This window comes from Oncorhynchus tshawytscha, linkage group LG04 (assembly GCF_018296145.1).
Source record: "Oncorhynchus tshawytscha isolate Ot180627B linkage group LG04, Otsh_v2.0, whole genome shotgun sequence".
Lineage (NCBI taxonomy): Eukaryota > Metazoa > Chordata > Actinopteri > Salmoniformes > Salmonidae > Oncorhynchus > Oncorhynchus tshawytscha.
This window is the reverse complement of record NC_056432.1, coordinates 30,098,998-30,170,447: the sequence shown is the minus strand read 5'-3', so window position 1 is coordinate 30,170,447 and position 71,450 is coordinate 30,098,998. Positions and strand designations below refer to the sequence as shown.

The following is a 71,450-nucleotide window of genomic DNA, read 5'->3' as shown; positions in this document are numbered from 1 at the left end:
ACAATGTGGAAAAAGTCCAGGGGTCTGAATACTTTCCGAATGCACTGTACATAGGGCTAATTTTTTGTATTACTTGTGAGGCACAGCTGAGTGAGCTTAATATTATTTTAAAAATGTACCTGACTGAAGGCCTGCATCTGTTCAGACTGAGGGGAGTGAGGGAGCAGCGTTGCGGCTGCATCTCATCCGACTCACCGCCCCTCCGCTCTCCCTCCCTCCACTGAGAAAAGGGGACACAGACTTCCAGCTGATGGTGCAACCTAAGAGTCACTACATTATTTCTGCCTTGTGCTGCAATTCATGTCACTCCTATGACCAGAGAAAGTGAAATATTCCTTCAAATGGAAAAAAAACACAACCCGCTAATAATAACAGCGCAAACTTAGCAGAACATTTTGCTATACTCGTCCACTGCTGCTGCAGTGCTGGTTGTAGCTTGACTAGAATTAAGGTAGGTGCACATTTTTATGGCTTATGAAAGTGTGTATAATGCTGAATAACAACTTTGCTCATTGCTCTATTCGTTGAGTCTCGTAGTCATCTCACAGTATTAACTTTGGTGTGCGTTCGAGTCTTCTTTTTACAGTCTATGGCCAGCTGTAGGCCTATAGGTGCATTTTAATTAAAAAATAAAGACCTCGAGGCTTTATCGTTGGGTTTTCTACAGAAATGTTTGATCGACCAGTCGATTGCGATCGACCGGTTGGTGACCACTGGTCTAGGATGATGGAGTTGTGTGCATAACCAGCCTCAAAGCCCTTCATGATTACAGATGTGAGTGCTACAGGGTGGTGGTAGTCATTGTGGCATGAAGCCTTAGTTCTTGGGAACAAACATTATGGTAGTGGGATTTCAGACAGGGGACAAGGAGAGGTTGAAAATTGAACATGAATATGCCTGCCAGCTGATCTGCACATGCTCCGAGAACGCGCCTTGGAATGCCTTCCAGCCCTGCGGCCTTGAGTGTTGACCTGATTGACCTTACGCATGTCGGCCTCAGAGCGAGCACTCCCAGTCCTCTGGGTCGGTGAGGGTGCTTACGCATGGTATGGTGTTATTGTCTACGCATCCATAAAATGCATTGAGTTCATCTGGAAGAGAGGCATCATTGGGCAGATCACAGTTGGGTCTTCCCCTGCCTCATGCATTGGAACCTTTGTAGTATGATTCCGCCTAATTCCTATATTGCTGCTTGGAGGTCATATCGGGACTTCTTGTACTTAAAGTAGCAGACAATCTGCTCCTAAAGCCTGGCTGACATTTGAACACTCTTTACTTGCCTTTATCTCCAGGTTGGAAAGGGCAAAGAAACTGCAAGAGCAGAAAGAAAAGGAGATGTTGGAGAAACAGCAGCATCAGGAGGTACCTGCAGGTGAGACGCTCTCCTCGGCCATCAATTACACCTACAAAAAATGTAATCAGTGAATAAAACCATAGAAACGGGTCACTAACATAGACCCACTTTGTTTTTTGCATTTCTAGTTCCAGCTCCCCTGCTGTCTGACACGGTAGTAGTTGCTGCTGCAGTTGCTACCAACCCTGTCCTCAATGTGGCAGCTCTCCTGGCCTCAGGGACCCAGGTCACGCCCCAGATCGCCATGGCAGCGCAGATGGCAGCCCTACAAGCCAAAACCTTAGCAGAGACTGGCATTGCTGTGCCCAGTTATTACAATCCCTCTGCTGTCAACCCCATGAAGTTTGCAGAGCAGGAGAAGAAAAGGAAGAAGCTCTGGCAGGGAAAGAAGGAAGGGGTAAGATTTTATGCTATGTAGTGCAATACGTAGAGCACTGGTTATTTGATGGAGCAGATTCTTTACTTTGTAACATCCGGAATGTAGAACTAGTGACTTAATGAAAATAAATATTGAGGAAAAACATGCAACTTCGCTTATGGTGGCATGATTGTTGCAAGTTACTAATACATGCAAATTGTTTGTTTTGAAGGACAAGTCACAGACAGCTGAGTTGTGGGAGAAGCTGAACTTCGGAAATAAGGACCAAAATGTTAAATTTCGTAAACTGATGGGCATCAAAGTATGTTTAACGGAGTCCTTTTATTTTCTCATTTGAGTGTGTACCATGCTGCAGAGCCTTGCATTTCTAACACTGTGGTTTCTGTCCTGTCAGGGGGAAGAGGAAGGTGAGACCTCAAAGCCACTCAATGACGAAGGCCTGAAGACCCTGCAGCAGCAGGAGGAGATGTTCCATAACCTGGACGTTCAGTATGAGATGGCCAGGTCCCAGACCCACACTCAAAGAGGCATGGGACTAGGCTTCGGCACTTCATTCTCACGGGGCATGGATACCATCTAATGCCAAACCATGCACTGGCTTGCCCTTGCTTTCTTTCTCATTGGTCTCTCCACTCACAGCTAGCACTCAAGCTTGCATGGATGTTGTTGCATTGGATCTGTAATTTTATTTAGAAACAATCTCACGTCTTTTAAACATTCTCATGTAAATAGATGCTGAGTTTTCCTCAGTGTACATCTTTTCTGAATTATGCAATAGTTTAATGACAGTCATGCTGGCTGGATTTAGATTTGTTTGAGAAATGTGATTGCATATCTGTTTTTTACAAAAAATGTGTATATTTTGGATTGTTTGAAATGGAACATTATGTAGATCAAGTAAAATTATTCTGTTTCCGTTCATTTACCAAGTTTCTTTACAAATTGATCTGAATCCTAATCTCAATATGTAGTGTCATCTTTGTTTCCTTTCTACTGAATGGGAATGTAAAACAGTGGATCATATGACTAAGATGTCTACTAGGCATCTGATGGTTTCATGGAAAGAATTAACAATAAACTTACATATGTTCTTGAAATAAAAGTCCATTTGTGTTGAAGTGGTCCCAGGTGTTTGTTTTGGCCATAAATGCTTTTTACAAAGCAACAAAAATGATGTTGTTGACTCTATTTCCAAGGGTCTTTGATGAGAAAGGATGCAAACAGCATTGATTCATTAACACTGGAACATGAATGGTAAAATGCACACTTAGGCTTAATTGGGAAATTGAAGTCCATTAACAACAAATTACATGACTGCTCTTGAGGACATGGATCAGGCTCAATTATTGCCAAATAATTTAATAAAATGCCCCTTCACAATAGCCTGATGGAATATCGATTGTAAATTACAATTTGTGATCTCAAACCCAGTGGTAAAATTCTTCAAGCAGTCCCAAATGTTCTATAATGTAATTTCTGGTGCAGGTAGGCTTCATGTCTCTGGAGCCCACTTTTTGTACCAGGCTAAATTCTACTTGCATATTAGTAAAATGTCATTAAGGTAACAATATTTCTACTTGAGTAGGATATTTCAGTGATCTTTCCACCCCTGCATGACTCCAACTGCCTGTCTTTACTGTATAAAAAGACCACTTGTGACATCCAGTGAAATCACCCTTTTGGTTCCTGTGAGGGGGTCTAGTCAAATCAGCTTTAGTGATTCAGAAACAACAGGGAACACTACAAGAGTACACTACAGACTATTGAGATGGAATTGGAACAGATAAAATATGAACTGGTCTTTTCATAACCTACATGATCTGTGTATACTGAGGTTAATGTGGAATTATTGGATATGGAATGACTTAGAACTGTCAGACCCGACTCAGCTTTCATTGTTAAATGTATGTCACCATGTACAGTTATGCATGGTTTTGAAAAATTGCCACGGCTGGTGAATTTAAATGTAGTTCATTGTATTGTACTGTTGTATATAACTATATAGTTTGAGATTAGAGGAGGCAGTCTGCTCAAGATAGATTGTCATTATGGACCATGTCAAATGTAGCCTGAAATTCAGTCTGTCTGTGCTAACATTACACTCCTTGCTAGTCCTGTTTGGCATGACAAGAACTGGCAAGGGGTGGAATGTTAGCACAAACAGACTGGATTTCAGCCTAAACAGAATGGATTTCAAGCTATGTCAAATTGTCCTTGGGTTTCAACTGTACTGTGGCTACATGACAATCCTGCTACTGTCAACCCATGAAGTTTGAAGAGCAGGAGAAGAAAGGGAAGAAGCTCTGGCAGGGAAACAAGGAAGGGGTAAGATTTTATGCTATACAGAGAATGTAGAGCACTGGTTATATGTAGAGCACTGGTTATTTGATGGAGCAGATTATCTTTACTTTGAAATTGTCCAGTGTCAACTAAAAAAATTATGTTTTATAGCACCAATATGCAAAACAAATCTAAATGTTTAATGTTAGCAGGGTAATTATTAAATGAGATGCCATCAGCCAAAACTTCCAGGGGTGATACGGGGCACTTGTTGGTTGTTTGGAATGAAACAGTCTTCTGTAGGTACATAGTTACAATATGGTGACAATGTAATAACATCAAATAAAAAATATCAGCTTGGTAATGTTTCTGTATTGGTGTATGGGACACTTGAAGAAGTGTGTTATGCTTGTATGTTACAACAAAAAAGACATCTGTACACAATGTATTTGTAATTTTTATTTAAAAAAAATACATATGCAGTGCAATTGTCAGTTATCACGGGTTAACGCTGAAGTGATGGAATCTAGGCCCGTGTAACATAGACCAGCAGAGGCTCATTTCGATCATTGGATCCTGTGTTTAAAGTTGTCCAGTTTGGATTTGGTATGAAAAGTCTGATGGTATTTCAATCCTTTGTCCTCTCACTGTGTACCGAAACATGCTGTCAACACCAGCCACGCATGTTGACTTTGTCCATCCACACCAGATACGATCATCACCCGCAGCTTAAAATAGCAAAACCAACTGTGAACCAACTATATTAAAGTTGCACTATGCAGAAATCACTCTGCCATTTCCTGTTTTCTAAAATTTGAATAGTTCTCGAAACGCTTCAAGAGCAAAAAACAAACAAGCAATATATAGTATCATGACAGGTCTACCAATAAGAGGCCAAGCCTTTGAATGCTAATTCCTCTGAAGATTGAGAGGGTCTGTTCATGGCTTGAGCAGAGGGGGCTGGTCAGAGGATGGTAGATGATAGTGATGGAGCCTGCAGATGAGCAGAGGGCAAGTCTGGGGACCAGACTGAGTCTTATAGACACTGGACTTGTCCTCTTCCACTCTGTAGCACCCACTTGGGTGATGCCCCAGCAGCTCGAGTGCCAGAAAACTCACCACACAGTTCAGAATAGTGGCTAGTTGTCCTCATTACGAGCCCTCTGCCCTAGCACTGCTATATTCCTCAATCTCCCATTCCCCCCATGCTTCAAGCCACTCCTGAAATTATGTTATCAAAAGATTAGGAACTGGCAGCCAGGTGAAACAAAAAACTGTCCAGATGCATTTTTCAAACAAAAACATTAGTCAGCTAGCCAAAACAAAAACGATTTATCCTGTCAGTCAATCTGCAAATCCGTGGCTCAAAAACACTAGATACAGTTCCTTCAGAAAGTATTCAGACCCTTGACTTTTTCCACATTTTGTTACGTTACAGCCTTATTCTAAAATTGATTAAATAAATACAAATCCTCAGCATTCTACACACAGTACCCCATAATTACAAAGGAAAAACAGGTTTTTAGAAATTTTAGCAAATGTATAAACCTTGAACAATTTTACAGACCCTTCGCTATGAGACTTGAAATTGAGCTCAAGTGCATCTTGTCTCCATTGATCATCCTTGAGATGTTTCTACAACTGGATTGGAGTCCACCTGTAGTAGATTCAATTAATTGGACATGATTTAGAAAGGCACACACCTGTCTATATAAGATCCCACAGTTGACAGTGCATGTCAGAGCAAAAACCAAGCCATGAGGTCGAAAGAATTGTCCTTAGAGCTCCGAGACAGGATTGTGTCAAGGCACAGATCAAGGGAAGGGTATCAAAAAATGTCTGCAGCATTGAAGGTCCCCAAGAACACAGTGACCTCCATCATTCTTAAATGGCAGAAGTTTGGAACCACCAAGACTCTTCCTAAAGCAGGCTGCCCTGCACTGACAGTGCTCTAGAGTTCCTCTGTGGAGATGGGAGAACCTTCCAGAAGGACAACCAACTCTGTAGCATTCCACCAATCAGACCTTTATGGTAAAGTGGCCAGACGGAAGCCACTCCTCAGTGAAAGGCTCATGACAGCCCGCTTGGAGTTTGCCAAAAGGCACCTAAAGACTATCAGACAATAAGAAACAAGATTCTCTGGTCTGATGAAACCAAGATTGAACTATTTGGCCTAAATGCCAAACAGCACGTCTGGAGGAAACCATCCTTACAGTGAAGCATGGTGGTGGCAGAATCATGCTGTGAGGATGTTTTCAGTGGCAGGGACTGGAAGACTAGTCAGGATCGAGGGAAAGATGAACGGAGCAAAGTTCAGAGAGACCCTTGATGAAAACCTGCTCCAGAGCTCTCAGGATCTCAAATTGGGACTAAGGTTCACTTTCCAACAGGACAAGACACCGCAGGAGTCTCTGAATGTCCTTGAGTGGCCCAGCCAGATCCCGGACTTGAACCCGATCGAACATCTCTGGAGAGACCTGAAATAGCTGTGCAGCAACACTTAATACATTTGCAAAAAATAAAAAATGTACTGTTTTTTCTTTGGTACTATGGGTTATTGTGTCTAGATTGATGAGCGAAAAAAAACTATTTAATCAATTTTAGAATAAGGCTGTAACGTAACACAATCTGAAAAAAGTAAAGGCGTCTGAATACTCTCTGAATGAGCTGTGTCTATACACAAAGATTTTAAAAACAGACCGAGATTGCGCAATAAAGTCGGGGTTTATTTCCATTGTGGTCCCAATTCATAAATATGTACAATTACATAGATACAGACAAATTACAGAGATACAGAAAAATACTCTACCTCCAGATGAGTATGAGGGGGAGTTTAAGTACAATTCTTGCAAGCTTGTTTAGCTGATCTGTAGTTTTAGACTATTCTTTAGATGCTTGGGGCTGCTGGTTAACAATGATGTGCAGGCATAATCAAAGTGCCACTGTACTAGTGCACTTGTCATGTCTTTAGAGTGTCTATAGCTAGGTTTCCATCCAATTGGAGACATATTTTCATGCAAATATATTTTAATCTGCATAAAAACAATATGTGTATTTCAGAGTTTCCTTTAGGAAAATTTGGCACATGATGGTGAAGATTGAAATTTACCGGACATTTGAGAAATTTACCAGACATCCATATGCATTCAGATGCTCCATCAATAGACTTGGGATTTTGGCCAAAGGAGCCACATTTATGTGTCCTTATAATCAACCTATAACAAATTATAAAAACACTATTCCTTGGGTTTAGACGTGTAGCATATGGAAAACTATATAGCTATATATATATATTTAATTGTCGGATATTTGATCACTAAATGCATCAGGGCATTGTGTCCACTGTATGATATTAAAATAACAAAATATATGGCCTACTGTATATAAAGGAATATAAGCTTAGGCCAAGCCCCAGAGAGATAAAGAAATGCATGTCGGTGTCGTAGTATACCACCAGGATATCGCTATCTCTCTCTCTATGTGAGATGGCTAGTGTGTCTGCTATACAGATATAGACTTACAGAAGGTGATTGTTTAATCAGAATATTTTGTATAAAGATAAGTTCAGCTGTCGGAGTCAGTTGGAGCGCCAGTGTGAACTGCCTTCATGTCATAGGCCTGCGGTAGCTAAAGCTTAATAATAGCCACACCATACCAAACCTTAACAAATGTTTTTAAACTTGATTAGGGTAATATCAAAAGTAAGTCAAGCCATTGTTTTTATGGGGCTCCCGAGTGGTTCAGTGGTCTAAGGCACTGCATCTCAGTGCTAGAGGTGTCACTACAGACCCTGGTTCAATTCCAGGCTGTAATACAACTGGCCATGATTGGGAGTTCCATAGGGTGGCGCACAATTAGCCCAGCACCGTCCGGGTTAGGGTTTGGCCGGGCTAGGCTGTCATTGTAAATAAGAATTTGTTCTTAACTGACTTAACTAGTTAAATGAAAGGTGGAAAATATGAGCAGGCTATTATATTGTGGCAAACACAGCATTGGATCTACAGTTGGAACTTAATTTGGCCAAAGAGAGCACACAATTAAAAGGACAGATCAAATGTAATTTAGCCAATGAAAATGTCTCAACAGAATGAAATAAAACAAGTTTGCATAGGCCTATTTATAGAACTGGTTTTGATTAATAAATAGGCTGACAATGCTATACAATAATGATAAAAACATATAAATAAATGTATGTTTAAAAATGACATCCTATCTGAATAGGAAGTGGCACAGTATCCTACATGTGGCGGCATCAAAGCCAATCATGGACAATATGGCCAGCTACAATTTTAACAGCTGGCTATTAGCTGGCAATTAGACCTACTGGCTAAAGGGAACCCTGGTGCATCAGAATTGCGTTTCCATCAAATTGACTTGATGTCATTATTATTTTTTATCCGACGTGTAGGCTACTTTACTCTCATAAAAAGGTTGGATGGAAACCTGGTTAATGCCAAGTAATTTTGAGAATGGTGAAATTTATATTTTGGATGAACGTGTTCAGGCCTACAGGAGACTTTTTAAGTACCCTAATCAGATGAAAATATGGTGGTTGGATGTGTTTATGACACATATAAAAGGTAACACATTTTAAAAGTTAAATGATAAATATTTAGCCTATATTGAAGTGTTGGGTTCCAAATGCGCAAAGAATAGCTGCTCAGATTGAAAAGGAGGCAGAGTGTGTGTTAAGAATTCCCTTATAACTGGGCCTGCTTTCCTGAATAACTGGGTCTGCTGGGAGCATATGTGGCCACATTTTTGTCTTATTCAAATGACATATTCAATGTAGCCTAGAGTAGAATTTTGTACTCGCTTGAAAACAATAAAATGCAATTATTCATTGCATTGTGGTGTTCTATGTTAGTCTAGCTAGGATAATTGTATTGTCCCTAACAACATCAATAGGGGAGCTTTTTGAGGTGTGTGTCACATGCCTTCAATATTCTTTCATGGGCAATGATGCACCTGTCCTCTCCGCTGCCTATTTGTTCTTGTGGATTCATATTACAATTGATGCAGCTTTAAATGCTTTTAAATGTGGCACGATTGCTAGTTAGCCGATTGCAGATCTGGACAAACAATCCACCTACCACAATTGTCACTATGAATGGTGGATGGAGTGCCGGATAGACTGTTAAACTGGTAAACTATAGTGATAAAAGTTAGCACATGGAAAAGCGTAGTGCATAAGGGAAGTACCAAAACACCTTGATATAAGGGAACCACATGCAAGTAGATGAGGAAATGTGTCTAGGAAGGAAGAAATTATATAGTAAAACCTGCAAATTGTGAATGTAAACCAGTAGAAAAACAACATGCTACCCTCCCCTGTGCCCAATAAAAAAACACCCATCCCCCCAGTAAATTGCGATCTGTCCCTTATCATTTCCAACATTTGGTAGGCCATATTATAGTTTCTGACATTTGGTAGGCCATTTGTTTGTCAACTATAGTTAGATACATGCAGCTTATCTTCTGTCATAACTTGTTGCCCCAGAAGACTATAAAGTAGTGCTCACCAGAATAATGTTTTACATGATAGAATGAATGCATTAGTAATCTACACTGAACAAAAATATAAATGCAAAATGCAACAATGTCAAAGATTTTTCAATTGAAATAAATTCAGTAGGCCCTAATCTATGGATTTCACATGACTGGGAATACAGATAGGCATCTATTGTCACAGATACCTACAAAAAAGGTAGGGGCGCAAATAAGAAAAGCAGTCAGTATCTGGTGTGACCACCATTTGCCACATGCAGCGCGACACATCTCCTTCGCATAGAGTTCATCAGACTGTTGATTCTGGCCTGTGGAATGTTGTCCCACTCCTCTTCAATGGCTGTGTGAAGTTGCTGGATATTGGCGGGAACTGGAACACGCTGTCTTATACGTCCATCCAAAGCATCCCAAACATGCGCAAGGGGTGACATATCTGGTGAGTATGCAGGCCATGGAAGAACTGGGACATTTTCAGCTTCCATTAATTGTGTAAAGATTCTTGCGACATGGGGCCATGCTTTATCATGCTGAAACATGAGGTGATGGCGGCGGATGAAGGACACGACAATGGATCTCGTCACGGTACTTCTGTGCATTCAAATTGCCATCGATACAATGGAATTGTGTTCGCTGTCCGTAGCTTATGATTGCCCATGACATCTGCCTGGAACAGTTGAACTTGGATTCATCTGTGAAGAGCACACTCTTCTCCAGCGTGCCAGTGGCCATTGAAGGTGAGCACCTGCCCAATGAAGTCGGTTATGACGCCGAACTGCAGTCAGGTCAAGACCCTGGTGAGGACGACTAGCACGCAGATAAGCTTCCCTGAGACGGTTTCTGACAGTTTGTTTATAAGTTCTTCAGTTGTGCAAACCCACAGTTTCATCAACTCTCAGCGTGGCTGGTCTCACATTATCCCACAGGCGAAGAAGCCTAATGTGGAGGTCCTGGGCTGCCGTGGTTACACGTGGTCTGCGGTTGTGTGGCCTGTTGGATTTACTCCCAGATTCTCTAAACAACTTTGGAGGTGGCTAATCGTAGAGAAATGAACATTCAATTGTCTGGCAACAGCTCTGGTGGACATTCCTGCAGTCAGCATGTCAATTGCACACTCCCTCAAAACTTGAGACATCTGTGGCATTGTGTTGTGTGACAAAACTGCACATTTTAGAGTGGCCTTTTATTGTCCTCAGGTGCACCTTCGTAATGATCATGCTGTTTAATCAGCTTCTGGATATGCTACACCTTTCAGGTGGAAGGATTATCTTGGCAAAGGAGAAATGCTCACTAACAGGGATGTGAACAAATTTGTGCACAATTTGAAAACAAAAATAAGAATTTTGTGCATATGGAAAAGGTCTGGGATCTTTTATTTCAGCTGATGAAACATGGGACCAACACTTTACATTTCTTTATATTTTAGTTCAGTTCAGTTAACACCTGTAAAGTTGTCTGTTTCCTTTAGGGATGGGGGAGAAAACCCCAAAACACTGGAAATATTGGTATTGTGCAAAATGTCATCAGTTTGACCAGTTTTAAGGAAATGAAAAGCTGAGAAAACAATGAAACACGTTTCTGATGACTTCAGTTGGTCTTGGGTGCATATTGTATGTGGTTTAAATACTGTCTGCTTGCATAACAAGTGTCAACGATATGACAGACACGCATTCACATTTTCTCAAGAGATACTGAAAGAAAGATATCATATTTCTCCACTTATGTTCCCGAGACAAAATTAACATTTGTTGTATCATTTTACTGCAGTTAATATTATATTACGCTACATGTGAAAATGTATAGGCCTACAGTCAGTGCCCATATTTCAGTTATTTTTCCATTTAACCCATATGAATTTAAATGAGGAATATTCTGTTTATTCATGGGTACAGGGATACTTGTAAGTAGGATAACACAGGTGCATGTAAACAGTTTATCCTGAATACGACCTTAAGCGGGATATGAGCTACTATCCCTAAAACTGTGAGCATGTAAACGTGGTCACTATATCCAAATATCTGTTTTTATGGTGGCCCTTGAACATGTGGCATAAAACAACCAATCAACGCTCTTGCGTGATTAAGTGTTGACCTCTGAACTCTGGCCAGCAACAACAGAGTGAAGATGGCGGAGTTTGATTTTGGTGACTGTGAGCTCTTTGAACAATTGGAAGAGAGTATGCCTGTTGCTACTCACATTCGGTTCACTGAGGAGGGTGGAGAGGAAGGCTCTGAGCTCAGTGAAAGATTGGAGGAGTGTGAGGAGACAATCCGGAGTCTAATAGAAGAGAATATCCTTGTGTGAGAAGCTAGCGGGTGCTAGCTAGCCACCATGTCTGTGGCCTAACTTTAGCTAGCCAACGAGACATCTTTATTTCACCGCTCAACCAGTCACTGGTTGGACGTGCCTCTTGACAGCATTTCATCTCACTAGCTTGCAAACTATTTTGTCATTGCAGCTAAAAAACATACTAGCTAGAACACATGCAAAAACGTTTTACTACGACTTGCCAAATAGCTAGACAGAAGACTAGTACGCTAACTCCCTAGCCGAATAAACTCAACGATTTACGATGGATTTGAGCGGCAATTAGTGTGGGTGGACTGGAGCTCCGACATCACATAACTTAATTTTATCAAAAACTACAGATTTCAGGACCGAAAGAATAATCTGCAATTACACATAACAAAACCTTAATTTTATGTGACATCTAACACATCGTTAATCGTGGAGTTGAGTTTAATCGGCGAGTAACTCCCAAGTCTGATGGGGGGAATGATAACGTCAGCCTAAAACTGTTAAATTTAGTCACTCTCTTGAATTAACACTGCATAGTTTATGTACAATGCTAGAAGTATTCACTTTCCATTCATCCAATTATAAATAGTTTGTGGTTAAAACTGAATAATCTTTTCCAAACAAACTAGTAGATTGGTTGAACGTGCTTGATGTCTATGTTGTTTTGATCAAAAATGCCTCGGTATTATTTTTCTTTAACCTATTGTCCACATCAAGAGTTGAAGAGAAAATTGAAAGTTTTGACAAGGCCAAGGTAAGTTATTGATGCGCTACTCACTACAGGCATAACCTGTGTGTAATGACCTCATTCAAATATTTTTCTTCCAGTGGCATTAATGTTGAAAACATCAAGATTGATGGGCCTCTTCTACAGATCCTTTTCGCAAATAATAGCATCTCAAAGTAGGATTTCTTTTTTGGTTTCTTAGTCAATTTCTCCAATGATTTTGTAACTTTATTTCTATGTCTATGGGCGTTAACATGTGAACGGTTAATCTTCTTTTCCCAGGCAATGCCGTCAAGAAATTGAAGACTCCATCTGTAGTATTGTTCAGAAACATCAGCTGCATGGAGAAGTTGAAAAAGGAAATCCCTCCAGCAATGTCAACCCTCAGGTACATTTTTGGATTTGGAGATGGTCTTGTTCAAGTTTCAAAGAAGAAAATATGTTTTACATGGAAAATATTTCACATCTGTTTTCTTCCACATGCAGTCTTCAAGTTTCATTATGGAAGAAGATCAGAAGACCAAGACCTGTGGCATCAAAAAGATTAAGGAGGCCTTCAGTGTGCGTGTTCTTTATTTTATTTATGACAATCTAGGTGTCTGTCCCCTGCATGTCTTGTGAAATGTACCATTTGCATTTGTTTGTCTGGATATATTTGTGTGTCTCTTTTTCACAGATGGTGGGAAGTGTCCTGTATTTCACCAGTTTCTGCGTGGACAAACTTGGGCAGCCCCTGCTTAATGATAACCCCCAGCAGACGGAAGGATGGGAGGTTCCAAAGTATCCTCAACACTGCTTGCTCTGCTCTCTGTGGACAGCCCTGTGTCCTTCAGTCACTTCTTTTTTCTAAAAAAACACATTTCAGTGTAGAATCCAGCTTTCATTGTTGGATAACATCAACTGAAAAGAAATCTCACTTTTTGAACCATTATCTTTTCTATCTTTCATTGTGTGTATTAATGCACGTGGTAGTCGGTATATGAGTAGAAAAGTGTGCTGTGTTTTGTTACGCACGTTGAAACTACAGTTGCATCATTTAATTGAGTTCCTTAATTGTTGCGAAGATATCAGCAGGTCTTCAGCCAGGTCATCGCCTTAGATGGACAGGAAGTACAGATGAAAGAGAAAAGGTATAGCAGAGATTTTGTTTTTTATGCAGGAAATATCTGTACATTTTATTGTTGTTTTTGTGCCTATACTACAGACCTAAGCCTTGTTGTTTCAACTGTGGGTTGGATGGTCATCAACTGCGAGACTGTCCTCAGGTAAGTCTTGAATATCATTTGACTTTAATATGCATCTTATAACATGAAAGTTGTTTACTTACCATGGGCAGACAGAAGAACTTAAAACCAGGTTTGACACGTGATCAACAGCTTTGTTCATTTCCTCTTAGCCAAAGGACATGGCCAGAATCAATGAGAAGCGGAAGGAGTTTTCTCAGGGTAACCAGGGCAACCTGAGCAATCAGCGTTACCATGCTGAGGAACTGGAGGAGCGATTTGCCAGATACAAACCTGGAATCATGAGGCAAGGCACATTTGAAATGTCTGAAGGCACTGACACAAGAAGAAACTAATTTGTTTTCAGTTATTGCAAGGTCTAAGTGAAGTTGTAGAACTAGGGTTTTTGGTATCACAAATCTGTTACCCTTTGCTTGTGTTTCTGGCATTGATCAGTGAGGAGCTGATGTCTGCACTGGGAGTTGAAATGAACACTCTACCCCCTCACATCTACCGCATGAGGCGGTTAGGCTACCCACCTGGCTGGCTTAAGGAGGCAGAGATGGAGAACTCAGGTCTCACGCTATATGATGGGAAGGGTAAGATTTCACCCAGAGAGACCACAACCACTTTACTAAACACTTGCCTTGCAGTTTTTGTTGTATCACTGATCTTTCCTGATTCTTAATTAATATTGGGCTGCTATGTATTTAAACTGTGTTCACCCTTTATAGTGTCAAAAGATGGAGAACTAACAGAGGTCGACCATGGACAAAGTATTTCCTATGATGTTTCCAAGCTAGTAGATTTCCCAGGCTTCAATATATCTGCACCACCTAGTGTGAAGGATGTAAGTCTTCTTGAAATCAGTTTGCTGGCCATCATTAGGGTACAAGCATACCGATCTTTGCCACCACTTGTAGACCTTTACAACCAACATTTTCCCCCTGACTTTTAGGACTACAGGCTATATGGCTCTATTCCAATACAGCATAACCATATGAAGCAGAATTTTGCTGATTATCTGTCCAACAATTTTCCAATGGTAACTACAATTCTCCTATTCCACATTTTAATAAATTGTTTGTCCACTGTAGGTGTGCACACTATAAATTAATATATTTTGCCAATAGCCTGGTGCCAACTGCAATAAGAGGCTGCATGAATCTGAATCAACTCCCCAGCAGACGAAGAAAAGGAGATCTGATGCCAGGAGTTCAGATATGGATGTTGATTCAGGTAGAGGTGTTATTATTCCAGGTGTCTGAATACAATGTATAACCAATTACTCTATTGCAACCAGCAGATAATTCTGCTTTTCACTGTCATGACTGGGTGGTCGGTCTGTCTGTTTGCAGAAAACAAAAGCCACTTATGTTGTATGTGTGCAATGGCCTCCCTGCTCTAGCAGTGCGTAACGCTTGTCAGTGTCTGTTTCCAGACCAGGATACTACACCCCGCCGCCACCGGAGCTCAGACAGCTTCCAGTTCCAGCCCCCGCTGCCCCCTGACTCGCCATCCTTTGGTTCACCACCTCCCTTACCTCATGGTACACCACCAGCCACTCCCACTCCACCCCCTCTTCCTAAGGGAACACCTCCCCCCACACCCACTAATGGTTCACCGGCTCTACGGGGACGCAGTGTGGGAGTGGGTGAGGAGTCTGTAGGTGGGGAGGAGGAAGAGCTGACACTGGAGGAGCTGGAGGAGCAGCAGAGGCTGATCTGGGCTGCATTGGAAAATGCTGATACCACCACCAACAGTGACTCTGAGACACCAGCTGTTGGAACACCCCTCCCCAGCTCGCCCAGCATCTCCACACCTGCCCAAGTCGACACTGAAACTGAAATGGAGGAAGGTGAGGCTGAAGATGAAGAAAAGGAGGGATCTGTGGAGGTTTCCAGCCACAACAGTTATGAGCAGATCAGTGTTGATCCATCTTCTAGCAAATTTCAGGATGATGTTGAAGATAAAGGCAAGGTGGTTGAAGATGAGAGCAGCTTGTTGAAAACACCAGTCCAAGAGGAGAGCCCTATGAGTCCTGAAGCTGCTGCAGATAGAGGCAATGTGCTTGCACAGAGGCCCAGCTTGCTGCAAACACCAGTCCAACAAGAGGGCCGTCAGCCAGACCCCTCAGATCAGGATGCTGTCGAGGGAGATCTGTCTGACTCTGTGGGGAAGGTAACAGCCGTGCCTCACCGGAGTAGGTTCGCACATGGCATTATTCCCTTTGAGGACACGCCAGAATTTACAGAGGTTGCTGAGGCCACCGGGACATACCTTCGAATCCGAGACTTGCTGAAAGGTTCCCCTCGAAATATGGCGAAAAAAAAGTGAAAAGACTGGCTTGAATTAAAATCCAGGGATTCTTTTGCATAAACACTTATTTTTTAACAAATCTGTGGTTTTCATACACTTTTCTTTAAGTGTGCCACAAAAATTGGAGCTGAACAGTTTGGTGACCTTTCATTCAAACTTATTTTTAATGGTTTCTTTTTTTTGTACCAAAATGAATGTATTTTATGCGTATGAGTTAGCTGTGGTCTATGAAGACGCAAGGTTTTCATAGAATAGTTTTTCTTTAAGGAAACCTCATAAGCCAGTTTTGGCGTGTCTTTTTTGCCATTCACATAAAATCATTTTTGTAGCAATGACAACATCCATATTGCTCTTTTAGGTGTAAAGATAAGATTTTATAAAATGTTTTTTCCTCTTCTGTTTTTACCATCGATTGATCATTTTTCTATGACTCTTTGCAGTCTAGGCGCCTCTCCTCTTCTCATGGTTAAAGTAGCCTCCCATTGGCTACTCCTATCAAATAAGGACATATTCATCTCGATTTTTAAGTTAATTTGAAACTTGATTGGATTGTTGAGGTGATTTTTAACTGGATTATTTTAGTTTTATTTTGACACAGGAAGTCGGTGTCTTAATTCAGAATATCACTACCACAATATGGCTCTGCTTAATATCGCACGTTTATTTAAAAAAGTAACAACCATTGTACGTCTTTTCATCAGCGTCATAGACTTGGTTCAGCATCTGGTTATTGCTACTACATAATGGCACTAGAGAGCGGCAAAACCTAATTTGACATTTTCAGGTAACCATATTAAATTTGACTAAGAGCAACTTGTCTAGAGGAGAAGAGTGTCAAAGGAGATCGGCCTACTTTTTACTTAGGGGTCAATGGTTTGTTTTTGTTATTCGAAATTGGACTGTCATTGTAGTTTTGCCATTGAACGTCTGAATTAAACGTACACAGTATGTGGGAAGGCTGCTTGCAGTATGAATTTCTCATGTTTCTGTTTTTAAATCGTGTTCAAGATTATAAACCATTTGGAGGGCTGGTTTTTAAGGGTCGTGCCCTGATGGTGCTTGGTGGAGAATGGCCAAAATTAGATCTGGTAATGTACTGGTATAAAGCGTTGTCACATTTCTTGACTGCCAGCCCTGCTCTAATATAGCCTTTATATAAGCAATTACTGGTCTGTACCGTATCTGTTTGGATGGTGAAATTGTTCAACTGTTCTCTCCAGTCAAACCATGTGATAAGTACGTTATTAGAAAAGGACCCAACTCTTACCAGAATTTGAACGGTAAAAGGAAGCAAGTTCCACACAGGGTTTCAAAATCAGTACAGGGAAACGAGCAACTGTATTTGGGTGATAACCGTTTGCCTATATGGATTAAAAAAAATTTTTTTTTGACAAATGGCAGGCTCAAAAAATGTTAATCCGAGCAAATGGTCCTAATTAAAGTGTAGAAATGATTTTTCGTTTTGACAGACGAGCAATAATAATGCAAGTTTAGTAGCTTGTTTTAAAATAATATATATATATATATATATAGCAAATGGATCTTATAACCTATTGCGTGTTCGGATAACAATTCTGGTAATTTATTGTTCAATTTGTGGTCCAGTATTAGATACTTAGTTTTTTTTACTGTCTAAAGGGGCGAGACCATTTTACGTCATTGCATCACTCAATCAGCACCTCGGTCGGACTCAAAACAGACGGCTTCGGTTGGGGAGACAACTCAGCAGTGTCTGTGGGATTGTTTATATCTAGCTTTTCGTCAAAGAAACGGTTCATACGAGAGTGCCACAGGTAAGGATTGGTGAAGAGACTTGCATCCGCTATCTCACGTTAGCGGTATGGTTAACCGGGCGGGCCCTCAGCCAGGTCAATGAGCCCACAACAACCCACGGAGGAAAAGGGAGTTGCTAAGCCCCATCTTAGCTCACGGCTACATCGTTTAGCCTACTGGAGGTAGAAGAAACCAAGCCAGCCACTACTACCTGGGCCTTCAAGGTTAGCTAGCTAACAACCGGTAACTAACCACATTTTCAGCATGTTTTGATTTGGAGATTATATGTTGACAGAAGACGTGATTTTTAGGTTTTTTTTTTACCGGAGATCATAATCGCTAGTTCAATCCCGGTTGTCCGTCAACGGTGACATTGCAGTACGATTCGGCTTTCGGACCTGTGATTCCGTCTAACAGTAGAACTAGCTAACGTTAACGTTAGTTTCCTTAGTAACGTTAATGGCAACCCATTGTCAGTGTGCTATGTTTGCGTGGCTTAGGAAAGCTACCCAGTTGCTACGTTAACTTTTTATTTTTTTTCGGAACGCCGTGTATTTGTCAATTTTCTTCTCTAAACTTCACGATATACTTGCTGCGAGCAGAGACTGGAAAATGTGTCATTAGTTTAATCACTTTTCTCAAGTGGAATGATAACTTAGTATCGTATCTAGCAAGCTGAGTTGGCAGGCACAGGCCTGGCAGAGTATAGCTACTAATGTTAGCTAACTCGCTTGTGTAGTTTTTTTGCGAGACGATCTACTAGCAAGTGTTTAAATACATTTAGATTGTTAGCCCAATCGAGTTTTCTTGAAGTTCGCATCATAGCACTTTTCGAAGGTACTGTCAAACGATGTCCAGATGTGCCACCTCATCGACCACACGGAAAACAATACACTGGAATGGCAATGCGTCAGTGGGACTATGACACGTGGGAAATCTCCCAGTGAACCTTTCGAATTGACGATCACGGAGAACAACTCAAACTCAACGAACCATTTGTCAAGCTTGCTTATTTATACCTTTGCAAGCGAACTTCAAGGAAATGCTATTCGGTGGTGGAAAAAGTACCCAATGTCATACTTGAGTAAAAGTAAAGCTACCTTAATAGAAAATTACTCAAGTGAAAGTCACCCAGTAAATTACTACTTGAGTAAGTCAAATTATTTGGTTTTGAATATACTTAAGTATCAAAAGTAAATTGCTCAAATATACTTAAGTATCAAAATAGAAAGTGAAAGTATAAATCCTTTCAATTCCTTACATTAAGCAAACCTGATGACATGATTTTTTAGTTTTGATTTATGGATAGCCAGGGTCACACTCAACACTCGGACATAATTTACAAACTAAGCATGAGAGGCAGTGGGGATGACCAGGGATGTTCTCTTGATACGAATTGGACCACTCATGGCCTGCTAAGCAATCAAAATGTAACGAGTATTTTTGGATGTCAGTGAAAGTGTATAGAGTAAAAAGTACATTATTTTCTTTAGGAATGTAGTGGAGTAAAATATTCTACCATGGTAGTGATTAAAATCCCTTGATACTTTGTACCTAAACTCAGGTCAAGATAATCTATTCAATGAATGAATTACATTTAAATTTTTGTGTCAAATCGCCAGTTGGCGACCCATCCCTTACTTATGGGATTAATTGACACACAAATAAACATTAAATAGATTCACAGTGATAATTATTCCTGTGTTTTGGTCAGTGCACACTGCATAAAGAAATAAATACATAATAGTAGATTATGGTTATCTAAGCAATATTAGTAACTTTGTGTTTCAAGCTCTGAATGCTGATATATGAGACCGTATACCACAGGTTTGACAAAACATTTATATTTAGTGTTCTAATTACTTTGGTTAGCAATAAGCCACGCAAACATAAATAACACCTCAGGGGTTTGCTATATATAGGGAAAGGGGGGATACCGAGTCAGTTGTCCAACTGAATGTATTCAACTGAAATGAGTCTTTCACATTTAACCCAACACCTCTGAATCAGAGGTGCGGGGGGCTGCCTTAATCAACATCCATGTCTTCGCCGCCCGGTTAACAGTGGGTTACTGCCGTGCTCGGGCAGAACGACAGAATTTTACCTTGTCAGCTCAAGGATTCGATTCAGCAACCTTCCGGTTACTGGCCCAACGCTCTAACCACTAGGCTACCTGCCGCCACATGGCCAATACGATGGCTAGGGGCTGTGTCCAGGCACTCCGCGTTGCGTTGTGCATAAGAACAGCCCTTAGCCGTGTTATATTGGCCATACACCACAACCCCTCATGCGTTATTGCTTAAATAATAACCATAGAGTAGTTAAAATAACGTAACAAATAAATACAGAAAAATTAAACGGAAGACGTGTAAAAATATCTGTGACCTTGACTTGGTTTCAGTGCTTCTTTGACACTGATCATGCTCTCATTTGAAATTCTTCAGTAATGATTAAATGATAAACCTGTTCGGGAAACATTTGATCATGAAAAATCATCAGCCTAATTGATTGAATTCAGCAGAATGGAGAGAACTTTAGGCTTAGGTTTCTTTTTATGCTTGGATCAACGTCCACCAATAAGGCTCAAGAAGTTTGGCCTCCACCGGTAACAGAAGCAGGTGCACCGACCAAGGTTTATTTGACCTTACGTTCCTCTGTGTCCTGTGCCAGGCTCGGTGGTGGATCCTGATACCCTGCTCTCAGCCCCCAGGGCTGTACTCTGCAGAGGCAGCCAGGCCCTTTATATACTCAGGGTAAAAGAGCTCAGCCAGGTTGTAAAATTAAAAAAAAAAAGTTAACCTGGTTTCCTCACTTCTTGGGCACCTGAGATGCCCAAGAAGTGAGGACACTTTGGTATTGGCCCTGCTCTGAAAGCTCATTTGAATTGCTAGACTAGAGCAAGATAAGAAACAGAAAGTGTGCCAGTGAGCTGACCATTTATTATTGAATAATATCTATGGCATTGAGTCTGGTGTTTGACTACCGTCTCTGATTTACAGCAAAACCATCAACAAACAATAACATACCACTACAAGCAATTAGTTTACAGTTGAATTGTTTTCATATGAATCTGCTAAATGTTAAAACAAACCAGCCAGGCTTATTTGATCTCATATTTGTTTAATCTTTTGATCCAAGAAAGTGCTCGTTGTCTTAAACTCCTGCTTTGCTCACTGTACTACTGATGTTTCAGAATTTAGTCGATCCCAAACTGAGCTGTCTGATTAGGCTATTGTTTATGATTTAATATGTACGATTTCTATGCCTGCTATGATGAAACTGGCCTTTAAAAAATAACAGTTATTTGGTATTACAAGTAAACCTGACAATGCTTCTTGAATGTCCTTTTCCTGGAGGAAAAATGTGTCTGTAATGTGCCTATTTCACAACCAAGCCATGAAAACAACTTTAAATGTTTTTTGTTGTTTTTTTCCCACTGAAACCGGAAGTGTCATTCAAAGCATTATAAAGCATATAAATAGGCCAATGTCTGGATTTGATAAGAGCTTTGATCGAAAATGTAAGACTGACGCTACCTGATGCTGATGAGCCATACGTTAAAGACATTTTAAGGATCCCTTGTCCAAATGATCATGCCGTTATCCAATACATATATGATATAGGCTACTGCACATTACACAACTCTATGCTCTCTTGGGTAAATAAATGAAACTAGGTCCTGTAGGCTAATCTTTTTTAATGTAAATTCTATTGTTGTGCTGTATTGTATAATATGGACAGGAATTACGTACATCATTCAAACCATGTTAAAGCAGAGAGCATGGGATTATGGTGCAGCACATGCAGCCTACAAAGATACAAGTATAAGCTTGCAAATTTGATTTTCATTTTGAAATATAATAGGGCCTATTTGTAAAATTAATAGGCTGACTCATACACAACATGACCAAAAGTATGTGGACAACTGCTTGTCGAACATCTCATTCCAAAATCATCGGCATTCATGTGGAGTTGGTCCTGCAATAACAGCCTGGGAAAGGCTTTCCACTAGATGTTGGAACATTTCTGTGGGGACTTGCTTCCATTCAACCACAAGAGCATTAGTGATGTTGGGTGATTAGACCTGGCTCGCAGTTGACTTTCCATTAAATCCAGAAGGTGTTCGATGGGGTTGAAGTCAGGGCTCTGTGCAGGCCAGTCAAGTTCTTCCACACAGATCTGAACAAAATATTTTTGTATTGACCTCGCTTTGCGCACGGGGGCATTGTCATGCTGAAAAAAGAAAGGGCAATCCCCAAACTGTTGCCACAAAGTTGGAAGCACAGAAATCATCTGGAATGTCATTATATGCTGTAGCATTAAGATTTCTGTTTACTGGAACTAAGGGGCCTAGCCCGACCCATGAAAAACAGCCCCAGACCATTATTTCTCCTGCACCAAACACTACAGTTGGCACTATGCATCTGCCAAACCCTCAATCTTCCGTCGGACTGCCAGATGGTGAAGGGTGTTTAATCACTCCAGACAACGCGTTTCCACTGCTCGCTCTCTTTACACCACTCCAGCCGATGCTTGGAATTCCGCATGGTGATATTAGTATATGATATTGGTATATGGCTGCTCGGCCATGAAGTTCCCGACGAACAGTTCTTGCGCTGACGTTGCTTCCAGAGGCAGTTTGGAACTCGGTAGGGATTGTTGCAACCGAGGACAGACAATTTTTACGTTCTTTAGCACGGTTCCATTCTGTGAGCTTGTGTGGCCTATCACTTTGCGGCTGAGCCGTTGTTGCTCCTAGACATTTGCACTTCACAATAACAGCACTTACAATTGACCAGAAATTTGACAAACTGACATGTTGGAAAGGTGGCAGCCAATGACAGTACCTGTGATTTCTATTGGCTGCTGTATTTAACATTCAGAAAACAAGAGCTTGCGTTGCGTACCTCTTCAAATAGTATATTGGTATAAGAAATGCAAAAAAACATGTCCAGCAAGCTATTCTAGTCTATATTTTCCTACATGGGACTCCAAGAGCTAAGGAGCAACACCAGCGGAGCTCAGGTGCGTGCGTATTGTGCAAGAGACGGAGGCTATAAGTTAGAAGCTTATTATGCATAACCCATCATTAATTACCTAAATATAAGGCGAATACTGCATTGAACGTATTACCTGAAAGAGGTAGGCTAGGACATGTGTGTGTGTGTGTGTGTGTATATAGATAGATATATATCTATCTATCTATCTATATACACAATCTCAATCAAGAACAGGATTATCTATTTGAATGGAATTGATGGAGAGAGACTGCGAGAGTGCTCGTGCGGTGCACTGATTTAAACCAATGATATTCGAGTGAGTTTTTATTTTATTGCAGCTGCAGTGTTGTAAAACAGCCTATCTTTACAATTAAAAAAATGAGTGACCCCTGAAAGCCGGATGGAGATGGGTCAGTAAAACATGCATTCAGACTATATTAGAGGTCGACCGATTATGATTTTTCAATGCCGATACCGATTATTGGAGGACCAAAAAAGTCGATGCCGATTAATCAGCCGATTTATAAAAAAAATAATAATAATTTAAAAAACAACGTTTAAAAAAAAAAAAAAATTGTAATGACGATTACAACAATACTGAATTAACACTTATTTGAACTTTAATATAAAACATCAATTTAGCCTCAAATAATGAAGCATGTTCAATTTGGTTTAAGTAATGCAAAAACAAAGCGTTGGAGAAAAGTCATATGTGCCATGTAAAAAAGCTAATGTTTATGTTCATTGCTCAGAACATGAGAACATATGAAAGCTGGTGGTTCCTTTTAACATGAGACTTCAATATTCCAAGGTAAGAGGTTTTAGGTTGTAGTTAATATAGTATATATAGGACTATTTCTCTCTATACCATTTGTATTTCATATACCTTTGACTATTGGCTGTTCTTATAGGCACTATAGTATTGCCAGTGTAACAGTATAGCTTCCGTCCTCCTCCTTGCCCCTACCTGGGCTCGAACCAGGAACACATAGACAACAGCCACACTCGAAGCATCGTTAACCATCGCTCCACAAAAGACGCAAGGGGAATAACTACTCCAAATCTAAAAGCGAGTGACGTTTGAAACAGTATTAAGCTAGCCATTTCACATTGGTTACACCAGCCATTAGGCTGATAGGCTTGAAGTCATAAACAGCACTGTGCTTGCGAAGAGCTGCTGGCAAAACGCACGAAAGTGCTGTTTGAATGAATGATTACGGGCCTGCTGCTGCTCAGTCAGACTGCTCTATCAAATCAGATTTAATTATAACATAACACACAGAAATACGAGCCTTTGGTCATTAATATGATCGAATCCGGAAACTATAATTTCGAAAACAAAACGTTTATTATTTCAGTGAAATATGGAACCGTTCGGTATTTTATCTAACGGGTGCCATCCCTAAGTCTAAATATTCTTGTTACATTGCACAACCTTCAATGTATGTCATAATTATGTAAAATCCTGGCAAATTAGTTCGCAAACTGTTGCATATACCCTGACTGCGTGCAATGAACGCAAGAGAATGACACAATTTCACCTGGTTAATATTGCCTGCTAAACTGGATCAGTAGTTATAACTAGTGATTATGATTGTCTTTTTTACAAGATAAGTTTAATGCTAGCTAGCAATTTACCTTGGCTTCTACTACATTCGTGTAACAGGCAGGCTACTCGTGGAGTACAATGGTTAGAGCGTTGGACTAGTTACCTGTGCGGTTGAAAGATTGGAACCCCTGAGCTGACTAGGTGAAAATCTGTCGTTCTGCCCCTGAACAAGGCAGTTAACCCACAGTTCCTAGGCAGTGATTGAAAATAAGAATGTCTTCTTAACTGACTTGCCTAGTTAAATAAAAGGTATAAAAACATTTTTTTTTTACAAAAAAAAATAATAATAATCGGAAATCGGCGCCCAAAAATACAGATTTCCGCTTATGAAAACCTGAAATCGGACCCAATTAATCGGCCATTCCGATTAATCGGTCGACCTCTAGACTATATATTATAGACTATGCTGCAGCAAATGTAGGCCGACTTGTCACAAAAAGGGACCATGGTAAGCTGATAGATCTACATGGATTGTGAACTGCGCTCCAATCTGAGATGGTCCGTCCCTACCCTGAGTTTTGTTGATCCATCATGCAGAGGCCATAGAGAAGCCAGATTTAGACATGGGATATAATTTAACACTTCCATTTAACGCCATGCTGTTCATATACATTTTTAATTATAATTTACTGGTTTCTACAGTTATTTATCCCGTGAAAAGAGTGGTTTTGTGCTGTAAATCTCAGTAACCAGGTTCCCGCAATTCAACCCTAGTCTTGTAGTACCAAGTGGTTAAACACTCTTTTCAAGATTTATGCCCTGAGACAAGTAACTGTTTCCAAGTGCATCCATTTCTCTGAGAAAGTTAATTACTCTTTTTGCACTTCATGAAGGGAATGGGGAAGTGGAGGGTACAGTACATTGCAATTATTCATAATAAGCAAATTAGGTGTCATTTAGTGAGGCTTTTTCACCACTGATGTCAGCAAAAGTATATTGTACAGTGAAAAATGCAAGGTCCATTGCCTTTTTCCTGCATTCAGAGAACTAACTGTCAGAGCGATGCTTCCCTACTGTGCAGGGTTTAGCTAAGCCAGATATGCTGTAGATAAGCTCCTGCAACAAGTAATCATACATGGAACTCGATTATCTCTGTGTTTTGGGCCCTCAAATCAGTTTCAGAAGTACATTTGATTTACAGAACACGTCCTCTTCCAGTCCCCACCCATGTCATGTATCCGAACAGAGCACCAAGGTTATGTTTATTTTTACAGTGCCGTCTTCATTGAAAAACTCCTAAATTTACAGCATGCACTGGTGGAGTTCATTGTGTACATTTTTAATACGTGCTTAATTTCTGCAGGTGTCATGTGAACCCAGTGCCATAAGAAACATGTAATGAGACACTAAAATACAAAATGTCTGCACACTACAGGAAGTGGGTCAAACAAGCGCTTCAGCAAATGATCCTGGTTTGAAAGTAAGTTTAAATTTAAACAAATCAAAGTTAATTAATTTAAATTAACCTGGATGGGAATTATTTTAATGAAAATACCCTGACTAGTAACCTAGTTTAAGAAGTTGGTATGGTAACTTTTCCATAGTACCATGTCATTTTGCATGTTCATCACTAGGATATGTGAATTACCCAAAACCTGCATTGACAGAACATTGGTGTTTGGCTGCCTTCCTAACTAGAGATTAGAGTGGGAGTCAGGAGCAAAGGATTAGGCCTGCCATTACCAGCTGACTACACTGATAAACTGAAAGCTGAGAACATTCTATCACTTTCATAGGCACAAGATGTCCACAGTTTTAAATGTAAGGCTCAGGTTTCAAGTCTAGAAATTGCTGGTCTATTTTGGAAAGCAAGTTGACTTTAGCATTTTCTATAGATTCAAGACATAAGAAGTTTGCGACGCAATGTATGAGACGTAGTCATGTTTTTGAGGAGGTTGTTTTTGTTTAATACTGTTACAGCTTTGACAATGTCGGCCTAGACATTTGGGGTAAAGTGGTGGCTCTTTTTTAAAATTTGTTATAGAGTAGAACAGATAGTGAGTAGATAGTGAACTTATCTTAAATAGAACAGGCACAACAATAGATAGACCCCTCTACTCTTTCTATGTATCCTCTCATTATTTGCTGCCACAAAGATATCAATAATTTCTGTGATTTTTCCTTGAGGGCCTGTGCTCGTCCTCCTGACCTCGGGGCACAAATCAGTGTCATTCAAAGACACAGAGAGGGAAAACTGGAGTGCTGCAGGGAAACTGGGTCAATGCTGCTGACTCACCCTTTATTCTGTGCTGCTGAGAGATCTATTTTGGCATTCAGGCAGATGTGTGTTTGTGTGAGAGAGAGTGCTCGATAGATCTAGGCTTTTGTGTCTGTGTCTTAGCTGCAAGATCTATTTTTAATTATTTTAGTTAGCAGTTTTCCGTTATGCAAGGCGACTTGATAATGTTAGATGCTCTCACTCAGGGCTGGCAGCATAATAGTCAGCGAAATGGATGTAGGAAGTTGAACTATTCCATTACTGATGTTGCCTCACCTTATAGCCTAAACAGTACTCCAGATGTAGAACGGTTGTGTAGGCAAATGGTTCCTATTGGATGACATTCTGTTGGACCACATACCTCCTACTACAATAATAGTGCATAGTTTGTGTTGCCATAGCAGCAGTACTTCAGTAGTGTGTGGTTGACCTCCAGGGGTAAGGTGGTAAAGTGATATGTGCAGGCTGGAGGCTCACTGCCCTAGCCTTGCTGTCCACCTGCTGCTCTGTCTCTTAACCACAGGCATTATTTCAAGGCTTTGGAGTTCCTAACTTGGTGCAAGTCTTAGCAGACTATCAATAAAATTCAGTCTGACCTACCTTCAGTACCACACATTGCCACCTCTGGGCCAACGGCTTCATCAGTTACTACATTATTAATGCTATTTCTCACATGAATAGTATCCTAATTGTAGTGTTATCTATCCTTATTGAGAAATCTTTAAGAGACAACACAAACATTTCCGGATAATGGCAAGGTCACTCTTTCATTGTCAGTCCGGTAGTAATGGGTAGGCTAGACCCTTGTAGCATCTTTAGCTATTAGCTAAAGTAGTCTGTCCTGTAGGAGGGCTGCTAAACACCCTACTCCTTTGTTTATGCACTAATCCCTCCTTCTTCACACAAACTCTACAGTTTATGGTGAAGAGGGAGGGTCCAAGACTCTGGCAAACACACATTAACACAGCAGAGCACTAGTGGTGGGAATGTGAGGAATTTAGAAAGATGTCATTGTGTTTTAAATGAATGTAATGGGCCCATTTTTAAGAACTGCTTAGTAAAGCAGTGAGGGTAGAACAACATGGTATTGAGCAACAACAAAAAAAGGAAGTGTACTCTGGCTGACACGTAGGGGCCTTTATGTCTGGTGTTGAAAGATGATTTATGCTCCGGTCAGGTGCCTCACACTGTCTTTCACAACAACAACAAAAAATCGAATATGAGTGCAAATGAATGGTACTGGGGTCGTTGATACAGAAGACTGATCGACTTTGCATGTGTGAGAGAGTGAAAGGGAAAGCGAGAGAACTTGTTTTCGTATGGTGGTGACAAATGCAGACACAGAGACACTAGAATGTGGCCTGGCTTGTGACTGAGTATTTTTAGTATAGAACTCACTGTGACGGGGGGAGAGATTCTGCTTGTTGTGATAACAGACTGCCTACATTGACATAAGATCATTTGAATGTCGAGGACAGACCATTCAGCCCATCTATTCTCACCATTAATCCATTGTAAACAATAACCCTTGGCAGTGCCACCCATGATGTTGAAGTTGAACCAAATGAACAAATCAATATAAGAAGCCAGGTTCTTGAAAGTAAAAAAAAAAAAGTACAAAATGGACCAGTGGAACAACACTCTTTCCTCCTTTCCATTTAACTGAAGTAGTCTATGGTTATTGAACATCCCATTTCCTTTTAATGTGGTTTATTATCATTAGTAGTCTATGTAAATAGGCTAATATTTAAAAAGTGCATACTGTACAAAGCTGTTTGTTGTACTAATGTATCTCCTTTCTCTTAACAGGGTCCTTTTTCTCTCCCTCGCCCCTTTTTCCTGTCTTTTATTTGTGGTTCATTTTTTTTTGGTGCTGCTACTCAGAGACCATTGTCATCTCAGCGGCTGAGCACAACTACGTCGATGGTTTGGGGTCAGCCGGCGCCCACTGACGGACAGAAAGGCCCTGTGGATTTCACAGCACACAGAGAGGAAACATGAGCACAGCCAAGCCCAGCGGGCTCAAAGCACCCAGCAAGATAGGCAGGCCGACGGGGGCGCCAGCCACCAAGACCTCCCCTTCCACTGGTAAGAGCTCCTCCTCAGCACCAGCGGTTCACATGGCCTGGCTGCTTCTCATTCCCGGCTGTGGAAGCTACAGCACCTAACCTCTGGCTTGGATGTCATCAATCGGCTTACGGTTGCAATAAAAGGGGCTTTACTGCTTCATCAGTCCGGATCTGCTGATTACATTTGATGTAGCCCTTATGCTGTAGACTTTATCAGTCACTGGCCATTTTGGATCCGTAGGCTGTAGTGTTTACCCCTAAAATCTCTCCAATATGGTGGATTACCTATATTTTTCAGCAGGAGAAATTGGGTGAAGTGAGTCTACTAGAGGCTTTAGACACTGCTCTTTGTCTTGCTGTGTGAAATGTGCTGCTATTTTGTTTCAAATCGTTGACCGTCAGAGGTCATGTGAAAATGTGACTGTGAAGTGTGACCTAATGATGACATCCAATGAACAATTATTTGTACATTGGTCAGCTGTTAACATTTGTATATAGAATATCAGGCAACAGTAATTGTTGACGGTACATAACATATGGCATTATGGGGTAAGAGTTTGAAAGTATTGAATAACAAGGTAAATGTGTCATGTTCTGTGAGCTAACTCCTTCATGTTAGTTCTGTTAGCTCAGTGAAGTTGTCTCACTGGCAGTAATTGGATGTTTTCCACCCGTTTCCCTGCAGCCGGACCCAAAGTAGTCGCAGCCGACAAGTCCACTCCAGGTGGTGGTGCAGTGGGGACGCAAGATGGCGGGGAGAACTTCCAGGTCGGGGAGCGGGTGTGGGTGAATGGGAACAAACCTGGCGTGGTGCAGTTCCTGGGGGATGCTCAGTTTGCACCAGGACAGTGGGCTGGCATTGTGTTGGATGAGCCCATTGGGAAGAACGATGGCTCGGTGGCAGGGGTGCGCTACTTCCAGTGTGAGCCCTTGAAGGGGATATTCACTCGCCCCTCCAAGCTGTCCTACACAGAGGGCGAGGCCAACGGGACTCAGACAGCACCTCCATCCCGGGCTGGGTCACCCACCCCCTCCACCGCCAGCCTGGCCTCTCACACCCCCTCTGTCAAGAAGGCCTCAACTGCAATGCCTGCCACTCCAGCCTCCAACCTGGCACGCACAAACAGCGAGTCTGTCTCCAACCTCTCAGACACCGGCTCGGTCAAGAAGGGGGAGAGGGAGCTGAAGAATGGAGACCGTGTTTTGGTATGGCTTAGTTCATTAACACTTTGAAAGCAGCGGTTATTTTGGATCAGGCAGCTTTTATCCCAATGCTTATTTTTCTGCACCTGCTCGCTAGTTCATCTTTGCAAGTTTGTCTCAAATGTTCCCACTCTCCCCTGGGCAAGCCCCGGCTCCACCCCCTCCTCTTGCCCCTTGTGTGGTGACTTTGCTGTAAATACAGGCTGGTCTCAGAGTCACATGACTGACCTCTTTCACCATGGTAATCACTCAGGAATGTGTCTGCAGAACAAAGTCTCCACCCACCCACCTCACTCCCAACTTCTCACTGACCAATGAGAATGTACGTTCTAACACGCCTCCGTGAGCTCAGTGTCTGTGTATAGTCACTCGGTTCACAGCCAAGCTCTGTCCTCTTATGAGCACCTTCCTTCCTGAGTGTTGGCCAAGGCCCCTCTCTCTTTCTCTCATAGTCAGCTTCAGGCTGTGTAACATATTGTGTTGAGAGGAAGTGTGTCACTGATGCTCAGAGGAAATGTGACAGGGACTGTCCACAAAAATACCATATATAGTAGCAAACTAAAACAAACTCGTCTGGAGATCCAATATCAAATATTCGCAATATTCACTTGAAGGGAGGGTGCTTTTCTCACTTCTCCCTTTAGAGAATTGGGAACGTAAATGCTGACTGCATTTATCAGCTCTTTGATGTTGACAGGTTGCATGTATTGATGATTATTAATATGTACTGTTGCCTTTGTGGTTTTATTGCAAGCCAAGCTAGTTACCCTCTAGGCGCTTGGATATTCTTTCTGTAATGAAAAGTGCTCTATAAGTTAAATTATTATTGGTATTATTTTTATTAGGCTTTTCTGAACTCTTTCTTTGTACTGTCTCTGCAGGTTGGTGGCACAAAAGCTGGTGTGGTTCGCTTTCTTGGTGAAACGGACTTTGCCAAGGGAGAGTGGTGTGGTGTGGAACTGGATGAGCCCCTGGGAAAAAACGATGGGGCAGTGGCAGGAACCAGGTAATCAGACCAGAGAGTATTATCAGACAGGTTTGAGAAAGATGCCACTCCCTGGTAACCAATTTGCATAAAAGAGAGTTAAGCACAGCCAAGTCGTGTTATTTATATATTGTAAAAAAATGTTTAAAAAAAAAATATATATATATATATATATATTTTTTTTTTGGGGCACTGACATATTTTTTTGTCTTATGCCCTTAATTTGTGTTTCCCCAGATACTTTCAGTGCCAACCCAAGTATGGCCTGTTTGCCCCGGTCCACAAGGTCACGCGCATCGGCTTCCCCTCCACCACGCCGGCCAAGACAAAGACCACGGTGCGGAAGGTGGTGGCCACGCCCTCAGGCCTGAAGCGCAGCCCCAGCACCTCTTCCATCAGCTCCATGAGCTCTGTGACCTCCTCTGTCAGCGCCAAGCCCAGTCGCACAGGCCTGGTAAGAAACACGCGCGTGCACACACACACTCAAAGACACACACACACACACACACACACACACACACACATAAGTGCCCACACGTACACACCTGCAGTGTAAACAAGATGTCTGTTCTTTAATTGGGTCTTGTCTGGTAGAACTCCATCCCCCAATTCACCAGTCTTAAACACTCTTCTCCGTTCCCCCACAGCTGACAGAAACGTCATCACGGTACTCAAGGAAGATCTCTGGCACCACAGCAGTTCAGGAGGTGCTGAAGGAGAAGCAGCAGCACATCGAGCAGCTGATGGCGGAGCGGGACATGGAGAGGGCAGAGGTGACCAAGGCAACCACCCATGTGGGCGAGGTGGAGCAGGAACTGACCCTGCTGAGAGATGACCAGGAACAGGTCAATACGCACTCTCCCTTATGGCTTTTATATATATATATACACACACACACACACACACACACACACACACACACACACACACACACACACACACACACACACACACACACACACACGCACGCGTGTGTCCCCTGTCATGGTGTACACACACACACAGCATACAGGGTTTGCCCTCAGGATTATTTACACACACATTCCCCACAGATAAGATCCAGGACGTTCCAGCATTGGAACTCTCATTAGCAAAAGTGTATTATGTCATGCATGACAATGACAAACCTGGCGCCATGAAAACACCTTAGTGCTGTAACTCAATCAAACACTCATGTCACATAAACCTCTGCACTGCCACCTGCTGTCAATGCTCAACACTGTAAATTAAACAACATATTTGTTTTTTTTTACAGGCAGCTGTCGGATGTATAGCTGCCTTCGATAGTTTTTTCTTGGGTGTCTCAAGACCTATATTCATGACCTGTTTAAATTAATGCATATTCATGTGTATCATATGAAGATGGAGGCCAAGATGGACCAATTACGCACCCTGGTGGAGGCTGCTGACAAGGAGAAGGTTGAGCTGCTCAATCAGCTGGAGGAGGAGAAAAGGTGAGGGGTGTGGGGTGACAGGAGACCCGGGGGGTGACAGGAGACCCGGGGGGTGACAGGAGACCCGGGGGTGACAGGAGACCCGGGGGTGACAGGAGACCCGGGGGTGACAGGAGACCCGGGGGTGACAGGAGACCCGGGGGGTGACAGGAGACCCGGGGGGTGACAGGAGACCTGGGGCATGGGGTCTTACTATGGGTATAACTATGTGCTGATGGTGGAAATATGTGTTTATAAGATTATCATCACAGTATCACAAAAGGAAAATGGTGTGTGTGTATGTGTATCCAATCTCCACAGTGGAGTGTTTAATTTAGAACCTAGAATTTGATTCCAAGTTCAGACCTCTTGTGTTCAATGTTTCTGAACCATAATATGAAGTGTGCTCTGTGTGATAGAAAGGTGGAGGACCTTCAGTTTCGCGTGGAGGAAGCTTGCATTACCAAAGGAGATCTGGAGGTAAACACACACTGTTCTACACACACTCCAAAAATATGTATACGGCTTTCCTTTGTATGCACAGAGAAGAATCTTTGATTCACATTCCCCTATCTCAAGTCGAAATCTGCCCCTAAGTGACTGATGCTGAGGTGTATCAGAAGTACACCAACGCTGCAGCTCATCAGGACTGCAGTTGAAACTCCCTGTCTTGTCAAATTGGGACATTTTGAGGTAAAAGCATTTTGATGACAATGCAGACTGGAGTTCCTCTCTGGAATTAAGTCACTCTGCAACATCCCTGCTCCCGATCCCTGAGATTAGAGTGGTGCAGAATGTGCCTTATAGTTTCTAACGTAAGGAATTAATATATCTTACCGAAGGTCACTATTTGGATACTCTGTATGCATTAGATCAACAGTTTGGCCTCCGGCTTGGGATTTTAAGTTGGGAGGGTAGTGATCAGTGACATCTCCTTAGACTAGTATGCCAAGGACTGAGCAGTACATATTCTCTCCAGTCTGTCTACGTAGACCAGAGATCCGTCCTGCCCAGTTCCCACAGCCATCTCATATGCCCTGTAAAATGAGACTCTGACAGAAATCTCATTCTCTCTATGGTGCTGATGGCACTCACAAGTGACAGCAAGGTCATCCATTCCCACATGGAGCAGGGTTGTGTCAGAAACAGATCTGACTGAGCCTGGCTCTCATGCGCTTCTAGTATCCATGAAGTCATGCTACTGCGCATTGTAGAGGGTCAGCCTGAGCATGGCACTGCGCATACTCGCTGATCTACAAATAACGCCCCCAAACTACTATTCCAAATTTGCACAGTGCCTTTGTCAGGCAGATCTGCACAAATCTGGAGGTCTTTCTCATTTCATGACTATGTAACATGTAGAAATCCACACAGTGGGATTCACATAGCTTGAATGTTCCTAAACATAGTTTGCTTGAAGTGAACACCTGATCTGAGAATAATTTTAGGAATTTGTTGATGTTAATTTATTTCCTGTGTTCCACTCATTAAGAAATACCAGTGGTACATCAGACTAAGGTTAGCACAGTGTTGTTCCCCAAAACATCTCTCTAGTTCCATTTGATGGGAATGAGGAAAAGTGGGCAATTTTTGGGGAAAACAACTAACTATTTTTTGCCTCTCCCTTGGCAAACCCATATCTTTGTTTACGGCTCAGATACTCGGAAGCAAGTGGGCTCAGGGTGGCTGTTATAACATGAACATGATTTGTCATTATCTACCCCACAGTGCCACGACAATTGGGACCATCCCAATTACCCTGAAGGCATACAAACGTTATCTTTAAAAATGAGTGCCACAGGGTTAGAAGTAACACCCCTTTTTTTATCTTATTTTGTTTGCGTACTAACGGTCTGTGTACTAATTACTGCAACAAATGTATTAAGCACATGCATGCAGCTTTTAAAAACAAACTTACAAAAAAAACTAAAACCAAACCAACACGGCAACAGTTGACGGTGTACTAATGTTGTCCTCTACCTACCGCAATCAGTGATGTTACTGCTTCTGTGTCCTCTCCTCCCCCTGTCCTTCATGTTGGCCCAGTGCTAAGCATGAAACCACTGAAGATGCTCCCCTCCACCATCTCACAGTCTTCTCACAGGCTTGACCTCTGACCTTCCCATTGCAATCTGTTGAAATCCAAAGTAAATGTTCTGCACTTGGTAGCATTGAATTATTAGGGGCATTTTAACCTTAATGTATCAGTTTTGTGAGGGGGAGGTGTTTATCAGATGGGGCCTACATTATAAGAGTACTAGTCCATTTTATATGTTTTGCCCCATATTCTACAGTGTTTACTGATTTTGTCTGTTTTAAGTTGTTTATAAATGTACATGTGTTTTTGGTATTTCTTTATTGATCTACTGATCAGTGATCTTTACAAATGGGAGCAATCACAAAAGAGAGAGAGCAGTGTTGCTGTCCCTTTTCTGTGCATGAAGGCCCTCCATGTCATGGAGTAAAGTGGGGGTGGAGGGGGGTCTCGTCCATTTAGATTTTCACTCATTTGCCGGCTCACTCACTCAGTTCACACATGCCTTGGTTCACCAGGTCATTCTGCATGTATTCCTCTGCATACCCATAAGCATAACACATCTCCCCATTTCCCATGCTCCTTCTCCCATATCCTCATATCACCTTCCTTCAGCAACATCCCCAATGCTCACCTGTGCTAGGCATGGGGTACCCTTCCCATCCCCACTCCACCCACTCGCAAATCTTCCCACCTCCCTCTTCCTCTCTGTGTTGGGCTGGCATGTGATAGTGGCACTGGTTGTGTTCTCTTCCTCTCCCTTCTTTACTAACAGACGCAGACCAAACTGGAGCATGCCCACATTAAGGAGCTTGAACAGAGCCTGCTCTTTGAAAAGACCAAAGCTGAGAAACTCCAGAGAGAGTTAGAAGACACTAGGGTAATGGATCTTGCTCTACATAGCGCTGCGTTTGGAAAGAGGGGTGGAGTGGAGATGGGGCCAGGGTAATGTTGAAAATCTTGGGATGGGGTACAGAGGATCTCCAGATAGCTGTACCACTGGCTTCCATATGCTGTTTTCCTGACCTTCTCTGCCTTAGAGGGTTGGGAACGGTAGGAGTCAATATTTACAGTGCCTTCAGAAAGTATTCACACCCCTTGACTTTTTTCACACTTTGTTGTGTTACAGCCTGAATTTAAAATGGATTACATTTAGATTTTCTTTTTGTCACTGGCCTACACACAATAACTGTATAATGTCAAAGTGTCTTGAGAAATCTTTACAAATTAATTAAAAATGAAAAGCTGAAATGTCGTGAGTCAATAAGTATTCATCCCCTTTTGTTATGGCTAGCCTAAATAGGTTCAGGAGTAAACACATTTTCTTAATAAGTCACAAGTTGCATGGACTCACTCTGTGTGCTATTATAGTGTTTCATGTGATTTTTGAATGACTACCTCATATTTGAACCCCACAAATACAATTATCTGCAAGGTCTCTCAGTCGAACAGTGAATTTCAAACACAGATTCAACCACAAAGACCAGATAGGTTTTCCAATGCCTCGCAAAGAAGGGCGTTTTAAATTGATGTATTTCAGTCCTTGACTTATAATGTTCTGTACTATGTATAATGTTTCATGTGGACCCCAGGAAGAGTAGCTGATGTCTCTGCAGCGGCTAATAGGGATCCTAATACCTATTGGTAGATGGGTAAATAAAAGCAAAACAAATCAAACATTGAATATCCCTTTGAGCATAATCAAGTTATTAGTCTTTGGATTGTTTATCAATACACCCAGTCACTACAAAGATACAGGCGTCCTTTCTAACTCAGTTGCCGGAGAGGAAGGAAACCGCTCAGGGATTTCACCATGATGCCAATGGTGACTTTAAAACAGTTGCTGTGATGGGGGAGAACTGAGGATGAATCAACAACATTGGAGTTATTCCACAATACTAACCTAAATAATAAAGTGAAAATGAAGCCTGTACAGAATAAAACAATTCAAAAATATGCATCCTGTTTGCAATAAAGCACTAAAGTAAAACTGCAAAAAATGTGGCAAATACTACTCTTCATATTTTCATGCATGGCGGTGCCTGTATCATGTTATGGGTATGCTTGTCATCGGCAAGGACTAGGGAGTTTTTTGGGGGGATAAAAATAAATGGAATAGAGCTAAGCAAAATCCTAGAGGAAAGCTTGGTTCAGTCTGCTTTCCAACAGACACTGGGAGACAAATCCACCTTTCAGCAGGACAATAACCTTAAACTCAAGGCCAAATATACACTGGAGTTGCTTACCAAGATGACATTGAATGTTCCTCAGCAGCCTAGTTACTGTTTTGACTTAAACCGGCTTAAACATCTATGGCAAGACTTAGAATTTTTTTGTGCAAAAATTGTACAATCCAGGTGTGCAAATCTCTTAGACTTACACAGAAAGACAGACAGCTGTAATCACTGACTCAGGGGTGTGAATACTTATGTAAATTATATTTCTGTATTTAATTTTCAATACATTTGAAAAAATGTCTAAAAACATGTTTTTACTGTCATTATGGGGTATTGTGTGTAGATGGAACAATTTGGGTTGTAACAACAAAGTGGAATAAGTCAGGGGGTATGAATACTTTCCGAAGGCACTGTAGCTGCATTTGAATGTCACTAAGTAAACATTGAATGGTGTAGTTGTCTAATCTTTTTACTTGCCAGCAACTAATATTATCTATTGGCCTTATCCGTAGTTCCAAGAACCAATTTCAAAGTTGCTTTACAAAATGCAGCATCTTACGCAGGCTTTCATTTTCTTCCCATTTTGTCAAACATGAACCATTCACATTCCTGTGTGTCACCAGTACAGCAGTCTTAACCACTTTACTGCTGTCACTGAAAACATTTGAAAACATCAGGGTTAATTTTTTTACTATGCTTTTAGTTTAACTATACAACAATTTTGTTCTTTTTCGATTAGGTTTTACCCAGAGAACAGTAAAGCCGTCTGATTCTTTTGCCTCTTTCTCCATGTGTTCCTCTGCTCACAGTTAGCACACAGTCTCAAATACTTTGCTGTTCGGACATGGTAGCCATATAACCATCCTTTATTCCCAGTGGTCCTTTGTCCCCCCCCCCCCAATCCTACAAGCCCCAATTGCCCTGCCCATCTAGTATCCCCCGCCTCTTGTAAGTCTCTGTCCTACTCCCATCCCTTAGCAATTGTTCTGTGCTTCCCTCAGGGGTGTGCGCCAATGCAGGTGTATTCAACTGCAATTCTCAAGAGCCTTAGTGTACTGGTTTTCTTTTCCCCAGGTACTTAATTAATAGGTTAATATCATTAGTTGGCAAGAAAGTCTATCTGGTTTTATTCTGGTCTAAATCGACCCCTGATTAAAAGGTAAGGATGAAAACCAGTAAACGCTGCAGCACTTGGAGTGTTGTTTAATACAAAATAATTATGTGTGAGGAATGATATGGTTTCATTTTATATCCACTAGAGGGCAGTGTAATATTTCAACTGTAGGCATCCTATGTAAATGTGGGATTGCACTGTTTACTTGCTTTACGCTACTACTGCAACTATGGTGGACATCTGTTTCTATAGGACCCTCTTTGAAAAAGATTCCTCCCCGTAGACCTGTCTGATTGCAGGGGGATTCAACAGATACCCTTTTTTCCTGTCAGTACATGCACAATCACAATGTTTCCAAAGGTTGAAGAACACAGTTTTGTTTGAGCCAGAGTTGTGCCGTCCCATAGGTGGCCACAGTTTCAGAGAAGTCCCGCATAATGGAGCTAGAGAGGGACCTGGTGCTGAGGACCAGGGAGGTGGATGACCTGCGGTTGCGTCTGGAGGCCCAGCAAGAGTCAGAGGGCTCAGACTCCACTACCTCCCCTCTCTTGGAGGAAGTGAGCTCTCTGAGGGCTCAGCTGGCTTCTCAGGAAGACCAGCAACGGGTTGAGCTTGCCGGGATGAGGGAGAAGCTGGCAGCGGAGGAGAAGGCACACAGTGAGGCAATGGCCCAGCTCCAAGTCTCATCCACCAAGATTTCCACTGACAACGAGCAGTTGAAGCTACACGTCAGCCAGAACGAGAAGGAGAATGCAGACGTCATAGAGCTGTGGAGCTCTAAGCTGGAATCTGCCATTGCCTCACACCAGCAGGCCATGGAGGAGATGAAGGTTTCCTTCAGCAAAGGGGCTGGCTCCCAGGCGACAGAGCTGGTGGAGACCAAGAATGCCCTGGAGAGGCTGAAGGTGGAGCACAAGCAGGCACTGGAAGAGGTTGGGGCCAGGTGTGTGGCAGAGGCTGCAGCCCGGGCACAGGAGACGGGGGAGCTCAACAAACAGCTGCTGGTCGTGTCAGAGGAGAAGGAGCGCCTGGAGGATAGCCTGCGGTCCAGTGTGGAGAGTGCTGAGGAGCAGCACCTGGTGGAGATGGAGGATGTGCTAGTCAAACTGCACACTGCTGAGCTGAAGGTAAAGGAACTGGAGGAGCAGGAGGCTAAGCTAGTCCAGCAGACCCAGGACAGTGCCAAAGAGGTCCAGGAGCAAGTGGCAGCTATGGAGGCTTTGCGCTCCCGGGCAGGCCAAGGTAACCAAGAGCTCCAGAGTCTGAGGACCCAGCTGGAGGAGACCCAGAGACAAGCTTGCTCACAGGGCAACAAGGTAGGTCCATACCCATGTCATTCTCCCATTGTCTGTGTATCCAGTTTCTATTTTACGTCCATGTGAGTTTTCCATAAATATAGGCATGAAATAAATACAACTGGTATGTCATGTTATGATTTACCCTTACCTTCAGTCATTACTTTGTTTTATTTGGATTCATTTTTAGCTTGTCCTTCATATTCATAATGTCACTCATTTATTTCCCCCCCAAAAAATGTCCTCCATGTCCATGGTGTCATGCCCTGGCCTGTGGCTGTAGGTCAGTGAGTTGAGCTCTGAGCTGGAGGGCAGGCAGCAGGAGATCCTCTCCTTGCAGCAGAGCCTGACCTCTGTGCAGCAGAACACGGGCTCTCTGGAGCAAGAGCTGGGCAACCTGGTGAGTACTAGAGCTTATGTGGGGTGGTGAGGAGCCAGGGAATGGGAGTGGGTGGCCTTGCGTGACTGATGGGACTGTAAGGCTTAAGGTAAGCTCAGTTAAGGAAGAGTATAGTATTGAAATGCTAGCTTTTTGTTTTCATGGGAATGATAAAGTATCTACCTCTAGGTAGACCTTCAATTATACACTTATGATGAAACTTGTGTATAACATTAGTAATTGGCAACCATTTTGAGGTTTGTCATGGAATACCTTTCTGACTAAAGCATGCATGCATGGATGTATTCATCAAAGTTTTATTTCCTCAGAAACAAAAACTGTCAGAAAGCACAGACGATCAGTCTAAGTCAACACAAACTATGCAAGGTAAATATATTTACTTTGACCATGTTGGTCCTGTAACGTTAGTCTTTGTTTTCTTATTACATGTGTTTTTATCAGCAAGACGTATCATATTCCTAGAGACAAAATGTTGACTTCAAGCTAATTTAATGACTAATAATGATGTGGTTTTATAAAAAATGTTTTATATTGGTCCACAGGGCCAGGCAGTACACAGTAGATTAGTACATATAGTACATGTATTTGTGCTGCATGGTGCTAAGCGCTTGAATGATGCAAGCTAATAGTGTCAGTCTCTTAATTCTTTCTTTCAGAGTTGCTTCAGAAGCTTGGCGAAAAAGAAGAGCAGTGCACATCGCTCTCCACCAAATCAGAGGCTCTTAGAAGCCAACTTGCAGGTCAGAACACCGGCCAGCACTGTGGTTGTTAACCTATAGTACACACAGCTCAATGTGACCGTTCTCCCGACATGCGTTCAGTTGTGTAACCTACACCAGGGGTCTCCAAACCTGCTGTTTGTTGTTGTAGTGTTTCTGGTAGATAGTGGTTCCCAAACTTTTTATAGTCCCCATACCCCTCTAAACGTTCAACCTCCAGCTGTGTACCCCCTCTAGCACCAGGGTCAGCGCACTCTCAAATGTTTTTTCCCCCCCATTATTGTAAGCCTGCCACACATGCACTACACAATACATTTATTAAACATAAGAATAAGTGAGTTTTTGTCACAACCCGGCTCATGGGAAGTGACAAAGAGCTCTAATAGGACCAGGGCACAAATAATAATACACTGCTCAAAAAAATAAAGGGAACACTTAAACAACACAATGTAACTCCAAGTCAATCACACTTCTGTGAAATCAAACTGTCCACTTAGGAAGCAACACTGATTGACCATACATTTCACATGCTGTTGTGCAAATGGAATAGACAACAGGTGGAAATTATAGGCAATTAGCAAGACACCCCCAATAAAGGAGTGGTTCTGCAGGTGGGGACCACAGACCACTTCTCAGTTCCTATGCTTCCTGGCTGATGTTTTGGTCACTTTTGAATGCTGGCGGTGCTTTCACTCTAGTGGTAGCATGAGACAGAGTCTACAACCCACACAAGTGGCTCAGGTAGTGCAGCTCATTCAGGATGGCACATCAATGCGAACTGTGGCAAGAAGGTTTGCTGTGTCTGTCAGCGTAGTGTCCAGAGCATGGAGGCGCTACCAGGAGACAGGCCAGTACATCAGGAGACGTGGAGGAGGCCGTAGGAGAGCAGCTACCTCCGCCTTTGTGCAAGGAGGAGCAGGAGGAGCACTGCCAGAGCCCTGCAAAATGACCTCCAGCAGGCCACAAATGTGCATGTGTCTGCTCAAACGGTCAGAAACAGACTCCATGAGGGTGGTATGAGGGCCCGACGTCCACATGTGGGGATTGTGCTTACAGCCCAACACCGTGCAGGACGTTTTTCATTTGCCAGAGAACACCAAGATTGGCAAATTCACTGGCGCCCTGTGCTCTTCACAGATGAAAGCAGGTTCACACTGAGCACATGTGACAGTCTGGAGACGCCGTGGAGAACCTTCTGCTGCCTGCAACATCCTCCAGCATGACCGGTTTGGCGGTGGGTCAGTCATGGTGTGGGGTGGCATTTCTTTGGGGGGCCGCACAGCCCTCCATGTGCTCGCCAGAGGTAGCCTGACTGCCATTAGGTACCAAGATGAGATCCTCAGACCCCTTGTGAGACCATATGCTGGTGTGGTTGGCCCTGGGTTCCTCCTAATGCAAGACAATGCTAGACCTCATGTGGCTGGAGTGTGTCAGCAGTTCCTGCAAGAGGAAGGCATTGATGCTATGGACTGGCCCGCCCGTTCCCCAGACCTGAATCAAATTGAGCACATATGGGACATCATGTCTCGCTCCATCCACCAACGCCACGTTGCACCACAGACTGTCCAGGAGTTTAGTCCAGGTCTGGGAGGAGATCCCTCAGGAGACCATCCGCCACCTCATCAGGAGCATGCCCAGGCGTTGTAGGGAGGTCATACAGGCACGTGGAGGCCACACACTACTGAGCCTCATTTTGACTTGTTTTAAGGACATTACATCAAAGTTGGATCAGCCTGTAGTGTGGTTTTCCACTTTAATTTTGAGTGTGACTCCAAATACAGACCCCCATGGGTTGATAAATTTGATTTCCATTGATAATTTTTGTGTGAATTTGTTGTCAGCACATTCAACTATGTAAAGAAAAAAGTATTTAATAATATTTCATTCATTCAGATCTAGGATGTGTTATTTTAGCGTTCCCTTTATTTTTTTGAGCAGTGTATAATAATCATCAACAATTGTTCTATTTATTTAGGCATCTTACATGTAAAACTTTATTTGTTCATCAAAAATTATGAATAACTCACCACAGGTTAATGAGAAGGGTGTGCTTGAAAGGTTGCACATAACTGTGCAATGTTGGGCTGTATTGGAAGAGAGTCTGTCTTAAATCATTTTCCACATACAGTCTGTGCCTGTATTTAGTTTTCATGCTAGTGGGGGCCAAGAATCCACTCTCAAAGGTACGTGGTTGCAAAGGGCACCAGTGTCTTAACAGCGCGATATGCCAAGGCAGGATACTCTGAGCGCAGCCCAATCCAGAAATCTGGCAGTGGCTTCTGATTTAAATTAAATTCACACAGACCTACTTGTTGCAATTTCGATGAGGCTCTATTGTTCAGATATCAGTATGTGGCCTGGAGGCAGGGCATGAAAGGGATAATGAATCCAGTTGTTTGTGTCATCCGTTTTGGGAAAGTACCTGCATAATTGCGCACCCAACTCACTCAGGTGCTTTGCTATATCACATTTAACATTGTAAGCTTGAGTTCATTTGAACACAAAGAAATCATACAATAATGGAAAGACCCGTGTGTTGTCTTTGTTAATACAGACAGAGAAGAGCTCCAACTTATTAATCATAGCCTCAATTTTGTCCCATACATTGAATATAGTTGTGGAGAGTCCCTGTAATCCTAGATTCAGATCATTCAGGCAAGAAAAAACATCACCCAGAAAGGCCAGTTGTGTGAGAAACTCGTCATCATGCAATCGGTCAGACACGTGAAAATGATGGTCAGTGAAGAAGACTTTTTAAGCTCGTCTCTCAAGTAAAATAAATGTGTCAATACTTTGGCCCTTGATAACCAGCGCACTTCTGCATGTTGTAAAAGCGTTACATGGTCGCTGCCCATATCATTGCGTAGTGCAGAAAATACACGAGTTCAGGGGCCCTGCTTTAACAAAGTTAACCATTTTCACTGTAATGACCAAAATGTATTTCAAACTGTCAGGCATTCCTTTGGCAGTAAGAGCCTCTTGGTGGATGCTGCAGTGTACCCAAGTGGAATCGGGAGCAACTGCTTGCACGTGCGTTACCACTTCACTATGTCTCTCTGTCATGGCTTTTGCACCATCAGTACAGATGCCAACACACCGTGACCACCAAAGTCCATTTGATGTCACAAAGCGGTCCAGTACTTTAAAAATATCCTCTCATGCTGTCCTGGTTTCCAGTGGATTGCAGAAGATGATGTCTTCCTTAATAGACCCCCCATAAACGTAATGGACATACACCAGGAGCTGTGCCAGGCCCTCCACGTCATTTGACTCATCCAGCTGTAACACACATAATTAACTGGCTTGTATGCGAAGCAGTAATTTCAAAACATCTCCTGCCATGTCAATGATGCGTGAAACAGTGTTGTTTGATGAAGGCATTGTCTGTATAGTTTTCTGGGCCTTTTCCCCCAGCATTGTCCCAGCCATATCCGCTGCAGCAGGAAGAATTAAGTCCACCTCAATAGTACGGGGCTTGCCTGTTCTAGCCACTCGGTAGCTCACCATATAAGATGCGTCTAGCCCCTTCTTATTAATGGTATCTATTGCTTTTATGCATGTCTTACGATTTGAATGTCGTCTTTATTCTTGCTGGCTTATTTTTCAAGTTGTCACGTTTCTAAATGTCTGCGCAAGAGTGCAGGTTTCCCGCTAGAGAGTAATGGTTAATGTGATTGGATGTTAATTACTCAACTAGGCTACCTGTATTTGACATTGTGTTGTTATTTCGCTGAACACTAGATGGTTTAATTTTATTTTTGGCAGTGAAATGAGGGTACTCAGGCGAGAATAAAACCTCACCCAAATGTATATGCCCGTTGGAAAATATAAATGCACTGATACCGTATGTTAGCTGGGAATTGACATGGACCTCACGATACAATATTATTGCCATACTTAGGTGCCGATACGATATGTATTGCGATTCAAATCAAACTTTATTTGTCACATGGGCCGAATACAACAAGACCTTACTGTGAAATGCTACTTACAAGCCCTTAACCAACAGTGCAGATTCTCACGATTCTATATGTATTGCGATTCAATACTGCAATTTGATGTTCCAAACACATTGCTTACTCTATTTCTGCTGCAGACAGACGAGAAAGCATGAGAAAATGAGTTTTGATCAGTCATGGAAATAAGTGCTGAAAACATTGGCTCACTATTTAAAAAGATGGAGAAAAAGCTAGTACAGCCGACTAGTGCTAGCTAACGCAACCTAGCACATCATAAGTATTTTTTTTTTTTACAGAGCAATACTTGGGAGTCAAAGTATCAATATAATATCGTCCAAAATAATATTGTGATATGCAACTGTGGACTGAGGCTGGTTACCATTGACTGAATGATGTTTTCCTCTGACCCAGGGCTGGAGAGGAAGCTAAAGGCTGGAGAGGAGAAGCTTGATCAGCTCGCAAACGACAAGGCCAAGCTCCAAAGTGACATCTCAGACATGATGAAGTCATCAGGCGACAGTTCAGCACAGCTTACCAAAATGAATGAAGACATCACTCAGAAAGAAAGGTACACAATGAAATGAAATGTCACGAACAAAGGTGTTCTCAAACGTATGCAAATAGATTGGCTTACTTTCACCGTCGACAATCAGGTTAACCGCTAGTGACAATATTTAATGAGCGTGTGACAACGATGCACAAAAGCGTTGAACATGCGCTGAGTATACAAAACTTTAAGAGCACCTGTACTTTCCATGACAAACTGACTAGGTGATTCCAAGTGAAAGCTATGATCCCTTATTGATGTTACTTGTTATATCCACTTCAATCAGTGTAGATGAAGGGGTGGAGACAGGTTAAATAAGGATTTTTATGCTTTGAGACAATTGATTGTATGACCCTGCTGGTCATCTATGAGCGTTTGAACATCTTGGCCATGTTCTGTTATAATCTCCACCCGGCACAACCAGAAGAGGATTGGCCACCCCTCAGAGCCTGGTTCCTCTCTAGGTTTCTTCCTAGGTTCCTGCCTTTCTAGGGAGTTTTTCCTAGCCACTGTGCGTCTACATCTGCATTGCTTGCTGTTTGGGGTTTTAGGCTGGGATTCTGTACAGCACTTTGACATCGGCTGATGTAAAAAGGGTTTTATAAATCCATTTGATTGATATGTGTTCTGTTCAGAGGGTGAATGGGCAAGCTTAAATATTGAAGTGTCTTTGAACAGGGTATGGTAGTAGGTGTCATGCACAATGGTTTGTGTCAAGAACTGCAACGCTACTGGGTTTTTAACGCTTTTCAGTTTCCGGGGTGGGGTAGTGCAACTCAATATTAGTAAGGTGTTCTTAATGTTTGGTATACTCAGTGTATAATCACTTATTTCTTGGCTGAACTTGTCATGATCCTGTAGTTTTCATGGGTTGTTATTATTATCCTTAAAACAGGTTTGACCTTTCCATCAACCTGGTTTTCAGTTCATCAGTTTCAGTCCAAAAACATTTGAATCTGCCCGCTACAATGAATCCCTGGTTTGTTTGAATGCCACCTGTCTCACTTGGCCAGAGAGTCACCTCCCTCTCCCCCTCCTCCCCCTTACCTAGGAAGCTGGAAGAGTTACAGACTCAACTTGCAGAGGAGAAGGAGCAGAGAGCACGTTCTGAGGAGCAACAACAGCAGGAAGTGGCCCAGAAGGAGCAGGAGCATCAGGGTCAGCTAAGCAACCTGCAGGAGAAGATCACACAACTGGTGAGTGACAACCCAGTGAAGGCTTTGAGATGTTGATGGTCAGGATAAAGTAGATGATTAGATGTTTGTTGTAAAACAGCATACATTTTTCTTCTCAGGAGTATACTTTTTACTGTCTCTACCATGAACACTGAATACCTCACTCTACCACTTTCCCCCTTTCAAACAGCAAATTATTGATGTTAGCTACTCTTGCCCTCTTTATGTTGTGTGTAGGAGAAAAGTTTGCTCCAGGGTGAGGCCCAGGCCAAGGAGCTGCAGACCTCCCAGCAGCAAGCCCTGTCTCAGGCCTCAGAGCACCATGCCAAGCAGCTCAAGGAGCTGCAGGGTCAGGCTGACCAGACCAAGCAGGAGCTGAGTGTCTCCAGGGAGAAGGCCCAGGAGTTGGAGAGGCTGGTGGCTGAGCTGCAGCCTTACAAGGAGAAAGCCCAGGTGAGCACCCACCGTATCATTATCAGGACCACCAAGTTCTCAGGAGGTGCTAACTTTTGGTACAAAAATCTACCTGAATGACAACTTTGACTGCTTTGTAGTTAAGTTGCTTTAGGTTGACTGATGTTTTTTTGCGAGAAATTTTTTCAAGTTTGTTCCCATCCACTTTCTATGAGAGGTTGGTAGCGCTTTAGGTTACGGTACAGAAATGACTTGGTTATTATTGTGTAATTGACCATTTTACCATGTGGTTTCCAAGTAAATAAAAGTGGTCTATGGTTAGGATGGATGTGCACTTGATAATAATTAGACCACCTCACTTCTAATTAGGGCTGGGCGATATGACCTAAAACTCATATCTCAATTTTTTTTTCAAACTTATCGGCGATTCATGATATATAAGCTTTGTTGTACAATTAAAGGTAAAAAACACTGCATTTAAGACAGTCAGAAATAATCTAATGAATTCAGAGCTTTTGAAATTATACCTAGGCTGAATATATTCCTTCCATAACCATAAGACCCACTAATAATGTATTGATTTGATCAAAATGGCTGTACCTGCTTTTTTTTTTTGCAATAATCACTGATCTGTCTATAAAAATGCCCATTTTTGTAACAAATTTAACCAGAACCATGCATAATGCATTATTCACTAATAATGTAGCAGGCATTATAGCAAATTATAAACTGGGTGGTTCAAGCCCTGAATGCTGAATGGCCGAAAGCCGTGGTATATCAGATCGTATACCATGGGTGTGACACAACATTGTTCTAAATACATTGGTAACCAGCTTATAATAGCAATAAGGCACATCGGGGGTTTGTGATATATGGCCAATATACCATGGCTTAGGGCTGTTTCCTAGAACTCCGCATTGCGTTGTGCATAAGAACAGCCCTTAGCTGTGGTATATTGGCCATATACCACACCCCCTCAGGCCTTACTACTTAATTAACACAGGTTTCATAAACCATCTCTCAAGCACAAGCCCACGTGCTAGTGAGTAGCCAGCTAGTATTTATATTTGAAATTTAGCCAACTTGGCTCTAGGTATAATTTCATAAGCTCTGAATTCCGCTAACAAGGCAAAACGGTTGAACTGTTATGAACACAACCTTCTGTCTGTCTCCAACTGTTTGAACAGCATGCTAGCCTGTCCACTTTGTTCAGATGTTGAAATCAAGTGGTCTACCTTATTTCTCAGAATGAGAACGAGTTGCCAATTCCATATAATTGTTTTATGCTTATTGCACATTTATAAAATACAGACTAAACAGCTAGTATAACAATCTTGATTTGACTAAAATGCGGCTAGCGATACGTGGTAACGTAATGCGCGCGCAACAAACCTGAGCATTCAGTTTCCAGAATGAATGTTCATTGGTACATCCGTTTTAGTAGTGTCTGCTCTGCTCGAAATTTGAAGAGTTGAGACAACCTTTGGAACCATACACTAACTTCTTTATTACAGTAAAATAATGTCTCAATGTGTTTTGGTGTTGGTGACCGATTCTGTTGGACCAAACCTCAAATGCAAATAGCCAGTTGAAACTGTTTGTCAGAGAGGAAGAAGTGATCTCTCATATTTGTTGTTGTGAGTGGTAGGAGGAGGGGCTTGGAAGAAAGCGGTGAAGCAAGAGGTTTTACTCGCAAAAATATATACAAAATAAGTCCAATGCGTTTCTATGCACTTATTTTGAACCTAAGCTTGTTGTCTGCATTCCCGCCTTTGGGATAACGGCTCCCGTTGTTAGGGCGAAAAGACTTGAGCATCTCGCCATTATATGCAAATCTCTGGTATAAATGGGAAGGTGCACAGCACAGAAGGAGCGAATGAGACCAGACCAAAAAGACCATATGAGAACAAGCAGACATAAACGCTCATAAAAACAAAAAATACAAAAGAAATGTGATTCTGCGTTACTGGCATTTGGAATATCGCGCAAAAACATATTCAAATGAATCTAATTAATTAAATATATCGCCCAGCCATATTTCTATTGTCTGGGTAGTTATCTTACTGTAAGAAGTACCTGAAGTCCGTTTTGTGAAGGGTTCACAGACTGTTATGCCATAATTATTCTACCACTGTGACCTCATTCTTTGATTTCACTAACACAAATATATATTTTAAACTCACTAAGCCTATTCCTAAGGCTATAAGATTCATGTTAGCATTTTATCTGCTCATATTATTGTTTTTTGTTCACTGTGTTTATTCAAGTCCATTGCACTATGTAGAATTAACAGCCAATAATGATCGTCTTATATGCACCATCTTCATTTGACCATTGACAGTGTGGCTATGTTGTGGTGTGGTTTTTAGGGCCTACTTAAAAAGCAGGGGCACATCTTGGAGATAAAATTAAAAAAAAAAAAGAACTGATACTGACAGTCTTGATGAGTTAGTGTACGGTCTCTGTCTGTGCTCACCAATTATAACACCTTTTGAAAAAGGGTTATATACTTGTCAAAATCTTCTTCTGAATGGAAAGTACACAATTACGCAGACACTCTCTCATCCTCACCTAATACACTGCACACCGATTGAAAACCTGAAGCTATCATTAGAGCACACTTACAAGACAAACACACATACATAGGCATGCATAAGCACTCCATTGGCGTGCCCCTGTTTTCAATCTTTTCTGTTTACATTGTGGTGTCAGCTACTGTTTCTTTTCTCCCAATTGTTTTTTATGCTTGCACCAGCTTAACCTTTCCAGTTGCATTTTATTACTTCTTGACTTATTTTGTAACTTTTCCCTTTATATGCCCCTTTTTTCTTTCAACTTCATTCCCTCAGTTTCTTTCTGCTGAGCTCGACTCCTCCATGCAGCATGTTGAACGATTGTCCACAGACCTGGAGAAGCAAATCTCAGCACTGGAACACATGTCTAAGGAGAGTTCAGATCTCAGAGCTCATAAGGAAAATCTTGAGAAGCAACTCTTCGAACTCCAGGCCAAGCTCTCTGCCTTGGAAGCTAGTCACAATGAGCTCTCGGTTAAGACTAAAGAACTGCTGACTCTGAGGGACAAGCTTACAAAAGAGCAGGAGGGCCTTTTGACCACAAATCAGCAGCTGGATGGAGAGAAGGCCTCACTATTCAGAGAGATTGAGAAGCTCAGAGTTGCTGTTGAGGAGGCACAGGCCAAAAACGAATCCCTCAGTCAATCTGAAATGGAGCATCAGTCCCAAATTGAGGAGCTACAAAAGACAAATGCAGAGAAGCAGGAGCTCCTCTTAAAGTACAAACAGGAGATCCAGCAGCAGGAAACTAAGAGGAATCAGCTAGCAGAAATCTATGAGAAGACCTGTGAGGAAAGGAATGGGCTCCAGGAAGAGCTCAAGCAAAGCAGGGAGAAGCTGATCTCTGAGATGGATAGCCTCGTGTTAGAGAGGGATGCAGCAAGAAATGCTAAGAAATCCCTTGATGCAAAGAATACAGAGTTGCAGACAAGGTGTCAGTCGTTGAGCTTGGAAAAAGTAGATCTCTGTGTGAAAAACACTCAGTTGGAGGCCCAGAAGGAGACCCTGGCCAGAGGTAAAGAGGAGATGTCTGCTCAAATTAATGCTGCTATATCTGACAAAGACGCCCTCCAAGCCATGAATACGGAGCTTCAGAATCAGCTGAATATCACCAAGAAGGATCTTGAGAAGTCTGTCCGTGACAACGGCGAGCTCCAGGCTTCCAAAATGAGCCTGGCCAAGATGCTGGACGAGTCCAAGACCAGCAGTGAGGTTACAGACTCCGAGAGGCTTCACCTCATGCAGGAGAAAGAGGACCTGCTTGCTACCCAGCGACAGGTGCGTTCTGAGAAGGATGAACTTCTCAAGGAGATAGAAGAGTTGAAGGAGAAGCTCAGACTTTCTACACAGGAAACGGCTACCTCAAAGAAGAAAGTCAAAGAGGTGTTGTCATCTTTTGCCAAGGAGAAGAAAGCTCTGTGTCTCCAGAATGAAGAGACAGAGAAGGCACTACACTCCGTACGGAAAGAGAAGCTGGCCATGGAATCAATACTGGAACAGCAGAAGATGGAGAGTGACCGTTTGGTACATGAAAAGGAAGAGCTTAAAGAAAAGCACACAAAGGAGATCTCTGAAAAAGTTACTCTAACAGAAGAGCGCGACAAGATAGCAGGTGAGATCCGCAGTATGAAAGACCAGCTGGACAGCTCCTCCAAGGCCATTGATGACCTGAAGCAAGCCAATTACAACCTTGCGTCCTTGCTAGAGGAATCCAAACAGAAGATCCAAAAGGTGGAGGTTGAGCGAGCTTCCTTGAAAAACAAAAAGTCTGATCTACAGGCACAGCTGCAGAAGCTTTGCTCTGAGAGGGAGGCCCTTGAAAAAAGCACAATTGAACTTGCAGAAGAGCATCATAAACTAAAAGGCAACTCTGAGCAGGTGCATTTGGAACTCATCCAGCAGAGGGACACCCTAAGAAAAGAGCGGGATCTCCTGCACTCCCAGCAGGCAGAGCTTAATAAGAGCCTACAGATCCTGCAGAAGGACAAAGATGATCTGCTTCTGCAGGTCCAGGAGTTAAAGGGTCAGACAGACTCACTTTCAAAGGAAAAAAGGATTATTGAATCGCAGCAGCAGACTGAAGCCACTGAGCGAAGTAAACTGTCCTCTGCGAAGGATGACCTCTCCAGAGAGAGAGAGAACTTACAGAGTCAGTTGTCCACTCTGACACAGAAAAACACTTCCCTCCTGCAGGCTGAATCTATCCTGAAGGCAGAGATGGCCTCTGTTAGTGTTGAAAGAGACACGATGGCCTCTGAGAAAAATGGTTTGTGTTGTGATTTAAAGCAACTTAAGATGACTCACACTGGATTGTTAGGTGAGCAACATGGTCTGCTTGAGGAGAATGCCCAGATGCAAGCCAAAGTGCAGGAGCTCACTCAGAAATCTGTCACTAGAGACAAGGCCATTGATGAGTTGTCTGCCAGCCTTAAGGACATTGGAGAGGAGAGACAAGCCTTGGCTAGGGAGGTTGAGAACTTGAAGGCACAGCTGAAGCAGAGAGACCAGGAAAAGGATGGCTTGGCTGAAGACCAAGAGTGCCTGTTTACCAAGCTGGAGGAGCTTGGCAAAGAAGTCTCCTCCTTGGCTAAGGAGAAGGTAGATCTCCTAGCTATACAGTCCAGGCTGGAGAAAAACCTTTCCTCCCTCCACAGCAGCCAAAAGAGTGGTGACGAGGAACGCTCAAGGCTCCTGGAGGAAGTGGAGAAGCTGCGAGCTGCCCAGACACAGCTTGAGGCAGATGCCCAGACCCTACGTGCTGAGAAGGCAGGGATAGAGGGACAGCACAAAGTCTCTGTGGAGGAGGCATCTGTGTCTGCCAAGGCCCGGGAAGAAATTGGCACCAAGCTGGATGACCTGAAGGTCGAGAAGGATGCCTTGCTCAAAGAGAGGGACGAAGCCACCCAGCAAGTCACCCAGCTTGAAGCTCAACTCAAAAACATTCTTTCCAAGCAGCTTGAGGTACTCCACTACTAACAAGTCCTGTATCTAACCCTCATGTTGAGATGGCTGTGGTCATGTTTCACCCTCACTGCATGCTAGTCTGGTCACCTTTTCTATTTATCTCACTTTTTGTTTCATCTCCTTTACTAACGGCGCTAACTTTATTCTAGTCTCCTGCAATATATGAAATATATTCCTGTGGGCTTAGAACGTTGTTTGAGAAGTTAGGGTCTGTTCCTTGGTTGGGGCAGATGGTTACATCTCATCTCCCTTAGAATGTCCACAACCATGGTCTCTGTTGTCTAATTGAGATGTCAAGCAATATGTTAGGGCCAAAATACATTACTGCAAGTATCCGTTCTCAGGTCACAGGATGTAATTAGTTTCTTTTTCTCTACTCCTATTTTTTTCATTTTAGCCTTTAGGTCCTTCACCAACACTGTAGTCAAATCTAGTTGCCTGTTTACCTGACTGTAGTAGTAGATGTGGGTATTGCAATGATTCCTGAGGATTACATCAATTGCATAGTAATTTCGGAAACACAATCATCATAACCCACTAAAGCTTCAAAATCATGTTTGGATGACTGACATGCAATGCATGCAAATTAATTCTGCACGATATGAGAAAATGTAAATAGTGATCCCTCTGCGTTGATTTGGGCTTTGTAAAATAAGTATCCATCAAATGATGATAAATCTCAGGACATAGGGGTTTGCTGTTCACGTCAACCAACACCAATCCAAGTAAGTTGTAGTTATTTCATCATATATGTCTGGTTGACATGCCCCCCTCTCCCCCACTACCTAGGCAGCAGAGTCCTCAGGGAAGACTGCTGAGGCAGTGGAGCGGCTGACACAAGAGAAGGGCCTTCTGGAGCAGGAGAAGAGTGAGGCCCAGTCTCTGCTGGAGGAGTTCAGGAGTGCCAAGCAGGAGATGACCAGTCAGGTGAGTCAGGGATAAGGAGTATGCAATGCCTCAGATGGGGTGTAATGTAGTGGTTGAACAGCATGTATTTTCAGTAAGGTATGTTGAAAAGGTTGACATTTTGTGGGTATGGAATGATTTGTCACTGTCATAAAGGGTCCTCACTAAGGACTCTGGAAGGGGCTCCTTAGGGTTAACATGGAATCAAATAAACAAAATGAACTTAATGATCCTCTTTGAACAACTGAACCAATTTGACATTTCTGGCTGTTGTGTGTTAACTTACCAGAAGTTGGGTGTGTGGGGTGTCATGGTTGCAAACCACTTTCACAAGTTAGTCTTCACAACATAATACAGTGTTACACGTAAACAGAAATTCAGCCACAGATGCTGACATGTTCACACTTACCAAGATCACATGACCATTCCTGTGTGTGTCTGACATAGAGGGAGAGAAAGTAGCCAAACCGACGTGCGCAAGTTAACCCATCGTAGCAACAAGTTTGTGTATCTATCATCTCATCTGGTATTGTCAGTCTTGACTGTGTCAGTCTAGTCAGCTAAGTTAGCTAGCTAGCTTGCAAGGCTAATTGAGGCTACTTTGCTGTGCTCCCCATCCTTGTCTACAACAACATTCATATTAAACAACAGCCTACCTGTTGGTTGATCATTGTAGCCTATTCCTTCTCAGTTAGCCAACTTAAATCTGTAATTATAATTCTAGTTTGCATTAATTAGAAATCTCCCACTTCAATTGCTACACATGAACCTTTGACTGTAGTGCTTCTTTGATTGACCAACAATAACAAGCATCAATGTATTATATACATTAGAAGTTCTTTATGTTTTGTGTGTGTTATTTCTCAGCTGGATGCATTGAAGCAACAGAATTCTAAATACCAAGAGGAGCTCAACCTCCAGCTCTGCTCAGAGAACCAGAAAATCAGTAGCCTGTGCCAGGAGATGTGAGTATATTGTGTGTGTGTGTGTGTGTGGGGGGGGGGTTATACACACACACACACATTGCTCTAAAGTCTTCAGACTTATAAGAGTCAGACATTCTGTCTTCATACTCAACCTCAAGTCCTAAATATCTCAAAAAAATGTGTCACTTCATCACTATTCGCTACTGTGTACATATCTTATGGTGCAGTTGACACCAACGTTCATGCCTTGAATGAATTTGGCCATGAATAATGAAGCAACATTAAAGTTACAATTGTTTTGCTGTTTGTTGTTGAACAAGCGAAGGGGCCTGTATCCTGCCAGGTGATAGGTAGACAGTGAGGTGAATGATATCTGGCATGCAAATCCTAGCAGCTACCAGTTGTAGAAAGTGATTTCCTCATACCTTTCCTTGTACCTATTTCCCTCTCTCACCCCCTTACCAGTTGTCTGTATATTCCTGTACTCATGTAGCTATGTATTTATAATATTGTCTGTGTGTGTGTTTAGTGAGGAGCTGAAGCAAGTTGCCTCTGTGAAGTCCCAGTCCCTGGTGGCCTTACAGGAGGAGAACAACAAGCTGACTAAGGAGGTTGGCAGCAGCAAGAAGGATATCAGTGGCCAGCAGAAGGTACCACCACTGGACTACTGATCTATTCCCTCAAACTGCCACAACTATTTTAAGAATGTAACACATAGGCCTACATTGAATCACTACACCTGTCCAACCAACTAATTTAATTCCATAATGTTTTTCTTTTAAGCTGGAAACTCAGCAGTCCAAGCTCAATAAACAGTTGCAAGATATGAAGCAGAGGTGAGAAACTGTTTCATTTCTATCCAAATCAAGAGTACAAGAAAGTATAATTTTGACATTTCTAGCCAGATGGCATTGGAGACAGTTCTGCAATTAACCTCTCTGGGATATGTGGGACGGTAGCGTGCCACCTCGCCAACAGCCAGTGAAATTGCGGGGCGCCAAATTCAAAACAACAGAAATCCCATAATTAAAATTCCTCATTTTAAAGATAAACTTCTTGTAAATCCAGCCACAGTGTCCGATTTCAAATAGACTTTATGGCGAAAGCACACCAAACGATTATGTTAGGTCAGCACCTAGTCACAGAAAACTATACAGCCATTTTCCAGCCAAGGAGAGGGCTCACAAAAATCCAAAATGGCAATTAAATTAATCATTAACCTTTGATCTTCATCAGATGGCACTTACTGGACTTCATGTTACACAATAAATGTGTGTTTTGTTCGATAAAGTTAATCTTTATGTCCAAAAACCTCATTTTGAAATTGGTGTGTTATGATCAGAAATGCATTGTCTCAAACAAACATCCGGTGAAAGTGCAGAGAGCCACATCAAATTACAGAAATACTCATAATAAACATTGATAAAAGATACAAGTGTTATGCATGGAAATATGGATAAACTTCTCCTTAATGCAAACGCTGTGTCAGATTTCAGAAAGACTTTATGGCGAACGCACACCATGCGATTATGTTAGGTCAGCGCTAGTCACAGAAAAACATCCAGCCATTTTCCAAAGAAGGAGAGGTGTCAAAGTCAGAAATAGCGTTATAAATATTCACTTACCTTTGATGATCTTGATCGGAATGCACTCCCAGGAATCCCAGTTCCACAATAAATGTTTGTTTTGTTTGATAAAGTCCATCATTTATGTCCAAATACCTCCTTTTTGTTTTGCGCGTTTAGCCCAGTAGTAATCCAAATGCATAATGCGTGATCACTTGTTCAGACGAAATGTCAAAACAGTTCTAATACAGTTCGTAGAAACATGTCAAATGATGTATAGAATCAATCTTTAGGATGTTTTTATCATAAATCTTCAATAATGTTCCAACCGAAGAATTCCTGTCTTTAGAAATGTAATGGAACGCAGCTACCTCTCACAGGCTCGCGCGTGATCAGCTCATGGCCTTCTGCCAGACCTCTGGTTGAAACAGCTCTCATTCTCTCCTCACAATAGAAGTCTCAAACAATGTTCTAAAGACTGTTGACATCTAGTGGAAGCCTTAGGAAGTGCAATATTACCCCATAGACACTGTATATTCGCTAGGCAATGACTTGAAAAACTACAAACCTCAGATTTCCCACTTCCTGGTTGGATTGTTTCTCAGGTTTTTGCCTGCCATATGAGTTCTGTTGTACTCACAGACATCATTCAAACAGTTTTAGTGTTTTTTTTGTGTTCTCTATCCAAATCTAATAATTATATGCATATTCTAGCTTTTGGGCCTGAGTAGCAGGCAGTTTTACTCTGGGCACCTTTTTATCCAAGCTACTCAATACTGCCCCCCAGTCCCAAAGAAGCTAAGCATGGATGCTGGCATCAATTTGCCCTTCGCCAACGTGGCATGTCTTGCTTGTGCTCTGTCCTACATGCTCTGTTTGATTACATTCTCTTCTTTTGCCTTTCAAAGCTTGCCCAATAATACCTTCAGGTACTTCCATGCTTTTTAAAATTGTTACCTAACGTGTCATACTGTTAGCTTAGGAAGGTAAGAAGAGATCAATGAGTAATCCCTCTTAATTCACTTGCTTTTTGTCATCTCATATTTATTTGTCCTTATTTGTAATCAAACTGTAGACTCGGAAGTTCGCGTGCCGTAGATTATAAAATGGCAATGCAAAATTTCCTCACCCCACCTGTTTTTTCCAATGGAAAACGCATGCTTGATTACACCATTGACATTGGATCTCTGTTTGTTTTTAAACAGAGATCCATCACGTCTGTCCAATACCATGCCTGCTTTATCCACAGGAGGCTGCTGAGGGTAGAACGGCTCATAATAATGGCCGGAACAGAGCCACATTTATCTGATTATTATAGGCCCACTGTCTCTTTTCTTTCTTTGTTCTCTGTCTTGATGTCATGCCTTTGTTTCCCTTTGAGCAGACTTCATCTTTTCATTCCATGCTTCTGAATTAGATTCACAAGCACACTTCTATGTACAATTGAAGTCGGAAGTTGACACACTTTGGTTGGAGTCATTAAAACTTGTTTTTCAACCACTCCACAGATTTCTTGTTAGTAAACTATAGTTTTGGCAAGTTGGTTAGGACATTTAATTTGTGCATGACCCAAGTAATTTTTCCAACAATTGTTTACAGACCGATTATTTCACTTATTATTCACTGTGTCACAATTCCAGTGGGTCAGAAGTTTACATACACTGTGCCTTTAAACAGCTTGGAAAATTATTTCATGGCTTTAGAAGCTTCTGATAGGCAAATTGACATCATTTGAGTCAATTGGAGGTGTACCTGTGGATGTATTTCAAGGCCTACCTTCATTCAGTGCCTCTTTGCTTGACATCATGGGAAAATCAAAAGAAATCAGGCAAGAAAATAAATTGTAGACCTCCACAAGTCTGGTTCATCCTTGGGAGCAATTTCCAAATGCCTGAAGGTACCATGTTCACCTGTACAAACAATAGTACGCAAGTATAAACACCATGGAACCACGCAGCCATCATCCCGCTCAGGAAGGAGACCTAGAGATGAACGTACTTTGGTGCGAAAAGTGCAAATCAATCCCAGAACAACAGCAAAGGAACTTGTGAAGATGCTGGAGGAAACGGGTACAAACGTATCTATATCCACAGTAAAACGAGTCCAATATCGACATAACCTGAAAGGCCGCTCAGCAAGGAAGAAGCCACTGCTCCAAAACCGCCATAAAAAAGCCAGACTTCGGTTTGCAACTGCACATGGGGACAAAGATCGTACTTTTTGGATAAATGTCCTCTGGTCTGATGATTGTGTGGATATATTGAAGCAACATCTCAAGACATCAGTCAGGAAGTTAAAGCTTGGTTGAAAATGGGTCTTCCAAATGGACAATGACCTCAAGCATACTTCCAAAGTTGTGACAAAATGGCAACAAAGGACAACAAAGTCAAGGTATTGGAGTGGCCATCACAAAGCCCTGACCTCAATCCCATAGAAAATGTGTGGGCAGAACTGAAAAGTGTGTGAGAGCAAGGAGGCCAACAAACCTGACTCAGTTACACCAGCTCTGTCAGGAGGAATTGGCCAAAATTCACCCAACTTATTGTGGGAAGCTTGTGGAAGGTTACCTGAAATTTTTGACCCAAGTTAAATAATTTAAGGGCAAGAGTGTATGTAATCTTCTGACCCACTGGGAATGTGATGAAAGAAATGCAAGCTGAAATTAATAATTCTCTCTACTATTATTCTGACATTTCACATTCTTAAAATATGTGATGATCCTAACTGACCTAAGACGGGGCATTTTTACTCGGATTTAATGTCAGGAATTGTGAAAAACTGAGTTTAAATGTATTTGGCTTAGGTGTATGTAAACTTCCGACTTCAACTGTAAATAAAGTAGTCAAAAGTTTAGTATTTGGTCCCATCTTCCTAGTATGCAAAGACTACATCAAGCTTGTGACTCTACAAACTTGCTGAGTGCATTTGCAGAAAGTTTTGGTTGTTTCAGATTATTTTGTGCCCAATAAAAATGAATGGTAAATAATGTATGGTGTCAATTTGGAGTCACTTTTATTGTAAATTAAAATAGAATGTTTCTAAATAAGTCTCTATTTAATGTGGATGCTACCATGATTAGGGATAATCCTGAATGAATAGTGAATAATAATGAGTGAGAGTTTGTGTGTCAAAGATCATACCCCCAAGACATGCCAACCTCCCCTGTTATTGTTAATAGTGAGAGGTTTATCAAGGGTGTCAACCATTTCTGACCACACTGTATATACTGTGTATAAAAATGGATCTTTACCAAACTTAAACTACCGGCCACAGTTCATTGCAGGGAAAAGTCACATTATGTTGGCTGCTGGTGGTATTCCATTATACATTAGATTTAACCTAGATTATGCATGGTCAATGCTCCACTAGTCCTTGTTGGAGTGGTTAAACTCTATTCATAATAATTGTGTGTTGTCCTTGACAGAGAGACCGCCTTGAAGAAACAGTTAGATGAGGAGAAAGCCTCCCTCCAGAAGTCCATCCATAAAAGCAGTGCCTTGATCTCCGAGAAGGATCAGGAGCTGGAGACCCTAAAGAGTGAGGTAAGAATTGGCGCTCTTCCCTATTTCTAGACATTTGAATTCCCTAACCTCATGGCAGGCTTCTTGGCACTATTTCTAGGCCAAAAAGCAATGGGGTAGTCTAATTAGATCTGGAGTAGTAATGAGTTCTCTTTTCAGGATATTTTTTTTTTCAGCATTTGTATACTATATTCATTGTATAATGTACACTACCGTTAAAAAGTGTGGGGTCCCTAAGAAATGTCCGTGTATTTCAAGAAAAGCACTTTTTTTTTTGTCCATTTTTAAAATAACATCAAGTTGATCAGAAATACAGTGAAGACATTGTTAATGTTGTAAATTACTATTGTAGCTGGAAACAGCAGATTTTTAAAAATGGAATATCTATATAGGCGTACAGAGGCACATTATCAGCAACCATCACTCCTGTGTTCCAATGGCACATTGTGTTAGCTAATCCAAGTGTATCATTTTATAAGGCTAATTGATCATTAGAAAACCCTTTTGCAATTATGTTAGCACAGCTGAAAACTGTTGTTCTGATTTAAACAAACAATAAAGCTGGCCTTCTTTAAACTAGTTGAGTATCTGGAGCATCAGCATTTGTAGGTTCGATTACAGGCTCAAAATTGCCAGAAACAAAGTACTTTCTTCTGAAACTCGTCAGTCTAATCTTGTTCTGAGAAATGAATGCTATTCCATGCGAGAAATTGCCAAGAAACTGAAGATCTCGTACAACGCTGTGTACGACAAGTATTTTAGTGTCTACTTTGAGAAACAGACGCCTCACAAGTCCTCAACTGGCAGCTTCATTAAATAGTACCCGCAAAACACCAGTCTCAACGTCAACAGTGAAGAGGTGACTCCGGGATGCTGGCCTTCTAGGCAGAGTTCCTCTGTCCAGTGTCTGAGTTCTTTTGCCCATCTTAATCTTTTCTTTTTATTGGCCGGTCTGAGATACTGTATTTTCTTTGAAACTCTGTGCATGGAATAGCCTTCATTTCTCAGAACAAGAATAGACTGATGAGTTTCAGAAGAAAGTTCTTTGCTTCTGGCCATTTTGAGCCTGTAATCGAACCCACAAATATTGATGCTCCAGATACACAACTGGTCTAAAGAAGGCCAGTTTTATTGCTGCTTTAATCAGGACAACAGTTTTCAACTGTGCTAACATAATTGCAAAAGGGTTTTCTAATGATCAATTAGCCTTTTAAAATGATACACCTGGATTAGCTAACACAACATGTCATTGGAACACAGGAGTGATGGTTGCTGATAATGGGCAGCTGTACGCATATGTAGATATTCCATTTTAAAAAATCTGCCATTTCCAGCTACAGTAGTCATTTACAATATTAACAATGTCTACACTGTATTTCTGATCAATTTGATGTTATTTTGATGGACAAAAAAATGTGCTTTTCTTTCAAAAACAAGGACACTTCTAAGTGACCCCAAACTTTTGAAAGGTAGTGTGTATGACATAATAGTGTATTTTTCCCTCTGAACAGTTTTCAGTGCTGCGAGGGGAGAGCGCCACAGCAAAGACACTGAAGTCTACTGTCCAGTCTCTGGAGAAAGACAAGTCGCGGCTGCAGGAGCGTGTTCAGAGCCTAGAGAAGAGCCTTGCAGGAGGACAGGACACTCTTACCAGCACCTCTGGTATGACTGGGCAGTCAAAGCTTAAATCTACAGATTGAGCTTCACTGTCACTGAATGCTTATACATGTTTTCCCTTCAGGTGATGCAGCTCTGAACCAATTAAAGGAGGACAAGGAGACTTCAGAGAGCCAGGTATGCATGACTTATTATGGCCCAATTTAGCAAAAATTGGTATATAAAACACAACTTGGGTATGCCATTCAGTTGCTTTTTTACCAATATGTATATTTTTGGATGATTTGTGCATTCACTTAGTTTCCATACTATTGCCATATGTCATGCACTGGATGTTTTGCATACTATGATCAAGTCAACTTTCATATTGGCAGTGTTATTGTAATTACATTTAAAGCAATCACATTTTGCTCAAACTCTGCTGAAACTGATGTCCATGTCTGCCAAGTCCATGGCTGGTAATATAGGCTTAATTTAAATTAGCTGTAGAACCTCTGATGATTGATTTGTTATGTGAAATGAAACCTTATTTTTGGGCCTCACAAACCTCTAAACAGTTTAACACAAAACGTTCATGTGCACTAAAATTTCTTAACGTGTAGATTAAAATGGACTCTGGTACGCTCTAATGTGTGTGTGTATAGGTCACTGGGAGTAAATGGATACCGGACTGCACTCTAGTCAAAGAAGCCCAGTCTAGGAGTTTAATGATGAAGCAGAGTATACATGTGGTATTTACTCAAAAACGCATAAAATATCCCTGCAAATGAAAACGGTCTGATCGCCACAAAAGCCAACCAAACTGAGAAAGAAATTCAGTTTTTAAACTAACAATTGGTTGCCATGGTGAATAATCCAATAATAATTGATAGGACACATGAAATTAAACCTCAGTTTACCGGAGTCTCTAAATTGAAATACTGGCAGATCAATAAATGTCTTTGTAGATCTAATAACACTTTGAGGATTCTAAATTCAAATCTAATGGGCTTTTATACAGCTGCCCCATCTTCCTTTCTATGAAAGCAGGTCTGCGCCGTCTAACATAGTGGGAAGCTCCACCAATCGGGCTACAGGATGCGGTAGATTCGAACCTTGACCGGATCCTTCCATCTGCACCTGGTATCATCTTCACTAACCGTCCGATGGGCCACAAAGCTCGTGGTAGCTGAGGATCCACTATCATGGCCACTTGTCCAACCTTCAAGTCTGGAGTGTCAATCCATCACTTCTGCCTCTGCTGAAGACTTGGCAAATAGTTCCGCATTATTTGGGTCCAGAAGTGGCCCACCAGGACCTAACTATGCTTCCAACAGTGTCATCCAAGAAGGTCTCTGTCTGCATATACGGCATGTGGGGAGCAAAGCATCATGCCCTTCCATCGTTCAGATTACGTTTGACTGGATCGAGGGTTCTACGTCTGCTGAAACAGCCAAGGGTCTTGGAGCTCAGAATGCATTCCACCTCTGTAAGGAACATCAGGAGGACATCTTCATGTTGTGACTTGTCTTCAACTGCTACACGAAGAGCATACTTCACATACCTTATTTCCCTCTCCCAGGCGCCTCTGAAATGCAGTGCATTCGGGGGTTGAACCGAAAGGTGACCTTCTGTTCAGCCAGCTGTTCCTGGAGTGCAGGCCTGAGGGCCATGAAGGCCTCTTGCAGCTCTCTGTCCGCCCCTCAGAAATTGGTCCCATTGTCCGACAGGATCTCAAAGGGTTATTCTCGTTGGGAAATGAAGCTGCGGAGCGCCATCAGGAAGGTATCTGCGTCCATTTTGGTCAGACCATTGAGGCCGGTGCATTGAGTGGTGAGACTGGTTAGCTCAGCCAGAGTTTTCCCCCTCGTAATGTCGTCTGCTGGGTTGTTAGGGAGTGGAGATATGTCGACACCGCTATCAGTAGGATCTTGAATCTCAGCAATTCTGGTGCCAACAAACACTTTATGACACGATTCCGATTGAAGCCAGTTCAGGAAGGTTGTTGAATCTGACCACAGGGTGGTCCTGCGGACCACCAAAGTAACCTCAGTTTTGCAGAAGATGAGCTAGTGTTGGGCTCCAGTTGGCAGCACTGAGCTCCAGGCGGGGTATTGAGACTTGGCGCTTGGGTGCCACTCGAGATCTTGCCGCGCGGAATGAGACCTGTACTTGTCGTTGGTCATCCTCAGAGTGGAGGTAGGCCACAGAGCCGTAGCTCTCTCTGAAGCATCGCAGAAGATGTGGATGTCGATGGTCACTGTGGCGCTGTCGATGTTTGGAGGGAAATAAATCAAATCAAATTTATTTATATAGCCCTTCGTACATCAGCTGATATCTCAAAGTGCTGTACAGAAACCCAGCCTAAAACCCCAAACAGCAAGCAATGCAGGTGTAGAAGCACGGTGGCTAGGAAAAACTCCCTAGAAAGCCCAAAACCTAGGAAGAAACCTAGAGAGAAACCAGGCTATGTGGGGTGGCCAGTCCTCTTCTGGCTGTGCCGGGTGGAGATTATAACAGAACATGGCCAAGATGTTCAAATGTTCATAAATGACCAGCATGGTCGTATAATAATAAGACAGAACAGTTGAAACTGGAGCAGCAGCACGGTCAGATGGACTGGGGATAGCAAGGAGTCATCATGTCAGGTAGTCCTGGGGCATGGTCCTAGGGCTCAGGTCCTCCGAGAGAGAGAAGGAGAGAATTAGAGAACGCACACTTAGATTCACACAGGACACCGAATAGGACAGGAGAAGTACTCCAGATATAACAAACTGACCCTAGCCCCCCGACACACAAACTACTGCAGCATAAATACTGGAGGCTGAGACCGGAGGGGTCAGGAGACACTGTGGCCCCATCCGAGGACACCCCCGGACAGGGCCAAACAGGAAGGATATAACCCCACCCACTTTGCCAAAGCACAGCCCCCACACCACTAGAGGGATATCTTCAACCACCAACTTACCATCCTGAGACCAGGCTGAGTATAGCCCACAAAGATCTCCGCCATGGCACAACCCAAGGGGGGGCGCCAACCCAGACAGGATGACCACATCAGTGAATCAACCCACTCAGGTGACGCACCCCTTCCAGGGACGGCATGAGAGAGCCCCAGTAAGCCAGTGACTCAGCCCCTGTAATAGGGTTAGAGGCAGAGAATCCCAGTGGAAAGAGGGGAACCGGCTAGGCAGAGACAGCAAGGGCGGTTCGTTGCTCCAGAGCCTTTCCGTTCACCTTCCCACTCCAGGGCCAGACTACACTCAATCATATGACCCACTGAAGAGATGAGTCTTCAGTAAAGACTTAAAGGTTGAGACCGAGTTTGCGTCTCTGACATGGGTAGGCAGACCGTTCCATAAAAATGGAGCTCTATAGGAGAAAGCCCTGCCTCCAGCTGTTTGCTTAGAAATTCTAGAGACAATTAGGAGGCCTGCGTCTTGTGACCGTAGCGTACGTGTAGGTATGTACGGCAGGGCCAAATCAGAGAGATAGGTAGGAGCAAGCCCATGTAATGCTTTGTAGGTTAGCAGATAAACCTTGAAATCAGCCCCTGCTTTGACAGGAAGCCAGTGTAGAGAGGCTAGCACTGGAGTAATATGATCAAATTTTTTGGTTCTAGTCAGGATTCTAGCAGCCGTATTTAGCACCAACTGAAGTTTATTTAGTGCTTTATCCGGGTAGCCAGAAAGTAGAGCATTGCAGTAGTCTAACCTAGAAGTGACAAAAGCATGGATTAATTTTTCTGCATCATTTTTGGACAGAAAGTTTCTGATTTTTGCAATGTTACGTAGATGGAAAAAAGCTGTCCTTGAAATGGTCTTGATATGTAAAAATGACACCTAGGGATGAAAACCTCTGACAGGGTTTGAAGTTTGCGCTCCCACTCACTCCTTCCACTGGTCTAGTAGGTGTGCCGGTAAGAGGGGTTGTCCCATACCCTCTCCTTCGTCCAGAGCTCCTGTTCCAGGATCTTTGCTCTCGTCTTGAAGTGGATGATATATCCCATGGGGCCATACTGCCTGGCAAGAGTATGGTAGATGATCCTCATGGTGAGCGTCGGCTCCACCACAGGGCGTTACTTGTACCCCAATGTGTCTGTAGGGCAGTGCCAGCGGAGTCCTAATGTGGTTGCTTCAAGAGCTTGATCACATAGCCTGCAGTTTTTAGCTTCTGAACTTCTTGGCATTAGCTCTTCGCCTGCTCTGGGTTCTTGGCTAAATTCTGCTCTGTGCTCCTCAGATGAGCCAAGACTGCCTCCTTGAGTGCTTTCAAGTGTGGAGAGTCCTTAACTCGGAGTAGTGGAGTGGTATAGTGTGCAACAGTCACACATACGGTGTCAGTCTCAAGGGTGCGGAAAGCCTCATGATTTTGCTTGGACTGGGTCAAGGCCATCTTTACATTATGGTAAGGCAGAGTATCAATCTGCAACAGCTTCTCCACATGGAGGAAAAGGCCATCTGAACGATAGTGTAAGTGAACAGGCACTGTTGTTCCTTGCTGGAATTGGACGGGAAGTTGGAAGGCCCTTGGAGTGCCCAAACAAGTCTTGTATTGACTGCAACAGGTCCACATTGATGGCTCATGCGCACCATTTCCATCAGTATTAGCAAGTGAGGGTGATCTGAACCGATCAGGACCAGGGGACTGGCCTTGGTGAAGGTCTTGAAGGGAAGACCTCAGAGGTGTTGGTAATGCTTACTGCAAAGCCTCCACTGGGTAGCAGTACTCTGCGAAGCCTAGGTCATCAGCAGTGAAGGGTTTGGTGATACTGAACTGCTTGGATGGGTTGCACACGGGTGAGAGCTTCAAAGTGACCGAGTTGCCTTTTAACTGCACCACCTCTTGATGTACAGTCCTAAGCATCAGGGACTCTGCTTTCTTCGGCAACGCCATTTGCTGAACAGCAGTGGGAATGGTACACTCTGAGCCATAATCTATGACTGCATAGGTTTCGAGTGATCTGTTATCATTGTAGAGCCGGACTTTCACCACCTTTAGCATCACACTGCCAGAGTGATTTGGGCGGTCCAGGTAGACTGTGGTCGGAGGTGTGCTGACCATCTGGAAGCTCTTATCGTCTTCTTCAGCGAGGTCATGATGGACAGTCAGGTGTTGCTCTTTGCAGACGTTGCACGGCTTCTTTAGGGTGCAGGAATCTTGCTGGTGTCCTCTCCCACACTGCCAGCACTGGTCTTTATCCTTGACCCACTGAGCTATTTGGTATTTGGAGAGGAGCTTAAACTCCTCACAATAACTGAGGTAGTGTTCTTGCTTCTTTCAAAAAGGGCAGTACGGTTTAGGCTTCTTTGCCCTTAGATGCCTTTCCTTCCTGTGGAGCTGAGGACTTCTTGGACTTTGTTGAAAATTCAAAGTTCAGTAGTCTGGTCTGTGTTGTAGAGGACGGTGGTAGACTCGTTCTTGTTGTGGGAAGACGGGCTCTGTTCTATAGCGCCCTTGTCCTCTTTCTGGTACAACTCAACCGCTTGACTGGCAATCCGCTTGTCCCGAGACTTGACTTGTAAACAGACAGTCAGGTCAGGTAGGCTGTAAGTTCTATCGACCCCTGTTTGTATCACAGGAGATTGGTGGCACCTTAATTGGGGAGGATGGGCACAAGGTAATGGCTGGAGCGGAATTAGTGGAAAGGTATCAACAGCATCCCATTCCATTTGCTCCATTCCGGCCATTATTATGAGTTGTCCACCCCTCAGCAGTCTCCACTGGTTTATAGAATGCCTTTGGTAATGCAATACTCCATAAAACCGTCTATGTAGGCTCTTGGCAGCTTGGTGAGTCGGCAATCCACATATGAGCCGCACATCAGCTCGAATTCGTTGGCACTCTAGTCTGAGTGTCTGGAGCATACTCATGAGAGAGTGAATTCATCAAATGCTGTAGCATCTCCCATCTTGATAGGTGGCACATTCAGGATGGCTCCAAGCTCACTCTGCACAACTGCCTTGGCTGTCCATACTTGTCCTGAAGTGTACTCAGGGCAGTGGAGTAAGGATTTGAATCATTCATACATGAGTGGGACAGTTTGTAAGCACTTGGAAGCTTGAGGTGCTCCAGCAGAACTTGGTACTTGTAATGCTCTGTCAGATGAGGATGGGGGCCAAGCAGGCTGTCCACGGCCTTCCTCAGTAGGGCGAAGTCACTCTCACGACCGCTGCTCAAGTGTGGGAGCTTTGGCTTTGGGATCCCAAAGGAGGCTGCTGCAACTAGGTCCATTAGGTTTGGGCCTGGAGTCACAGGTGCCTAAGGCACTGCAGGTGTTGGCTGCTGGCATGGATTGGGCCTGTGTGGTGGCGCTGTCCCAAGACCGTTTGGAGGATAAGAGCAGACATGGTGCTGGCATGCTCAGCAGTTGATGCCGAGAGCTGGGCTGGCTGATTAGACAATAGAGGTGGATCAATCCAACGGTCTGGGCCTAGCAGCAAGGAGGAGGCATCGCTCTGGTTGACTAGACCATGGTTGTGGACACCTGGACCTGAGGTAAATCCTTGGTTGGTGTCATGACATGGGATTATGCTGGAGGTTGCTCTGGTATGAGCAGGTGGATGGTCTGGGGCCATCCGGAGTGCCCTTCACATGATTTTTTTTAGGAGCTGAAGAAGCCGCGTCGCCGCCTTCAGCTTGTTCTGGGCCTGGCGAAGGAGTTGCTGCTCCCTCCATTGTCTTTCTCTACTCTTCAGCTGCATCTCCTGGTATCTTCTCTCCATGGTGAGTTTGAGTCTCGCCATCTCTTTTTCGGAATTAAATCGGGCTGCCTCTCTCTCTTAAGCTAACTGGTGTCCCAGTTCTTCAAGTGCTATCTTCTTAAGATGAATTTGAATATATGAGTGATCACTGTTGTCGCCATTACTGCTTTGTTGACTGGGGGCTGGCGACCCCCTTCCTTGGAGGAGCTGGGATTGTAATGCCGTACCTTGTTGTGGCTGGCCTGGGCTCAACAGTTCGCTTTGTTGAGGTTGGTGATGATCCTCTTCATCAGAATCCTCCTTGAGGTCGTCTTCTTTGGGGGTGTGGCTTGCCTGAAGCTGTCCTGTGGGGGAGGGCTCACCAGTTAGAATACCCTCACCTCGGTGGGCATGCCTACTTGGAGTGGTTGTTCGAGTGTGTGGGTGGTTGACTGTTTAGGCTGCTGTATCTGCCGTCGTGGACGTTCATCTCCTCGGGGCTGGGTCCCTTGGGAGATCTGGGTGTCCTCAGTCTCGATGTCCATCATCCAGAGTCTTGTACTCTCTGTTTTGATAGGCCACTGGGAGTAAACAAATACCGGACTGCACTCTGGTCAAAGAGTGATTACAGACACAGAAGCCAGTCTAGGAGTTTAATGATGAAACAGAGTATACATGTGGTATTTGGTCAAAAATGCACAAATATCCCTGCAAATAAAAAAGGGTCTGATCTCCACAAAAGCCAACTGGACTGAGAAATAAGTTCAGTTTTTATACTAACAATTGGTTGCCATGGTGAATAATCAAATGATAATTGATAGGACACATGAAAGTTAACATCAAACCGTTGACTGGAGTCTCTAAATGAATATACTGGCAGATCAATAAATGTATTTTATAATCTAACATGCTTTTATACATAGATCGGCATCCCTTTACTTACTGTGATGTCTAGCTGAACTGCTTGCCTACTATTTTCTCTGTCAGTGATGACTTGAGTCTGTTTTGTCTGGCTTTAGGTGGGTCCTAATTTTGATCTGTTTTGTCTCCTCCCTCTCTTTCTCATTTACCTCCTCTGTCACTGATGTTGGCCATGCTACCCGAAAATCAGGCAGCGGTTTGTTACTGTTATTCATCAGCTCCACTCATGCATGTCTATTTGTCTGTAGATTTCCCCACGGTTCTCGTTCCGTCTGTGCTGTTGTGTGTTCTGGAAAATAATTCCTAAAAGTTCCTGTTGGTTTACATGTCTGGTCGTCTCCCAAGGAGGAATTAGGCCTTCTCTCTGACATAATTTACCATAAGGATGTATTTACAATTCGCTTTAAAAAATAAATGAACACCATATCCTATTCATAAAGGAAATGTACCAGAGTTATGATTTCCAGCAAATTGGCATGCCTGGATGCCACAATTTCTCATTGGTGGACGATTCAGAGTTTTACTGTTCAGTGTTGCCCTCTTTACTTTTGCTCATGCCAGGATGTGGGGTTTGTTTTCATAACTTAGAAACTGGACAAGCACGTTGGTGAAGGTGATGGTGCACTGTTATTCTTGTAGCAGGGTGGGTTGGGGAAAGGGGTGAATATATTAACAGCTTGTGTGATTTTAGCACTCAATGAGATGTGGATGCTGTTGGATGACCTGTTTGTGTTCCATTTTCCAAAGTTCTAAGTTGGCTACATTTTACGTTTAACTGAAGTCTGTGCCGTATGAGCATAAAGAACTGTGTTACTGTCCGTGATTTCCCTTTTTGTCTGCGTCAGATTGAGTTCCTGAACTCGGTTATCGTGGACCTGCAGAAGAAGAATGAAGACCTTAAGGGCAAGCTGGAGAAGATGGCGGAGGCTTCCCTTAATGGGAATAATGCAAGCGAGCTTGATAACTATGACGGGTCAGCCTTCTCCCATGCTTTTAAACACTGACCCTGAGTCAGACAAGTTCAAGCCCACACTAACCTCATACTTTTTAATTTGTTGTTAATTTCATTAAGTTAGCTCAGAGCATAAAGCAGTATTTCTATTTTAACAATTCATCATAGTCCTAGTTTGCCCCCCCCCCACTCACACCCTGACCCTGTATGTTTCCCACCCTCTCCTCAGCGGTTTTAATGAAGGTCCCTCCAAAAAGAAGGTCCCACCAAGGCTCTTCTGTGACATCTGTGACTGCTTCGACCTCCATGATACAGAAGACTGTCCCACTCAGATGCAGATGCCGGACTCCCCACCCCACACCGCCTACCACGGCAGTAAGGATGAGGAGAGGGCTTATTGTGACATCTGTGAGGCCTTTGGTCACTGGACTGACTCCTGTAACGACGACCAGACCTTCTAATATAAAGCCTTCGAGAACCATCTTTGGCACAATCTCAACTTTTGCACATAAACCAAATTCTGAGGTGTGCAAGTGCACATGGAGTTCTCTACTGTATGGGTGTGTGCATGTGTTTGTTTGTGCAGAAAGTATTTATTGCACAAGCCCCTATGTGCTATAATTGGGAGGATATTGTCTCAAAACGATCAACTTAATTATCTGCACCCACACGTCATTGACTAGCAAAAGGGGCAGAAATGCTGACGTATTGTGATATAAGGTTTTCATTGGGAATTGTTTAAAAAATCCACTTTGTGTTGCGACCTTCTTCAGTGTGTGCAAAAGATGAGGCTATAGTTTATTTTTTTACACTTGGACATACTTTGTACTTAAACAAAAAAAAAGTTGCCTTGTCAATCTGTCTGTGATAATTGTGTGGTGGAAAGGCATGGAGAGGGGTGTGGCTGGCGCCTGTTGCCTGGCAGGGTTGGAGCAGTGAAGCAACGGCGTTTGACTTTTAGTTTAAAAAAAAGACTACCTCGGCCGTGTGGGATGGTGGTCAAGGTTGAAGCCGCTAAACAAACCTAAAGCACTGCACACACTTTATTCCTCTCCTCTGTTTAAAATCCTTGGTTCCTTTTTAAATGGCCTTTACAAGAACAATGCATAATTAAATTATAATTTAAGGATAAAATATTGTAAACAGATGGTATGATGCTCATGAATTTCTGTACCTAACTTTTTGAATGTTGAATATCTGTACAAAAATAAATTACATTTATGGATACATTTTAAGTTTGTTTCATAACAGTTGCAGGAGCTCGTGAAATTACCCTTCAAACACATTTTATATTAGTATTTATTTTTAAGTTCTCTCACCAAATATTTTCTGTACACAATTACTTCCTGAGTACTCTATACTAAGCAATACAGTTTCTTTGATTGAATGCCTTGGAAATGACCACTTGTACTGTAAGCACTTCATGGTTTCAGCTAGTGTTATGACATCACGTTTAAATATACATTACACAGATTACAGCTATGGTGCAGTTTTAATCACTGTTCCCTTTAAAAACAATTTAAGTAATATGTTTTTTTGCCTCTGCAGTGTGTAATAATTTTACACTTACAGCTCTCGACATCCCCCCCCTTAGAACACAATAGACCTGTTTTGTTTCACATCATTACCTCTAAATCATTTGACCTGTTTTTAAAATGTACCATCAATACCTCTATACTCTTAAATGTCTCTTTACTAGAGCAGTGGACTAGTAACCGGAAGGTTGCAAGTTCAAACGCCCGAGCTAACAAGGTACAAATCTGTCGTTCTGCCCCTGAACAGGCAGTTAACCCACTGTTCCTAGGCCGTCATTGAAAATAAGAATTTGTTCTTAACTGACTTGCCTAGTAAAATAAAAAAATAAAAACCCTCTGTGCTGATCTGATGCCCACAAAGACATCAATTAGGAACAAATCCGCACAGGACACTGCCACTCCCAGGCTCATCACTGTCTGACGTGACATCAGGTAGCCCCCAGCGTATGTAGGATCTGACTTGTTAGGGTACATCCGGGGCGGCAGCGTAGCCTAGTGGTTAGAGCGTTGGACTGGCAGGAAATAAACCTCCTTCAGGGTCAGGTTGAAAAAAAACTCCTCAAAATCCCACTGCAGGATGTCCCCAAACTGCCTGTTCTCATACACCAGTAGCTGCTGCAGCGGAAATCCCTGTATTCTGTCTGATGACTTGCCTACTAAGAACAACAGTTTCCCCCTTTTACCCTCTTCCCACAAGTGCTCCATAGTGCAATCCTGCTGTCCACCTGGATGGCTGTGGATTTATTGGCCAGCAGGAGAAAGAGATTCTCACAGGGTGTCGGGTGACAGCAGGCGGGGGAATGTCTTGCAGTGTTTGTACATGAGGTAGTTACGGTGTGGAGCTGGGATAGAGGACGGAATGTTCTGCATGCTGTCATTCAGGGAGCACTCGAAAACATCCACAGTGGACTGTGGTGGTGTGGCAGAGGTGTTCCAGTGCCAGTCTGTGATTCATGCGCCACAGTCTGAGCACTCTATCTGGTGGTGGGACATTGAGGTCAATCATCATAAAGAGGAAGCCCATCAACAGTCACAATGACAATGGACCATCTAATGCAGCTTTGGTTTCTGAAGAGGATCCTCGTTGTTCTGAAAAAT

The 71,450-nt window shown here is 42.7% G+C and overlaps 3 protein-coding genes across 20 annotated transcripts in view; all 3 read left to right on the top strand.

Moving 5' to 3' along the window:
• Positions 1 to 2,851, top strand: part of LOC112245943 (arginine/serine-rich coiled-coil protein 2) — a 17,462-nt gene extending 14,611 nt beyond the window's left edge. For all 4 annotated transcript variants that reach the window (XM_024414165.2, XM_024414163.2, XM_024414166.2 and 1 more), the window contains 4 exons: positions 1,293 to 1,372; positions 1,483 to 1,751; positions 1,945 to 2,034; positions 2,128 to 2,851. In XM_024414165.2, coding sequence (XP_024269933.1) covers positions 1,293 to 1,372; positions 1,483 to 1,751; positions 1,945 to 2,034; positions 2,128 to 2,313 — 625 coding nt within the window. In that variant the 3' untranslated portion in view covers positions 2,314 to 2,851. The remainder of the gene's footprint in view (positions 1 to 1,292; positions 1,373 to 1,482; positions 1,752 to 1,944; positions 2,035 to 2,127) is intronic.
• An 8,759-nt stretch (positions 2,852 to 11,610) lies between these two features.
• LOC112233534 (zinc finger CCHC domain-containing protein 8-like) lies at positions 11,611 to 17,045 on the top strand. The gene is made up of 14 exons (XM_024401242.2): positions 11,611 to 11,808; positions 12,528 to 12,570; positions 12,645 to 12,719; positions 12,826 to 12,931; positions 13,030 to 13,104; positions 13,220 to 13,323; positions 13,608 to 13,673; positions 13,748 to 13,808; positions 13,940 to 14,073; positions 14,223 to 14,365; positions 14,501 to 14,616; positions 14,725 to 14,811; positions 14,900 to 15,005; positions 15,208 to 17,045. The coding sequence occupies exons 1-14, from the start codon at positions 11,643 to 11,645 to the stop codon at positions 16,101 to 16,103; spliced, it is 2,178 nt and encodes a 725-aa protein (XP_024257010.1). The 5' UTR covers positions 11,611 to 11,642; the 3' UTR covers positions 16,104 to 17,045.
• A 698-nt stretch (positions 17,046 to 17,743) lies between these two features.
• LOC112233531 (CAP-Gly domain-containing linker protein 1) lies at positions 17,744 to 70,046 on the top strand. Of its 15 annotated transcripts, none has more exons than XM_024401229.2 (29): positions 17,744 to 18,082; positions 25,771 to 25,887; positions 28,495 to 28,773; positions 29,440 to 29,960; positions 30,839 to 30,963; positions 31,180 to 31,396; positions 31,590 to 31,787; positions 32,305 to 32,396; positions 32,795 to 32,855; positions 35,186 to 35,290; positions 38,109 to 39,017; positions 39,280 to 39,396; positions 39,705 to 39,762; positions 40,053 to 40,136; positions 44,486 to 44,642; positions 45,673 to 45,817; positions 46,034 to 46,249; positions 49,060 to 51,744; positions 52,537 to 52,674; positions 53,521 to 53,618; positions 54,109 to 54,229; positions 54,363 to 54,415; positions 56,053 to 56,073; positions 58,569 to 58,686; positions 60,177 to 60,327; positions 60,407 to 60,459; positions 68,056 to 68,061; positions 68,711 to 68,838; positions 69,047 to 70,046. In XM_024401229.2, exons 3-29 carry the CDS (start codon positions 28,683 to 28,685, stop codon positions 69,276 to 69,278), a joined length of 6,900 nt encoding a protein of 2,299 aa, XP_024256997.1. In that variant the 5' UTR covers positions 17,744 to 18,082; positions 25,771 to 25,887; positions 28,495 to 28,682; the 3' UTR covers positions 69,279 to 70,046. The 15 variants fall into 15 exon arrangements, with proteins under 15 accessions (XP_024256997.1, XP_024256998.1, XP_024256996.1 ...); XM_024401230.2 differs by having other exon boundaries at positions 17,744 to 18,101; positions 28,570 to 28,773; XM_024401228.2 differs by having other exon boundaries at positions 17,744 to 18,101.
• The last annotated feature ends 1,404 nt before the right edge of the window (positions 70,047 to 71,450 follow it).

Excerpts from the sequence above, each read along its gene's own strand:
- LOC112233531 (XM_024401232.2), top strand. The coding sequence starts at position 28,683 with ATGAGCACAGCCAAGCCCAGCGGGCTCAAAGCACCCAGCAAGATAGGC. Across the intron at positions 31,788-32,304 it reads TGAGAGATGACCAGGAACAG|ATGGAGGCCAAGATGGACCA; the intron begins GTCAATACGCAC and ends TATCATATGAAG. Across the intron at positions 54,230-54,362 it reads ATATCAGTGGCCAGCAGAAG|CTGGAAACTCAGCAGTCCAA; the intron begins GTACCACCACTG and ends TTTTCTTTTAAG.
- LOC112233534 (XM_024401242.2), top strand. The coding sequence starts at position 11,643 with ATGGCGGAGTTTGATTTTGGTGACTGTGAGCTCTTTGAACAATTGGAA. Across the intron at positions 13,324-13,607 it reads GAAGGATGGGAGGTTCCAAA|ATATCAGCAGGTCTTCAGCC; the intron begins GTATCCTCAACA and ends ATTGTTGCGAAG. Across the intron at positions 14,812-14,899 it reads TGTCCAACAATTTTCCAATG|CCTGGTGCCAACTGCAATAA; the intron begins GTAACTACAATT and ends TTTTGCCAATAG.